The sequence below is a fragment of the Oreochromis niloticus genome, unplaced genomic scaffold, assembly GCF_001858045.2.
Source record: "Oreochromis niloticus isolate F11D_XX unplaced genomic scaffold, O_niloticus_UMD_NMBU tig00003224_pilon, whole genome shotgun sequence".
Classification (NCBI taxonomy): Eukaryota; Metazoa; Chordata; class Actinopteri; order Cichliformes; family Cichlidae; genus Oreochromis; species Oreochromis niloticus.
Window position 1 is genome coordinate 10,883 of NW_020327817.1, and position 60,948 is coordinate 71,830.

At 40.2% G+C, this 60,948-nt stretch overlaps 2 protein-coding genes across 7 annotated transcripts; both read left to right on the plus strand.

Moving 5' to 3' along the window:
- The first annotated feature begins 39,458 nt into the window (after positions 1–39,458).
- On the plus strand, positions 39,459–54,766 carry LOC102079097 (butyrophilin subfamily 3 member A3). Of its 5 annotated transcripts, none has more exons than XM_013275511.3 (6): positions 39,459–39,740; positions 39,870–40,442; positions 47,107–47,445; positions 50,455–50,733; positions 50,831–50,953; positions 52,570–54,766. In XM_013275511.3, the coding sequence occupies exons 2-6, from the start codon at positions 40,361–40,363 to the stop codon at positions 52,629–52,631; spliced, it is 885 nt and encodes a 294-aa protein (XP_013130965.1). In that variant the 5' UTR covers positions 39,459–39,740; positions 39,870–40,360; the 3' UTR covers positions 52,632–54,766. The 5 variants fall into 5 exon arrangements, with proteins under 5 accessions (XP_013130965.1, XP_005456499.1, XP_005456500.1 ...); XM_005456442.4 differs by having other exon boundaries at positions 40,386–40,442; XM_005456443.4 differs by having other exon boundaries at positions 40,431–40,442.
- Positions 54,767–58,016: 3,250 nt separating this feature from the next.
- On the plus strand, positions 58,017–60,722 carry LOC102079307 (butyrophilin subfamily 2 member A1). 2 transcript variants are annotated; one of them, XM_019355973.2, is made up of 3 exons: positions 58,017–58,849; positions 60,090–60,387; positions 60,478–60,722. In XM_019355973.2, exons 1-3 carry the CDS (start codon positions 58,841–58,843, stop codon positions 60,594–60,596), a joined length of 426 nt encoding a protein of 141 aa, XP_019211518.1. In that variant the 5' UTR covers positions 58,017–58,840; the 3' UTR covers positions 60,597–60,722. The 2 variants fall into 2 exon arrangements, with proteins under 2 accessions (XP_019211518.1, XP_005456502.1); XM_005456445.4 differs by having other exon boundaries at positions 58,019–58,849; positions 60,109–60,387.
- The last annotated feature ends 226 nt before the right edge of the window (positions 60,723–60,948 follow it).

Here is a 60,948-nt window from a genome sequence, read left to right on the forward strand (position 1 = left end):
GCTATTACAGCAGTGAAATGGTTCAGACAAACTAGTTTTTTTATAGGCTACTTGAAGTATAATTAGTTAAAATTAATTATTTAATTATTTAATTCTTTTAGGATTTTAAGTGCTGGATTTATAATTAAGGATTATTTTATCACTGTTTGTCTGTTATTGTTAAAGGGGGTCTATTGTGGTTTTCCATATTTTCTGTCATGTTTGTCTTATTTACACTTTCTGATGTTCATGTGAAATGTGGTAAAGGTTTCACATAACATTGGTGGATGTGCAAGAAATTCCTATGAACCAAACGTTCAAGTTTACGGCAACTCTAAGCACTTTATTTCAGATCTTTTTCTGTAAACTAAGACAGTTAAAGAATGAAAATATGGAGCTGGAAATGTACAAATGTGAATCAAATGTGAATAATGAAAACTCAAGATAAAACTATATATTTAGTTCAGTTCAGTTCATTTTTATTTCAAACATATACATTCACCAACATTTCATAAAATCGTTCCATGCAGTTGTTTGAAAAGGAGTAGGCAGAAGTATATACTTATTTAGCCCTACCCCCTCAGGTTTACATCCTCATCATCTAAATTTGAACAACAAAGTTGTATACAATGCCTTCAACTTAGAACATAACATCACAAAAAAAATATATATATATATTTTCTCATGTTCAACTAAAACTATATTTAGATTTGCTAATTTCTAGAAGAAAATAAACATCACTTTGACTGCTGTCTTGGGTTAATTGCATTTTCTTCATTCTTATACTTATTTAAAATTTCTTTTTTGAGTTTTATTTTAAACTGGTTTATATCACTACTGACCTTTATTTCTTCTTTTAACTCATTCCAGAATTTAACTCCCACTATTGAAATAGACATCCTTCTCAATGTTGTTCTTACTCTTTGTAATTTTAAATTCCACTTCCCTCTAAAATTATACCTCCCTTCTCTTTCTAAGAACCATTTACTTATTTCGATTGGGAGCATCCCTTTCCTTGCCTTATATATTATTTGCACTGTTTTAAACTTCACCAGATCCTGGAATTTTATAGCTTGCGTCTTAATAAAGAGTGCGTTTGTGTGAGCCCTATACCCCTCCTGATTTATTAGTCTAATAGCCCTTTTCTGCATTATAATTATAGTCTGAATATTACTTTTATATGTATTTCCCCAAACCTCTACACAATAACTCATGTATGGTAATAGTAAAGCACAATATAACATATACAATGTTTTCCTATCCAGAAATTGTTTTACTTTCCCCAAGACAGCAATGCCCCGTGCTAACTTTCCCCTCACATAAGTGATGTGTGATTTCCAACAGGCCTTATGATCAATGATCACACCAAGAAATTTTATGGTATTAACCCTTTCTAGATATACATTATCAACACAAATTTCAATGTTAATGTTTTTCTTATAGTTTACGAATAACATAAATTTTGTTTTATTTAAATTAAGGGCAATTTGTTTCTATCAAACCACTTCTTTAACTCCTGTGTGATCACCTCCAAAACCTGTTGAAATTCCACACCTGAACAAAGTATATTGGTATCATCTGCAAAAATTACAAACTTTAGTATCTTCGATATTTTACAAATATCATTTATATACATAATAAACATTTTCGGTCCCAATACTGATCCTTCAGGTACTTGATCCTTGATATATATAAATATATAATATGAAAATATAATCTGCAGAATACTGCAAAGTCAATATAGCAGACAAAATACAGTAGGAATAGAAACAAGAGAAGTTTCTTGTTATAACTAAAGTTATTATGTTATTGCCATAAGAAATATGTCTGTCTACAGGTAAACGCACTGAATAAAACACATTTTTATCTCTCAGAACCAGCTGTGGTCAGTGTGTCAGTACAAGAAGGCAGTGATGTAGTTTTACCCTGTTCTCTCAGCCCCAAAAAGAACATCATACAGATGCTGTTTGACTGGAAGACAGATGATCAAAAGGAGGTGTTCATGTATGATGCCGGTGTTCATTATAATAATGGCCACTTGGGTCCAGACAACCAGTTCAAAGATCGAGTGTCACATTTCCCACAGGAGCTGAAGCACGGAAATGCCTCCATAATCATCAGAGACACAAAGGTGGCTGACAGTGGAAACTACACCTGCATTTTTCCACGTCTGCAACCTCAGAGTCAAACGTTCCAGATTAGGCTTGCTGTTGGTGAGTACCATCATGAAACACCTGATAATTGTCTTGTGAAACTGGTCAAACAGTCAGAATGCAAATCCATTAGGACCTTGTCCCCACAATACTGCAGCCACATCAGGGTGATCCTCTCAGTGTCAAACTCTTCAGTTTGCTTTAAACCTGCTGCTTCAGAGTGTCACACAGTGTCTTAAACCATGTTGACCCACACCTCTCAGACACTTGAACCGTATAAGTCAGAAAATCAATAATCTATCAGTTACACCTGCTTCATGCAGAGGTTAAGCAGCAGTGTGGAGCTAAGATAATTCTTTCTCTCTCAGTGTGACGCCATGAAGTCATTCAAGTACTGAACAGGGATGATTCTAGGATCAAACATGCAATTAATATTAATGGTATTTTTTGGTGCAAACCTATTCAATTCTTTTCATCTTTACAAACCTAAATTCAACTGGTTACACATTACAGTGTTACTTCCAAGATCAATATTATTAGTTGGATGATTAGTTAGCATTCTATTTTTATCTTATTGTATATTTTATTCTACTGTATATAGTATTTTTTTTTATTCTGTACAGTTGTGTACTGTATTTATTCTTATTTTATTGTATTCTAATTTTTGCTTCATAACTTTTGCACTGTCCACTTCCTGCTGTGACAAAACAAATTTCCCACGTGTGGGACTAATAAAGGTTATCTTATCTTATCTTATCTTATAACCTTTTGTGGTGCCTTAGAAAATTCAGAATGGAATAGTAATCCCAGTTTTCAATAAAATACACCAGTTTTAGGTTGGACACTTTAGCTCTCAAAACTGAGCCAATAGCTCAATCATGTTGACCAGAATTTTCCAACATAAGTTAAAGAACAATTTATAGCAGATAAGTAAAGAAATATGCACATGAGGAGTCACGTGGTACGCCCGCCCAAGATGGCAGCATAGGTTGGAGCTGCGCACTCCACTCCCCCTAAACCTCGTTAAAAATAAGTTAGAGCCGGTCATTTGTCTTACTTTGGGTCTGCCCTGGCAAATTCTGTGGAAGGAGTCAGAAGAGTCATTACTTTACACGCAACCACCCGACTATGCCGCGAGGGAAAACACACAACACTCAGGCTACCTCGCTAACTACTATGGCGGAGGCACCTGATGGTGCGGATGCTAAGGGCTCTTCCCAAGATGGTGTGGCAGCCGAGCTGACTTCTATAAGATCGCTGCTTGAGCAGGTAGCGCAAGACATGACGGCGGTGAAAGGTGGAATTGAGTCTCTCAAGGAAGCTGTGAATAGCCTTGGTGCGAGGGTGGACGAAACAGAGACAAGAATCTCCCGTTTGGAGGACGAAGAGGCTAAAGCCAGCTCAATAAGTAAGAACTTGAAGATACAGAACCAGCGGCTGCAGGAAAAAGTAACGGCGCTCGAGGGTTTCTCACGGCGCCAGAATATTAGAATATAGGGTATTAGAGAAGGAACCGAAGGCCGTAATCTTGAGGACTGCGTGAAGAATCTGCTGTCTGAGGCTCTGGACATTGAGATGGGAGATTACTACGAAATAGACAGAATCCATCGGGTGGGGTCAGCACCTCCGATGCCAGCTGCGGATTCCAGACCGAGACACATCATCGTTCGCTTCCTACGGGATAAAGCCAAGATGTCCGTACTGGCGGCTGCCAGAAAAAAGAAGCAGATCATTTGGAAAGGCATGAGAGTCCGTTTTTTCCAGGACTATGCGCAGGAGGTACAAGAAAAACGCCGGAAATTTGACGAGGTGCGTCGTGTGCTGCAACAGCGCAATATTGGCTATTCCCTTCGCTTTCCTGCTGTTATGACTTTTTCAGTGGATAATCAGTATCATCAGTTTTCCAACCCAGCAGAGGCTAAGCACTTTCTGAGCGGCCTGGATTCGGCTAACATTTCGGGTGATGTAGATTAAGAGGTTTTCTAAGCTAAGGGCCAGTTTACTTCTGTGGTTTATTCCTGAATCGGGGTTCCGTCACACCTTTCGACCTGTCAGCTGAGATTTTTTTTTTTTTTTTTTTGGGGGGGCTGAGGAGGGACGCCATTATGGGATTTTTGAGTGCTACGGACCAACGATTTCATGGGGGTTTTTTTCTCTTTTTCTTTTCTTTTTTCTTAACTGTGTTTTGTTTTGCTGTTCGTTTTGATGTTATGGTGCCAACTGTCTTGTATAGACCTATTTTTTGGATCACTGGGTTGTTTCATGTAACTGGCTTTAAGATTTGTTATATGGGTAAACGGGATTTTCTTCTGGATAAATCTGTACAATAACTTGGCTCGCGTGGTGTTATGGCGTTATGTAAAATAGTGTCGTGGAATATAGCAGGTTGTCATAATGTTATTAAAAGGAAGAAAATCCTCACATACTTGAAGCAAAAAAAGACAGACATAGCCCTGATTCAGGAGACCCATCTCGATGAGGCGGAATCATTAAAGATTAAAAGAGACTGGGTGGCTCAAGTCTATTTTAGTGCATTTTCTGCTAGAAAAAGAGGGGTGGTTATATTGATCAGAAGAAACTTGGATTTTCAGGTTTTTAAGCATTATACAGATCAGGAGGGTAGATGGGTGGTTTTGGATGCATGTTTACAGGGGCGGAGAATGACATTGGTCAGCATATATGCTCCCAATTCCCCTCAGCCACAATTTTTTCATGAAGTCTGTAACATTGTGCGGACTATAGGTAATACAAATATTGTAATTGGGGGAGATTTTAACCGGGTCAGGGATGTATTGCTGGATAAATCCTCCCGTACTGGACTAAGTAAGGACCCAGTAAATGCTGCGGTGGACGTGATGTCAGAGGAACTGAGCCTGGTAGATATATGGAGACTTCTTCATCCTCAAGAAAGAGACTATACTTTTTTTTCCACATCCTCACTCAACCTACTCCAGGATAGACTATTTCTTGGTGTCTCGTTCTCTGGTGAGTCAAACTATTGGGTCCTCTATTGGTAATATTGCTGTAACGGATCATACTCCCATTGACCTTGTTCTTTCTGGTAATGATAATATTAAACTGTTACCTAGGTGGCGTCTGAATAACTCATTATTGAAGAATAAGGGTCACTGTGAATGTATAAGGGAAATAATAAAGGAGTTTTGGTTGCACAATGAGGGCTCTATTGACGACGTTGGAATGACTTGGGACGCCTTTAAGGCCTACTTGAGGGGGCGTCTTATCCAGTTTTGCTCCTTGATTAAAAAAGCTGAGAGGGACAAGCTGATGAAGCTGGAACAGGATATCAAGGAGCTTGAAAAACAACACATGCTGCACCCAGAGAGGGAATTATGGAACAAATTAATTAAATTTAAATTTGAGATGAATAGTATACTGGAGAAAAAAGCGGAATATGCAATGTTTTGTCTAAATCAAAAGTATTTTGAACAAGGGGAGAGAACAGGTAAAATGTTGGCACACAGGGTTAAGCAGATAAAATCTAGCAACCTTATACCATCTATTTTTGTTCCTAGTAATAATAAGTTGACCACCAGTAAAAAAGAAATTAATGATGTTTTTACTAAATTCTATAAGGAGCTTTACACCTCCAATGGAGTGGTGGAGGAACAGAGGCTGTCAGATTTCTTTTCTTCTATTAAAATTCCCAGCCTGTCCGAAGACCAAAGAACTGTATTAGAAGGTAAGATCACACTAATTGAAGTTAAGCAGGCAATTGGCAGTCTTAGATTGGGCAAATCTCCAGGCAACGATGGATTTCCATCAGACTTTTATAAGGTGTTCGTGGGCGAATTAGCTCCAAGACTATTGTCGGTAGTATATCAAGATGCGTTTCAAAGAGGGAGACTACCATTTAGTATGCGATCAGCAGTGATCACGTTATTACATAAAAAAGGGAAAGACCCACAGTATTGTGGGAATTACCGCCCAATTTCATTAATTAATGTGGACGAAAAGATTATTTCCAAGATATTAGCTTTTAGGCTTGAAAAGGTTCTTCCTTGTTTAGTGCATAGGGATCAGGTCGGTTTTGTGAAAAACAGAAGTTCTGCAGATAATTTACGTAGGTTATTGCAAATATTCTGGAAGAGCAGGAATAATTTAGATCCTGTCGTTGCGTTCTCTTTAGATGCAGAGAAGGCCTTCGATAAAGTTGAGTATCCCTTTCTGTTTTATACGTTGAAGAGATTCGGTTTTGGTCCCATTTTTAGGCAGTGGATTCAGGTGGTATATACAGATCCAATGGCTACAGTTACTACCAATGGGATAATGTCACCCTCCTTTTCGTTAAGTCGGGGTACTAGACAAGGTTCACCCTTATCACCTCTCATTTTCGCCCTGTTTTTGGAGCCTTTGGCTATTGCATTACGTGAATGTAAGCAAATTAGAGGGGTGGATATGGGTCAAGAAGAACATAAAACTTTTTTGTATGCAGATGACATTTTATTGATCTCAAGTAACCCAGAACAGGCCGTTCCTGCAATTTCCTCAATTATTGATTCCTTTTCTGTAATCTCTGGTTACACTATAAATTGGTCTAAGTCGGAAGTTATGCCCATTTCTAAATTGTGTCCTCCAGTTATGAGGAGCTCATGGCAGTTCAAGTGGATGCCCGAGGGTTTGACTTACTTGGGGATTAAACTGACCCATGGTTTAGATAACATAATGCAAGTAAATATCTCCCCAGTGATTCAAAATATTCGTCCGTTGTTGCAGAATTGGGCTAAAATAAATCTGTCCCTTTTGGGCAGAATTAACTTGGTGAAGATGATTATTGCCCCTAAACTTCAGTACTTTCTTCACGTTACCTATAGCAGTCCCACATAATTTGCTAAAGCTTTATAATACATGTGTGGAGGGTTTTGTGTGGGCAGGCAAAAAGCCATCTTTTAATCGCTCCAAACTATATGCGGCTAAAGATAGTGGCGGGTTGGCATTGTCCAAGATGGTCTGGTATCATTATGCTTTCTCCCTCTCTCAGTTAGTTAAGATACATAATTCCCTTACGGAGAAGCCATCATGGGTTGCGATTGAGGAAAGTCTCGTGGCTCCCTCGTCTTTAGAGGCCTTCCTCACTCAGAGGGGAAGACCAGTACCGTTTAAAGATCCAGTATTGGCTTTCATGCAAGAGACCTGGTTTAGAGCTCACCAATATATTAACATTAGCCCTTATCTTACCTCTAGAGCCTCTATCTGGTATAATAAGAAAATATTAATTGGTAAGAAACCGGTCAGGTGGGAGGCCTGGGCTAGGACAGGTATTAATCAGGTGGGGGATTTATTTGGGCAGACTGGCATGAAATCTTTTGCAGAAATCAGACGAGAATTTAATCTGGATCCAAGGGAAATTTGGAGGTTCTTTCAAATTAGACACTGTATTAAAACCATTTTGAATAATAACCCAGACCCTCCATCTAGTATTCAGGAGATGTTTGCTGCTCCTGATATTAATAGAATTAGGGCATCCAAATTTTACGGGATCTTCAGAGAGGCACACTCTCCCAATTTGGGGGGGCTGAGGCAGTGTTGGGAGAAGGATCTGGGTATCCAGATTTTAGAGGACAGTTGGAAGAAGCTGGTTTCATCATGGTATGTTTGCTCAACTGAAACACAGTCTCAACTTATTCAATACAAGTTGCTTTACAGAAATTACTGGACTCCCAGTAAATTAGTTAGGCTGAAGCTTGTGGATAATGACACCTGTTGGAAATGTCAGGAGGAAGCCGGGACTCTAGTTCATATGTTGTACACATGTCAGAAAAATGATTTTTTGTGGGATGGGATCATTAACTTGGTGAATGATATTTTTAAACTTAATCTTTCAAAGTCTCCAGCTATGTGTGTCCTGGGCCTGTTACCTGACAATAGCATCCTTTCAAAAAAACAGAGACTGTGGACGCGTCTGGCTTTTATAACAGGATGCAGGATAATACTGAGGCACTGGAAGTCATCCAACCCCTGTTCTCTAAGGGAATGGACTGAACAAATGTCTAAGATGGCATTATATGAACTGGTTAGGTACAGAATTAAGGGGCGAGAAGATATTTTTGAGCAGGTCTGGGGTCCCTTTTTGTTGTATATCAACAATGTCTCTTAGATATTAGGTTTAGTGTTCTTTTTTGGGGGGGGGGGTTGTTTTTCATGTGTCGTTGGTATTTCTGTTGTTCTTTTACTTTGAAAGTCAGTAGAGAGAAGAAATTGTCTAATGCTATCAGTGGTCAAGGTTAGGTTTTGTTTTTAGGCACCCGGGTGTTTTGCCCCCTTTGCTTTTGGTTTGCTGATGTTTCCCAGGAGGCGGTTTCTCATTTTTGTCTCTCCTGGTGGTTTTTTTTTGTTGTTGTTGTTGTTGTTGTTTTGTTTTTTTGTTTGTTTGTTTGTTTGTTTGTCTGGTTCTCTTTAGTTATTGTTAGTCCTTATTGGTTGGTTGTTGTTAAGAAACGGACAGAGAATTGACAGTATGATTATTCCTGTTGTATATTTGTTAGTGTTTCTGTCCATTCAAAATATGAATAAAAAAAAAAAAAAAAGAAATATGCACATGATCGTTTCAGTCTCTTAACCACATACAGGCAGCCTATTTTGAAATATTTTTAAAAATCACACTGCCACTCCTTACATCTGGGCAAAATGCAAACTTGTAATATGGTCACTTTAACATTAAAGTTTTCTGATTTATACAAATCCTCTCTTTATCGCGCAGAATCACCACATGATGTTGGGTCCAAATTCAAGAGTGGAGAATAGATTTGTATTTCATCACCACCATGTAATGGCTGCCATCCTGTTCAACCCATGTTTAGAGTGATATGACTCCTATAAATTGCTGCCATTCATGTAAGTATGTTCTATTTAAGAATGCAAAATCATCTTCAGTGAATGTGGGCAAAACAAAGACAAAACTAATAAAGTACATCAGCCCCATGGCTGGCAACTAGCAACAGACTTTTTGCTCAGAACAATATATCCTTCATTAGTTATAAATCATCACCATTTTAATGTTACCTTAGTGGTCAATTATTTTAAGCAGCTATAAAATCTTTTACCTTCAGACAAAATATTGTACAACCTAGTTTCTTTAAATCTTTCTGCACCACTAACACATGTAGGACTCGTGGAGCTGGGAAGACTTTTTTATGTTTTACTTCAATCAGTTTTAGAGAAATGTTCTGCTTTTAGCTAAAACCCATCTGCTCAGTTAACAATATTACAAAATCGCTCTAACACATGCTCTGTTCTGCCTTTGAAGTCACGTGTTAAAGGACAGAGCAGGACAGAAAATCCCAGGTGAGTCCTGTATTTGACGCCATCCTGTTGTAACTGTGAGTGGGTAAAAGGATAAACATGGATGCATAAACTCCTTTTGGTAAAGTGAAATTTATTGATATATTTGTATGTATTTTTTGTAATTTAATGATGGATTTGTATTTTATGAAAACCTATAGTGGATACTTGTACTACATTACCTGTAGAACCATAAAGTGTAAACAATAAAGCTGATTAAAACATTAACCTAAGTGTCCATAACTGTCCATACCTGTGAAAAACTAAATTAAAAGTACATTACAAGCTATACAAGCTCAGAAATGACTGCAGTGTATTTTTTTTTTCAAATATATTCTAACACTTACAGCTAAATATGAGAAAACAGTTTTTCCATGTCAAATATTTTCATTGTTCTTCCATGAGTGTCTATGATGTGACTTCTGCAATGTGAGGTTCCAGGTGCTTATCCTAAACCTAAAGTAGAGTGGTGGGAGAGTAATAACAAAACACCTCATTCTAAGACACATTACAGGACACAGAAGAACAAGATTGCTTCTACATCACCATCCAAACTACTGTAACCAAGCCCAGCTGCTACCGCCGTGTAGCTTTCTCTCCTGATAGGAACACTTTTCCTTCTTTTTTGAAGATGTTAAATCAAGGGACTCTTTTAATAATCCCTGTCAATGTTCTTTAGTCCTGGGCATTGCAGGTAACAAGAATATGAGACATCAAAGGGCTTCCATAGACCAAAATTTGTTTACTAATTCACAAATAAGTGAGTCTTTGACATTTCAAAGATATAATTAGTTCATTTGAGCCTCATGTGACTAAATATTTGTTTTCAGGGTTTGAATTTGAATTGGGAAGCATATCATCACCCTATATTTCTTTCAGGGAAATCAGAGACGGTCAGGCTGGGAATTTTTTTTAATTTGGTAGATTGATGTGGAATGACCCAATTTACATTAAGGGGAAATCCAGAAGGAAGCCCCAGGGCAGACTTGCCGGGGAAATTATATCTCTTGGTTGGCATGGTATTGCCTTGGTGTTTCCCAGATAAGTTGGAGGAGGGGGATTGGGGAGGAAGGGAAATCCTACTATCTCAAACCTAATATGGGTGCTAATCAATTAAATGTCAGCTATTCTCTATAAACATTACCTGTAAAAATAACCACTGCTGCATTTTGCCAGTGGCTTGAGGAAGAGGTCTTTGCTTGTCTTAATTTTTCTCTTTCTCTTACCTTTTAATTGACAGGTCAGCAGCAAAAATCCAACACACCAATCAGATTTTTTTTTTAATTTGATCATCCTGTTTTCAATATATCTAAATTCTTCTCTCAGCTGTTCTCTTTAGGGTTCACTGCAGCAGATCATTTGCCTCCACCTCACCCTATCCCAGCATCTTCCTCTGTCACACAACCCTCTACATGTCCTCCTTCATCACATCCATGAACCTCTTCTGAGGTCTTCCTCTTTTCCTCCAGGCTGGGAGCTCCAGCTTCACTGTCCTTTGTCCAGCATATCCACTCACCCTCCTCTGCACATGCCCAAACCATCTCAGCCTTTCTAACTTTGTCACCAAAATACTTGATTTGAGCTGTCCCTCTGATGGACTAATTTCTAATACTGTTCATTCTGCTCACTCCCAGTGAACATCGGAACATCTTCAGCTTGGCTTGCTGTAATTTTGTCAATGTGTCTCCAAACCATAGATCACAACAGCTCTCACTACCATTTTGCAAACCTTCCCTTTCACTCTTGCTTCAATCCTTCTGTCATATGTCACCCCTGACGATCATCTCCACTCACTCCAATTTGCCCGCACTCTCTTCTTCACCTTTTTTGTGCATTTTCTTGTTCATTACCTCTGCTCTTTACAGCTTCACTGTACCACCTGCCTCCCTCTCATTCACACACATATATTCTGTCTTGCTTCCACTGCTTTCTTTTTAGAAAAAATTAGCAACATAAGAAAAAACCTGTCTTTTTCAGCGTCTGCGCTGTCAGTTCCCACGCCAGCTCGGCCTGTTGTCTTAGAAGATTTTTCACCTATTTCACTTCCAGAGCTGGAAAAAATAGTTAGTGCAACAAAACTATCCTCTTGCTCACTTGATTTCTTACCTGCATCATTATTCAAAAATGTCTTTTACTCTACTGGTTCCTGTATTCTTACTATAATTAATACCTCTTTGGCTTCGGGCATAGTCCCTGCCTATTTTAAAAATGCTGTTATTCACCCCTTGTTAAAAAAGCCTATGCTGGACCCATCTCTTACTAGCAATTATAGACCGATCTCAAAAATTCCGTTAATTGCGAAGATTCTAGAGAAGATTGTGGCTAAGCAGTTTACAGCAGTTTTGGATAAATACAGTATTTTCGACAAATTTCAATCTGGCTTTCGTAAAGTTCATTCCACTGAAACAGCCCTTCTTAAAGTTTCTAATGACATTTTGTTACAAAGTGATGCAGGTAAATGTTCTGTTCTCTTAATGTTGGATCTTACGTCGGCCTTTGATACTGTTGACCACTATATTTTACTTAACAGGCTGAAATACTGGGTCGGTGTCTCTGGGACTGCATTGAAATGGTTCTCCTCGTATCTCTCTGAACGATTTTCTTATGTAGCAGTTTCTAAGTATAGATCATCTCCTGCGTCCCTGTCTTTCGGTGTGCCACAAGGCTCTGTGCTAGGGCCACTACTGTTCCTAGTTTACTTACTCCCTCTCCAGCACATTTTGAGCCCTTTTGAGGATATTTGTTACCATTGTTATGCGGACGATATCCAACTCTATATATCTTTTAAACCTGAAGAGGCCTCTAAGCTGCAGCTCTTAAATGTGTGCTTGGAAGCCATTAAAGGCTGGTTGGCTGAAAACTTCCTCCAACTAAACGAAAATAAAACCGAAGTTCTCTTATGTGCCCCAGATAGACATATACCCAGTATAATGAATGCTCTTGGTCCTCTTTCAACGTTTGTAAAACCATCTGTCAGGAACTTAGGGATTATCCTTGATCCTGCTCTTACGTTAGATAGTCATGTTAAATCTCTTGTTCGGTCTTGCTTTTATCATCTAAGAAATATTTCTAAATTGAGCTCTATAATATCCTATACCGAACTGGAGATTGTTATTCATGCTTTTATCTCTTCACGATTGGACTATTGCAATTCCCTGTTTACTTGGCTAAACAAAGGTTCTTTGGAGCGTCTGCAGATCGTTCAGAATGCTACAGCAAGACTTTTGACGAAAGCTTCTAAATATTCACATATAACACCGTTGCTTATGCAGTTACATTGGCTTCCCGTCGAATTTAGAGTCCATTTTCAGATTCTGGTTCTAACTTTTAAGGCTCTTCAACTACAGGCACCACCATATATTATTGAACTCTTACAGCCCTATGCCCCTAGTAGGTCTCTGAGGTCGAGTAGTCAGGGCCTACTTGTCATCCAGAATACGAGACTGAAAACTAGGGGTGATAGACCTTTTGCTACTGTGGCCGCCAGACTGTGGAATTCCCTTTCTCTGGACTTACGATCTGCTGATTCATTGATTACTTTTAAAAAACAGTTAAAAACACATCTTTTTAAAATTGCTTTTTGCTAACTTTGTTTGTATTATGTCTTTTTAATCTGTTATATCTTGTAAAGCACTTTGTGATTTCTATCTAGAAATGTGCTATATAAATAAAATTTTACTTACTTACTTACTTCTCTCCAGCACACACCTCCACCTCTCCAGGCTCTCCTCCACCTGCTCTCTACTCTCACTACAGATCACAGTGTCGTCTGCAAATATCAGAATCCACAGAGACTCCTGCCTGACCTCATCTGTCAGCCTGTCCATCATCACTGCAAACAAGAAGGAGCTCAGATCCTGATGTAATCCCACCCCGACCTTGAACCCACCTGTCATTCATATTGCACACTGCACCACTGTCTCTGTGTTTAAACATGCTTTGCACCATCCAAACACACTTCTCTGCCACCCCTGCCATCCTCATCCATACTACAGCCCCCCCTTACACTCTGCTTTCTCTGATCCACAAACACACAGTGAAGCTCCTTCTCGCCTTCTCTAAACTTTTCCATCAACACTCTCAAAGCAAAAATCACATCTGCAGAACTCTTTCTCAGCATGAAGCCAAACTGCTGCTGACTGATCATCATCTCTCTAGCCTACCTTCTACAACTGTCATATCTTCATGGTATGGCTCATTGTTACGACTGGGATCGTAATCATATGTAAATTTGAGTGTACAGGTGCTCCTCCATGGTTGGTGCATCCAGGGTGGATGGCTCGCACCGATTGGCTGAGGACCGGGAGGCAGCGGATAAGAAGAGACCGCCAGGGACTGCCATGTCATTCATCCTCCGCCCAACCCAGCCGGCAGACCGTTCACTATGTCGTTATGTTGATTTGATGTAAGAGCATGTAGGGGTGGACCGCCTTTTTGTTTGATCAGTTTTCTCCTGTTTTTGTTAGGCAGGGAGGAAAGTGATTGTCGTTTGGTTTAGTTCTTTTTGAGTAGGTAAGGTGTGTTTATTCCTGAGATAGGCTACCTTTTGTTTGTTGTTTTGGCCTTGGTTTCACCCTGAAGTTATAATTTGCTCCCTTCCTTTGTTTAAATGCACTTATTGTAAATAAATCACTGTCACAAAGTACTAAGTGTGTGACGTGCTACTTGGGGTTGGACGGGGATGGATCACCCTTTATGTTGTGGTCTGGCCGCGCCTAGACGGGCCATAACACTCATTAACTTTATCTCTCTATAGTAACTACTCTCTGCACATCAGTCTTGTTGTTGAAAATTAGTACCAGTAAACTTCCATTCATCAGCCTCCCCTTATTCTACAAGATTGTGTTAAATAATCTGGTTAAAAGTGTCTGTGAAGGTTCTCAGTCATCCAGGTCATCGTAGTCAAAGGAGCTTGCAAAGAAAAGCATCTAGACTTCTGTAAGTTGCTTGAAGATGTTTAACCTCTCATCCGAGAAGCTTCTTCAGTTCTAAGGTCAAATGGTGGGGAGTCCCAGATTTAAACCTAGTGGGAGTGTCCCCCCCAAAGAGGGATAAAAGGACCCCTGATGATCCTCTAATCGCCTGAGCCAAGGTGTGAAAATGGGTGTGGGTCCCAGTCAGCCAGGGTTTCGGGTGAGCTCATTGTGAAACCTGGCCCCACCTTATCATGCGAATTCCTCTCCAATCTTGGAAGAGGTTTATAAGTTTGTGGACAAGGCTCAGCAGGCCCAACACTCTAAAGGAAAAGAAAGACAATGCAGGAAATTTCACACCTTGCTTTCAAAAACACACACTCCTCATTCTGAACCTACACAACTCAGAGAAGAAAACACACCTGAAGACAGTCAGGAGAAATGGGTAAAGAACTTTTCAGACCGGAATTTCACTGAATCTGAAAAGAGAGTTTTAGCCAAAGGACTCAATTTTGCCATTTCTCCGCAACAGTTGCCCATAGTGGACCTCATCACAGCCACCGAAACCGCCATACGGATTAATAAATTATCACAGACAGAAGCAGAGCAAATCAGGATGAAAGTCTCAGCCACCCTCTCCAGTGCCAAAGTCCCTCCGTCCAACCTCACAATACAAGAAAAGAAGGCCGTCGCTTCCCTGAGCAAAGACCACAATGTAACTACAGGGGTCCAACAAAGAATGGCCACGCATCATACTGATGTCTTCGGAAATTTATTTCTCTCTCACACTCTTATTGTCTTCAGACGCCGTGAAAACTGAAGAAACACAAAGTTTACAACATAAATGTTTTGAGCTTGTCAGTCTCATACCAGTGTCCATAAACAGTCTTGTGCAAGCAGAACAGAAAAAATGCACAATAATGCATATCACAAAAATGTCCTCTTATTACCAGTGTAGAACACGTATGCAACATTATACAAACAATATAAATGAAACCATACCGTGTGCGCCTCTTGGACCACATGCAGAATGACATTAACGTTGAGGCTGTAGATGCATCTGTAGCCATATATCCATGCTAGCTCCACCATGCCATGGTTGTGCTCTCAACCAAACTCTGGTCATGTGACAATTACAAACTCCACCTCAAACAAACTTTACAGCACTTTACATATTTAACAAACCCATATTTTGTAATCACATATTTTAGACATGTTTTTTAATCAGTGTTACACTTTTATCATCTTATCTTATAAATAAATGAACTAAATTAAGCATGAATCTATCACAGAAACATATGAAATAAACAACTTTATTTTAACTGTCTCAGGGACAGTTACACTCCCACCAAATTACTATGATTTATGAAATGTGTGAGTAATTTGAATAAATCTAGGAATTTACAGAACCAAACAGTACTTAATTGTGACAATCTTGCAAGTCAAGTCTAATACTTCATCTCCTACACAGTTTTAAAGAAGTTCCACTGGAACATTCTAGTTATTTTCTATTAGGACCACTAATTTATGTATAGGGCGTTCAAGAATGGATGAGCCTTTCAACCTCTTTTGCTAGTTTTCTATTTCCTAGTTGTATTCTGGCTTTCCGAACCAGACCATCTTCATCTTTGCAAACATCCAGTACTCTCCCAAGCTTCCATTCACTGTGAGGGAGTCCTTCTTCTTTCACAATGACAATGTCGCCTATTCTCACATTTGTCTTGAAGAGTGCCAGCGTTGTCTTAGTGTGATCTTTGAGAGGTACTCATTCCTCCATCTACTCCAGAATTGCTCTGCCAAATATTGAACTCTGCGCCACCTTTTCCTGGCATACAGATCTTCTGGCACAAATTTTCCAGGTGGAGACAGTGGTACAGAGGTTTTCATGGTGAGTAAATGGTTTGGGGTGAGTGGCTCTAAGCCTTTGGGATCACTGACGCTGTCGGTGGTGAGAGGACGGCTATTAACAATCGACATAGCCTCATAGAAAAATGTTCTCAAAGAAGCATCATCTAATCTTCCAGCACTCTGTGAAAGGACCTTGGTTAAGACACCCCTGACTGTCCTTATCTGCCATTCCCAAACACCTCCCATGTGACTGGCGTCAGGCACATTCATAACAAAGTCACACTGTTTCCTGGCCAGGTAAGCAGACAGTCTGTCCTTATCTACTTACTTTAAGGCCTCTGTCAGTTCATTTTTTGCCCCAACAAAGTTTGTTCCTTGATCAGATCTGATTTGTCTGATGGCTCCACGAATAGCTATAAAACACTGTAAAGCATTTATGAAGGCATCTGTCGTGAGATCTTCCAACATTTCTATGTGGACTGATCTAGAGGACAAACAAGAGAATATAAGACTGTACCTCTTATAGTCCTTGCGGTTTTGCTTAGTATGGAAAGGTCCAAAGCAATCCATCCCGCAATAGGAAAATGGTGGTGAGGGGTCAACACGAGTGGCCGGTAAATCAGCCATCCTTTGTGTTTCTGTTGGCCTGCGAGCTCTCCGGCATGTAACACATTGCTTAATGTGATTAGCCACAACTTTGCTCCCACCAACAACCCAGAAGCCATTTGCTCTCAGCTCATTAAGTGTCTGTCCTCTGCCTTGATGCTGGGTTTTCTCATGGCACTGATCTAAAATCAGGTGTGTAACTATGCCATGTTTGGGTAGGATTATTGGATGCCTCAAGTCAAGCGGTAAGGAAGCCTTCCTTAACCGCCCTCCTACCCTGAGAACACCGTCTTGGAATATTGGGTCAAGTTGGAACAAAGGATGGCTCTGTGGTAATTTACCATGGCTCAGTGTTTGTATTTCCTCCTTGAAAGCATCTTCTTGTGCTAATTTAATAAGCACATGACTTGCTTTTCTCCTGTCTTCCACATTTATACCCTTTGTTGCATTGGCTCTTTTGGCTAGTTGCTGGATCCTAGCAACTACATTTACTGCTGTATGCCATTTTGAGAACCTTTTGAGTCTCTCCAAGAAGTTCCTGTCCTCTACTACCTTTGTTTGTAGTATTTGTGTCGTTTTGACCTCTGGATCACCTACCAGAAGGTCTGGAGTTGAGTCTGGTGTGACAAACTCTCAGGAAATGAGGTCCAACGAGCCAATTTGAACTGATCAGTTCCGCTACTGTGAGGCCTCTGGAAGCGTGATCCGCTGGATTTTGATTGGTGTCAACATAGTGCCACTGTGCTGGATCAGTTGCTTCTCTGATTCTTTTCACTCTATTAGCAACAAAGATGTGAAATCTGCGGGCTTTGTTGTTAATGTAGCCCAAAACCACCTGTGAATCAGTCCAGAAATACTCTTGGTCAATCTTGAGCTCCAGTTCCTCTTTTAGCATTCTGCTGACTGCTGCGGACACCACTGCTGCTGTTAATTCCAGCCTTGTTATGGTTACAACTCTCGTGGGTGCAACTCTTGCTTTGCCCATGACTAAGGAGCAATGCACTCTGTCTTCACTCATCACCCGGATATATGAGCACTGACCATACCCGCGATTGCTCGCATCTGAAAAGTGGTGGAGTTCTATTCTCTGGACTTTCCCAAGGCTTTCAGGTACAAAGCATCTTGGGATTTGGAGTCTCTGTAGGTTCTTCAGATCAGTGACCCAACTCTCCCATTGTGGCTTCAATTCACCAGGCAGTGGCTCATCCCATCCAATGCTCTTTAGACACATTTCCTGTAGAATTTTCTTTCCTATTAGAAGGAAAGGAGCCAAGAAGCCTAATGGGTCAAACACAGAGGCTATAATGGACAGAATTCCCCATCGTGTTACTGGTTTCTCCTCCAGGGCAACTTTAAAGGAGAAGGTGTCACTGCTTACACTTCACCTTACTCCCAACACAGTCTGAACTGGGAGTTCATGATGACTGATGTCCACATCCTGGGCTCCACTAGCTCGTTCACTATCTGGAATTGACTCCAGGACATCTCTTTTGTTGGATATGAACTTGTGGAGCCGTAGTCTTGCCTTTGCACACACCTTCCGCACATCTCTCACTAGTTCAATGGCTGCATTCACAGTTTTTACACTGATTAGCCCATCATCAACATAGAAACTACTTCTGATGAAGTTGGCTGCTGTGGGATGTTCCCTTTCATTTTGGCTCGCAAGATACTTCATTGCATAATTTGTGCAGCCTGGTGAGGATGCGGCCCCGAAAAGATGGACTTTCATGCGATATTCGTTTGGCTCTGTGTTTGTTTCACCATTTTCCCACCACAGAAATCGCAAGTAATTTCTTCTTTTTTTTTTAAACGTATTTTTATTTGTTTTTTTGGTTTTTTTTAAACAGTATCCAACACAAAAATATAATGAACATATGGCAGGTATTAAAATAATGATAATAATAATAATAATAATAATAATAATAATAATAATAATAATTGAAATGTTAATCCTAAAAGATTCAAAATAAGTGAATAATTAAATAATTTAAGATAGCAAACAATGCAAATAAATACAAATTAAAAAAAAAAAAAAGAAAAAAAAATCATAATGTAGGTTACACAGTATATTCCCAACAACAAGTCAGACATTATTCATCATTATCTAGTTATCTTATTCACCCACTGCCCCCCCCCCCCCAAATCCCCACTCCTCAGTAGATCCAGAAATATCTTCCAAATGTTGTAAAATTCAGAAGCCTTCTTTCTAACAATATAGGTCAGTTTCTCAAGAGCTAAACTCGATGTTAAGTTGTTTAACCAGTGGTTAAAGGAGGGGCAACCAACATTCTTCCAACATAATGCAATACAGCGTTTGGCCTGTAGCAAACAGAGATCGACCATTTTTCTTTCCTCACACGACAGAGTACAGTCATCTGGGTACAAGCCTAAAATACATAACTTAGGGCAAAGCGGTACAGGGGAAGTTGTGATCTGAGAGATATATTGTAACACTGAGCTCCAAAATTTTTGAATCTCTTCACATTTCCACAGGCAGTGGTATAGTGTACCCTGATGTCTATTACACTTATAGCATAGATCAATTATATTAGGATCAAATTTATTCAATTGTACAGGGGATATATATGTTCCCATTATCCAATTAAATTGTATCATTCTCAAACGAGTGTTAATGGTTTGAGTGTGTGCTTTTAAACATATTTTACTCCATTCAGTAAATGAAATATCTTCTTGTAAGTCACTAATCCACTCCCGTCTTTTACTATCAGAGTTGTCCTTATGGTTTTCAACTAACATGCTATAAAACTGGGACACCAGTCTTTTACCAAAATAGTTTTTTGTAACATGATTTTCTAGGATGGAGAGTGGGGGTTGATGCACTGAGTTGTTTAAGTGTGCCAGAATAAAACTTCTAAGTTGTAAATACTTAAAGAAGTGTTTCTGCGGAATATTAAATTTTGCCCTTAATTCACTGAATGACATTAGAGAGTATTCCTCATATAAGTCCTGTAATTTCGCGACGCCCTTGTTAAGCCATTCTTTAAAGCCTAAGTCATTCTTAGCCGGAGCAAAGAGTTCATTACCCCAAATTGGGGAGAAACAGGACAACCCTGGAGAGTCATTCAACATTTTTTGTACTTCATGCCAAACAACAACAGTGTTTTTTACAAAAGGATTAGTAGTAGTTTTCTTTAGAGTTTTAAAGGGTGCTGAGTATAGATAGCTATGTAATGACAAACCCTTTGAGGACATTTTTTCAATTTCTAACCAGGGAAGGAAAATATCGTTTGAAAACCAAAACATAGTGGTCCTCTGCTGAGCAGCCCAATAATACCATTCTAAATTTGGAAATTGTAGCCCTCCCCTATCATATGGTAAATACAAGAGGGAGAGTCTGAGTCTTGGCTTCCTATTGTTCCAAATGAAATTAGAGAGAAGCTTTCTGGTCTTAGAAAAAAAAAGAAGGAGGAGGGGCCAGCGGAATTGACTGAAAGATATATAGAAATTTAGGTAATATAGTCATTTTTACTATGTTTATTCTTCCCAGTAAAGAAAGAGGCAATGATATTAATCTAGTGATCTCTTCCGACACCTCTATTACCATGGGCTCATAATTAGCTGAGCTAAGATCGGTTATCTTTGGGGTTACTCTGATGCCCAAATATTTAAATCCCTCTGTGGCATTCACAAATGGATGGGACACAACTGGTTTCATCCTCTCATTTACATTTAAAAACATAATGGATGATTTTTCTTTATTCACTTTGAACCCAGAGAAACTGCCAAATTGATCGAATAGCTTCAGGAGAGATGGTATTGATTCTGCGAGGTGTGATAGAAACACAATACTATCATCAGCGTACATTGCTGTTTTGTGTAGCGTCTCCCCAATCTTAATACCATGGATTGAGGGATGTGATCTAATTGCTATTGCTCGTAGGACATCGCCCTAATCGCAAGTAATTTCTGTCTTCTCTGTTTACATGAAATCTGTGAAACATCTTCTCTACATCACAGATGACTGCAATTGGGTGTTGGCGAAATCGGCAGAGTACTCCAGTCAAACTGTTAATGAGATCGGGTCCAGTCAAGAGGTGATCATTCAGAGCTGTGCCACTGTACTTTGCAGAGCAGTCAAACACAACCCTGTTTTTTTCCGGTTTTCTCGGGTGATAGACGCCTTGATGTGGAATATACCACATATTTCCTTCTCTGGGATCATCTTCAGCTCTTTCAGCATCACCTTCCTTGAAGACATTGTACATGAACCTTACATAATCGTCCTTAAATTTGGGATTTTTCTCAAACTTCCCTTTCAGGTGCTTAAGTCGTACCAGAGCCAGATGCTTATTTTCTGGCAGCTGAGGGCGTGCCTTAAAGGGAAGTGGCATCTCTAGGTGCCCATCAGCATTCTGGTGTATTTTCTCATTTAGCAGTTGCATGAACTGTATATCATCTTGTGATATGCTCTTTTCTCCAGGAGCTGTGTCTTTGAAGTCTGACTCAAGTACTCTGATGATGGTGGCTGGTGTCAAGGGTGGAAGTTCCTTAACAGATAAGCGATGGCACAGGCCTGTCACTTCTGCTGATGTTGCCATTTTTTGCGAACTGCCAACAATGCTCCAGCCCAGGTCTGTCTTGATTGCATATGGCTCTTCGTCACCTCCCGCGATTACCTGCCATGGTGCCAGTGCTCTAGGACAGTCGTAGCCTATTAACAGCCCGACCTTGCAATCCATTAACTCAGGCATCTCCTGTGCTGTTCTGATTAGATGTTTCCATCTTTTGGCAGTTTCAGAGGTGGGAATGTGTGAACGTTCAAGTGGGATGAAGTCTCTGGTATAGGCAAGTGGCAAGTTGATAAAGCTTTTGGAGGAAAACCCTCTAACTCTGAGCCCACTAACTCTTTCGCTCTGAACAATGGAATCTCTTCCCATCATAGTGGTTAGCTTTAACTTCACTGGCTCTAAACTCATCCCCATCTCCTCACATACCACTTGATCTACAAAAGTGTTGCTACTCTGTGTATCTAATAGAGCATACACTAAGGTCTCTCTCTGGAGTGTTGGTTGAAGAAATCCACACAGGCACTATCATGGATGTGCTCCCACCATCTCCTCTGTCCATGCAACAAGAAAGTGCAGATATGTTTTCTTCTGCCTGCATTCTATGTGATGATGTGTTCACTGCAGTCGTTGGACGGTCTTCATGAAGAGCTGTCGGATGATGTTTTTTACAAACCCCACAAGTCGCCTTATGCTTACAGTCTTTTGAATTGTGTCCTCTTCTGAGACAGCCAAAGCACAGGTTATTGTCGAGTATGAATTTTCTCTTGTTCTCTAGGGACTTTTTAGCAACGGTCTGGCATTTGTGAATGGAATGGCTTTCTCCACAGCAAATACATGTGACTGAGTTTGATGGCAAAGCATAGCTGGACTGGCCATCGGGCATACCGGGCATTTGCCCGGTGGGCCGCTCGTGATTTTTCGTTTTTATGGGCCGATGGGGTTTTATTTCTTTTATTTTTTTCAACGGTATAAATGAATAGTGGTGTATTGGCCAGTTGGTCATGATCGACTCTGGGCTGGACCAATTACAGCCGAGGAGGTCGAACTTTAAAGTTGAGGTGAAAAGCAACGCGATTTGTCCCGATCAGCTGATCGATGATCAATGATCAGCTGATCGGCTTTTCTCTCTGCGTCAGAAAGAGCAAACCAGCGGAGGTCGCGTAAAACAACAGAAGCACCTTTAAACTTGATGAGCTGTTGTTAGAATTTATTTAATATTAATTTCTAGTATCAGCTGATGTATGCTGGAGGGATGAAGGGTTGAAGGGGAAGTTATGAACTGTTTCTGAGAGACAAATAACACCAGGATCTGTTTCTAAGTAGCTGACAGCTGGTAACTGTGCAGGGGCGGGTCTAGCAAAGTTTTGCCAGGGGGGCAGGTAGGGCATTAACAGGGAAAGGGGGGCACAAAAAATATGTTTCTTTCTTATTCTCATTTAAAATTTCTAGCTTTTAACAAATAATTATCTGAATCATACAACCAAAGTTTTCATCTGATGTCAAATGTACAGAAATCCATTATTGTACATAGTAATTTTTTTCAGGGTCCCAACATAATTTCTTCAGAAGTAAGTACTGTATATGATGCCAGTATTTTCCCACATTTTCTAGATACTGTACCAGTACTGTATGTAAAATACCATCAAAATTAAGTTTTGATGGTAAGTTTTGAGTGAGGAAGTTTTATTCTTTCTCACCTTTCTTTCTGTCTCCTTTCACTTTTTAAAGGTTGTCATGTTAGAAAAAATATTTTGCCCTGCCATGCTGTTTATTGATGTGGCAAATAAATAGTTTATGAAAATATCACTAAATCTGTCATTTATTATTTTTAATATTCAGTAATGGTCATGTCACACCTCTAGTCTTCTCTGTCTTAATTTCAGGTTTCCTCCATGTGTTGTAGAAAGTTCAGGAGGTAAACCAAGCAGTCTTTGGGTTTCGGCTAAGTACTGTTTAGAATACCAGAATAGGGAGGATGGTGTAGGTTTAAGTTAAGTTCTAGATTGATACATATATACCAACAAGATAGTGTACATCACTGTCACAACGACGTTTGTTTTCATTCAAAGGCTTTATGGTTTTTACCATAATACCTGGTGGGCCGGTCTCTAGTCAAAATGCCCGGGCCCATTTTTTGTCCCAGTCCAGCCCTGTGGCAAAGCATTTGCTTTTCTTTCTATATCAGGCTCATTTGAATTGTTCTCTACTCCGCTGTATCCTGTGGTTGTTCTGTCTGATGCTTTCACATTTGTGATGTATGCATTAGCCTTTGGACGCTTTATGTCTCTAGCTTACCTTTCTTCAGTGTGTTTCAAGGCATGAAATGATGTTACAGGATTGCATGCAACTTCCGCTTCTTGTGCAACAAAATCAGCGAATTGTTTGAAGCTTGGATAGTCTTCTGTTTGCCGTAACTGCATTGTGACATGACGATTCCAACGAGAAGTCACCCAGTTAGGAAGTTTTTGGAGCAATTTTTGATTCTCTTCACAGTCATTTAACACCTGCAGTTCTTTGATGTATGGCATAGCATTGCTGCAGACTGTCAGAAAATCACTGAATTGTCTCAGTTTAAGCGACTCTCTTGAACCAATCTTTGGCCAGTTGTTCAGTTTTTCCCTAAATGCACGCTGAAAGGGGTGGCCATACCGAGCATTCAAAGCTTCCCAAGCTTGTTCATATGCTTCGTCATCTTTTCTGTAAAAGCTTCCCTCCAATACAGACCGTGCTTCTCCACTGATGTATTTGCGTAAGTAGAACAACCTGTCAGCTGGATTTGTGCATCGCCGTTCTATCAAAGCTTTGAAACTAGTGCTCCACTCTAAGAACTTAAGTGGGTCCCCTGAGAAGACTGGGGGCTCAGGTGCAGGAAGTCTGGTGAGGACCATTGTGTCATGCAAGACTTGCATTAACAATGACTCATTGTTAGTATTGTTTGGTTGTTCATTGTTATTGTTCTTGTAGTTTTGCTCTGGTATGATTTCTTCAGGAGCTAATGGAGGACAACTGACTACCTCACTGTGTGCTCTTTTGTCTTCTCCACAGGCTTCACTTGAATCTGCTTGAGAATAAGCTTTTAGCTTTGCAGTTATTACCTGAAGATCTCGCTGATTGTCTAGTCTTTCAAGCTCTTGCCTTTGTGTAGCAATAGCCTCCTCCATCTCTATCTCGGCTTGCTTCGCAGCAAGCTGTGCAGCACATTCTGCCCTTTTTGCATTGATGCTTTGCTGCTCCGATAAACAGCTTGAGCAACAGCTACGTACAGCAGGTCGGGAGATGGTAGTCCCAAATATTGACTGAGCATATTCTCTGTCTAGCACCATGTGAAGTCTCACATTTTCTGCCTTAGCATCAAACTCTTCTTGCCCCACTTCACTCATACGTACCTTAAGTATTCTCATCAAGTCCGCTGTTACTGCTGTGCAGGAATCAATTTTTCTTCTAGTCTCAGTAGAAGGGGCTGACTGCGATCTCATATCTTCGTATGTATTTTTCACTTGTGTCTCCAGCCCTTCGACAGTATCCATCATATCAGCTAATTCTTGGTCAGAGCACTCATCTTTAAGTTTGGAACGTGTAGCTTTAACTTGTTCTTTCCAGGTTTCATATAGTTTGATAAATTTACTCTCCTTCTGAGAAAACTCTTGTTGCTTAAGTTCTAGCATTTTGGGCGTTAACTTTCGCTCCCTTGAGGATTTCCTGGGCTCTAGTCTTGAAGTATTAGAGGCAGGCTTCTTCAACATTATCTGCTTGATTTCTATTTGAGCATGAATATCACCTATGAGTAACTCCAATTTCTCCCTTTCAACATCATCAGTCTGTAATTTCAATTGTTCATTCAATCTACTTAGCTCTTCTTTAAGGGAATCAATCTGTTCTCTGCATTCTTCAATATGTGATTTTTCTGTGTTTACTGACATTGTACATGTTTCAGCAAACCTGCTGCATCAACAAATTGTTGCTATATGTACATGCGATCCTGGCAAATATATTTCTCAGTACAATCTGATTCTTGCAACAATTTGCTTAACTACACCCCTCGTTATTCTTCGTTTAAGTTGAACTCTTAAACATTATTAGAACACTTTAAACAACACCACTTGTAAAATAAAAGGGAACAGTTTGGCTATAATGACAGGTTGGTTACCTTTAACTCAGTACCTTTCTCCTACAAAATAAATAATTATTTTAATAGACCTCTCCAAACTTTACTAACATCCATGAAGTTGTGGATATATCACAGGCCAACCTGGCGCTGACTGCAGAGCCGTTATCTTTTCTTTGAAGGCGGCCAGGGATTATACAGTTCTTGCTGTGTGCAGCGGCAGAGATTTGCAGAGCTGTAGTTTATGATAGTCAATGTCGCCCTCTATTGGTGAAGTCGTGGTCGTTGCCGTCCAAAGCGCCAACAATGGTGTTTCCTCTTTTTTGATAAGCAAGCCTCTTTTCCGCTGTGTTCTCGAACCACACACGCTGCGCTGTCAAGAACCTTTCTTCTTTTCTTATTTGGGAACATACACTGCTTCTAACGTCGAACTTCCAGCCACGTTGGCGGTACGTTTTCACTGTAACGACAGGGGTCCAACAAAGAATGGCCACGCATCATACTGATGTCTTCGGAAATTTATTTCTCTCTCTCTCACATCAATCTGTAAATGCTGTTTTTGCACAATATTTTTATGTTTACTGTTCCTGCACTACCTACCTACCAAGTATGTTTACTGTTTCCTTTGCACTACCTACCTAGTTAGATAGTTTTAGTTAGATAGTTAGTTTTTGTTAATTTATGTTGTAATTTATGTTAGGTCAGTCTGTCCTGTCTCTAGTTAGCTAGTTTAGTGTTTTTCTGTTTATTTATGTTGTAAATTTATGTTGCATGTAGCACCTTGGCCCTGGAGGAACGCTGTTTCGCTTCACTGTGTACAAACTGTATATGGTTGAAGTGACAATAAAGCCAACTTGACTTGACTTGACTTGACTTGTATATATAGACACGTGTGTGTGTGTGTGTGTGTGTGATTTACATTGCTGTGCTTGAGAGTCACCATCTACCGGAACCAAATTCATTGTATGTGTCTGCACATATACATGGCCAATAAACACGATTCTGATTCTGACTCTGAAACAATGCGCGCCTCAGGGCTGCGGTCTGTTCCTTATTCGCGTCTTAATTTTATCCTATTTTTATGGAAAAAACCGTTCTCAGCTGTTATTTTCTCCCATCACTTAAGCTCCGCCCACAAAGCTCAGCGTTTACAAACAACGTAATTCGCCGTGGGCGTACATAGTAGACTGTCAGTGATAGTTGATAGTACCGTTGCGTTCTAAAAAAAATATCTAAAAAGTTGTAGTTTATTGACCTCTTCAATCCTGGGAGTGTATTTTGACGGTTCCAGAGTCATCCGCCGTTTGAGTCGTTAGTTTGAGGACGAGAGAAGCAAACGTTTAGCTGCGATAGCCCTTAGCATTTGTTGCTAACAGTCCCGTGTCAACCATGGAAAGTCTGAAGCTGACACTACTAGTGCTTTCGTGTTTGCATCTCATCCCTCTGATTGTACCTGCGCTATCAGCTGGAAATGGACTCGGTAAGGATTCTAGCCCTTAGTTTACATATGGAAGTTTGTAAAGGCCGTGCTTGCTACTTAGCTAACTTAGCTTAGCATGTGTGAAGACGTGGCGACAGTAGTCACTTATCTATGCTCCTTACACTTTAACCATTCGACCGACTTCACTCTCATTCACACGCGTATTCTCTCTGCTGTACAGGGCCGTGCAGAGACGTTTAAAGGGGCGGGTGCTCAAAGTTAAAAAGGGGGCAGATAGAACAGGCTGAATAACAACAACTTACATTCATGACAAATCTAATATGGAATCAGGTGGGGACAATGCAAAGCAAATGTAGCCTATGTTTTACCCGATGGCGTACAATGTTGCTGTTGAGGGATTACTGTTGCTCTTGCTGCTGATAGTACTGGAGGGCAGGGTTGTGTTGTTCTGAGACTGTAGACATTAAAAAGTCGATAGGTAGCTAATTAAACAAGTGCTATGAGAGAGATAAAAATAAAATGTAAGAAGATTGATGACAATGCTTGGAACCATAAGGCAACAGATTTAAAATACTGGGAAATAAACTGAAACCAGACTATTAGTAGTACATGGTAGGGTAGGGCTGTTGTGATTTGGCGCTATATAAATAAAATTGAATTGAATTGAAATAGGGTGAGAATGTATTAAAAAAATCTAAACAGACAGTGTGTGTGCGTGTTAGGGGTGGGCCTTGATTATCGATGTATCAATTAAAATAGATTCTAGCTTGGATAACGTGATATCGATTCATTAATATCCTGAATCAATTTTTTAATATAAATTTATTTTGCCTGAAAAGCCAGAATCTCAGGTTAAACCTCACAAAATATCAACAACCACCAAACAGCTGAAACGGTAAATGAGAGCAGGTACACGTATTCTGCACAAAGACGTAAACACAAAGTGCAGACCCGCTGACGCACCAGAATCGTTGAGATGTCGCCTTTCTCACCCGATGGCACGGACACGGTCGGGGCTGAAAGCCGACAGCTCGCTGATTCTGGTGTTTCGGCGGGTCCGCACTTTGTGTTTATGTCCTTTTTGTGCTGATTCTGAAGCTGCATGTTTTGTCTCTCTCCAAACAATATTGACTGAACCAGCAGCAAAAGAAGATCCAAACTACACTTCATATTTCACTTCACATAAACATTGTCATGAATTCCCTCTGACTTTTGCTGTTTTGCTTCCACCACGATAAAATCACACTTCATGCACAGTTCTCTCTGTCTCTCTCAGTATACTTCAAGAACAGTTTCCCTTCTAAAAAATCTCTGTTTTCTGCATTATTCGCTTGCTTGTTACACACCAGTCTACCGTTGTTTACAGCGCTGTCGGCCGCTGTTTAGTTTTTTTTTTCCTTTTACTTAGTTCCGACAAGAAAGCCTCATTTCTGCTGTTCAATACTTAACAAATTCAAACTTTTTAAAATTATGCAAAATTGCAAAATGCTCAGCTGTGTCTCTAATCAAACCTCTGAAATACCTTAATTTGTGTCTGTAATTTGTCTTCCTCCTAAATGTCATAGAACTGGCAGAGTTTCTTTACAGCTTGGTGTGCCTCTGTTGAGATTATTTTACAGATCTCTGGGATTGTCAGGGTATTTAAGGCCCAAGATTTCCCATGTGGAATTATCTCCTCCTTTAAAGTGTCTCAGAAGCTCCTGTGTCATTGTGTCAACAAAAACATAGAACTCTTTAACACGGTAGTATTCTTGGGGAGTTGTGAAAGCATGGTCATCAGCAGTAGCTGTTGTGGCAGCAAACTTAAACTTTGCTGGCACTTTCCTCCTCCGAGCTTGTCCAGGGACCCCATATGGGGGGGTCTAGGCCCACTGATGCAGTCTTCTCTCTAGCCCAGGGGTCGGCAACCCTAGGCACGCGTGCCACTGTTGGCACGCGAAGGGTTAACTGATGGCACGACCAATGCTGGACTGGCCATCGGGCATTTCCTCGGTGGCCCGGTGACTTTTTTTTCCCTTTGTAACAGTATAAACAATAAAAGGTGGTGGATTGGCCAGATGCTGGTCGGTGTGTAAAAATAACTCAGTTGTTTGGTGGTGGCTATCGCGGAGCTTCCTCAGATTCAGTAAAATTAGCAAGTGGTGGAGGCCAGCAGGTGGATGAGGGAGATCGGAGGCAGGAGGAGCAGAGACCCGAAGCGGCCGCCGGTCCGAGTGTCAGGTGAACTGAATTTCAGGTAAGAAGTTATGACCTGCGGTCTATCTGGGCCAGATATAAACCAAGTTTAGGTGGAGTTTATTTTCGTTGTGCTGACTTTTTACAGTCAGTTACAATAACTGTACTGCGTGCTAGCTAGCATGACGGACTTTCTATACAGCTGGGTGGGTAAGGTTAGTTAGTAGAGTTGCCTGTAAAAAGACGGAATCGTCCCTCATTCAGAGAAAATATTACGCGTTTCGTATTAAGGTGAAAAGGAACACAGTTTGTCCCGTACTTCAGCTAGGATGGAAAAAGACACAAAGCTGGATTTATTCTGTCGTTACGCTGCACAGCTGCCTCTTCTCCTCTCATTCTCTCCCCCCCCCCCCTCCTGTTGCTACTTCAATCATGAAACTGATCAATGATCAGCTGATCGGCATTTCTCTCTTGTTTGTTTATCGCCCACTTTGCGCCAGAAAGAGGAAACCAGCAGAAAACAACAGCAGCACGTTTAAACTTGATCAGCTGTTGTTAGAATTTATTTAATATTACTTTCTAGTATCAGCTGATGTTTGCTGGAGCCACAGCTGTAAAAGCTGCTGGTCATGATGGTTTGTATATCTGGTGAGAGGGAAACATGAAGATGAGACCAGGAGATGTCCTTACTGAATCATCAGAGCTGAACAGGTGATGGAGAAACAGGTTTACCTTTTAGGTGACATGAATGAGTTGAAGGGAAGTTATGAACTGTTTCTGGGAGACAACACCAAGCTCCTTTTTCTAAATAGCTTACAGCTGGTAACTGTGCAGGGGCGGGTCTAGCAAAGTTTTCTATCACATGAGTGTCCCCGGGTAGCCGTCTGAATGCTGGACACTCGGAGACCTGTGTCTCTGAGTGGGAGACCAGAGATCACATTAACATGTGTATCTCTGTATTAACAAACATGCCATATTGGCCCAGTTTATTTTTCTTATCATTGTTGTGAGGAGACCATAAATAGCATTTGTATTTTCTGTATTTGCTGTTATGGAGTTCTTGTTATGGATAAAAAGTGTCTTTTTTTTGTTTCAAAATAGCTGAGAACTATTCGCTGATAGCTGCCAACATCTGCGAACAAATATAATTCTATAAAGTTGTTCTGTATAGTAACTGTTCGTAACTGTTCATGTAGAGCGTTATTAAATTTATTGCTAATGCAATCATATGGCACACTGACTTCTGAGGAAATTTTAAATGGCACTCGCCATCAAAAAGGTTGCCTACCCCTGCTCTAGACTGTTCATAAATTTTCTCAAGCTCTTCCTCTGTTCTACTTTGGTCCAGGCTCTGCAAAACACCATCAGCAATATTGTATGCTGCAGCCAGGTCAATTTCTTTCTTCTGCAATGCATCAGATGCAGTAGCAGTCACTTGGAAGTAGGGCTGCCACGATTTGTCGACTAGTCACGATTAGTCGACGACTAATTTAATAGTTGACGCGTCGTTTGAAGCTTTGAAAGACGCAGGAATGAGCAGGATTTAAGAGTGTAGTAACAAACTGAAACAGAAGATGGCAGCACTGCATCTACAAGGATCCCAGCTGCCGTTAAACGCCGAAGAAGAAGAAGCAGTCTCCGGTATCGTAGCTGTTGTTGGGTAGTGTCCAGATTCAGGGGCTGCATTTCTAGGCCGATAACGTTACAGTGATGCGACAAATAGTGGTGGGCGGATCGATCCAAATATCGATAGTATCGATCCCAAGTCGGGATCGGTATAGGATCGATACTAGCCTGGTTAGATCGATTCTTTACTTTGAGTTCTGCTTGTTTGCTATGCTGTGCTTTCGGCAAAAACGAAACAACCAGGTCGCTGGACTCGCCGCTCCTGTGACAGCAGAGAGCAGGCACACTTTGCTCCCTCTACCCCCCTCTTATGTTAGAACACGCCCTGCCACATACCCCCTTGCCTGCTTCACCCCACCCCGCGAGCAGGCACCCATATGGCAAGCAGAGGCGGCGGAGCAGGAGTGGAAGTGAGCCGGGGCTCAGAGGCAGCTGGGCAGACGGCCGAAGCGGACAGCATGCCGCCCTCAGGCAGGACCCCCGCACACCTCGACCTCCGTCTCCAGCTTGGCATGTCCCGCTGGCGCGCCAGCCTCCGGCTCACCGCGAGCTGCGCGCTGTCCACCCTTACAGTGATCACACGGTTGCTGTAACAGTAGCCTACATTAAACGGCTGCAGCCCTCCTGCTGTCAGATGTACACATCAACACCAAAAACAACAACAGCACAAGCAGCACACAGGTTTTAAGCCGGTGAGGCATGATTGTAGATGCAGTGAAGGTGAGTCCATCTCACCTGCAGCAGCATCGCAGACCACGGCCGCCACAGTAATAAAGCATTTTTTATTTAATTATAAATTAATTATTTCTTCTAATTATGTCCCGGATTTTAAGTAATTAATAATACAAAAGGAAAAATCACAAAAAACACTTAAGGTCATGAAAATTAATTGCAATTTAGCAATTCAATGAGGCATCCACCTTATTTATTGAAAAGTATCGGTATTGGTATCGGCGATACTGGCCCGTATTTACTTGGTATCGGATCGATACCAAAATATGCAGTATCGCACACCACTAGCGACAAAGGCTTTCCAAACTCGAAGACTTCTCCAAATGCGTCCTTAATTTCCCCAGATTTGAAGGATGGGTCAGATGTATTCTTCGTGACCCAACCTATCCCAGAATTCATAGTGCAGCTCAGCCAATTCCAGTTTTCAACAATGGCGACAGCTACTTAGTTTTAATATTACTTTTATTACTATTTCTGGGTCACAAAATAAAGTTTTCAGATATTTTCAGGCGAGAATGTAGCTGTGTAAACTTCAAATATCTGCTCGGTTTATCAAGATATCGCACATTTGCAAAAGTGTTCCAGCGTTTTCGGAGACGTCTGTTACCCACCCTCGATAGCTAGCCGAGGCTCAAGGCTCACTAGACCCGGGGTAAAACACCAGACTCCCGGCGAATCGTTTTCAGATTCCCGCGGTCTTTCGCTACTCAGGTTAAACATGATATATAAGTCACTTGGATAACTTAAAAATGTTACTGTTTGGCTTTATTCAGTGTTTTATTTGTTCCTGAGTAAATCGGTTTGTCTGAGATTAAACTTATAGTTTTTACACAGCTGAATAAACATCAAACTAGGGCTGGGCGATATGGCCTAAAATCCATATCATGGCATAATTTGAAGCATGTGCGGTAACGATATATATCGCAACATATTCTTTTCTTCTGTATAACGTATTTTACACACTATAAGGCGCACTTAAAATCCTTTAATTTTCTCAAAAATCGACAGTGCATCTTATGTATGAATTCTGGTTGTGCTTACTGACCTCGACCGATTTTATGTGGTACACGGCGCTCAAAAATCTGTCCAAAATGTTTTAGTACGACTTTGGTAAGCTACGAAGCCGCACCGCTTGATGGATTGTCGGAGCATTACAGCTGCCGTAGTCAGGAGCCTTGCGGAGTAATCTGGGTCCTAAAGTCAAACAAACACTGCAGCATCACTGAGAGTTAAAAACTGTCTAAATTCTTTCATCTTTCATAAACTGATCAGTGTTGCTGCTTTACCAGGTGTAACAATTAAGTTTAACATCCAGGCATCCATGAAAACAGAATGTATTAAATTCAGTTAGAAGTTAGCAGGAAGTTAGCTCACTAGCTTCCACCTAGACATGATATAGCATGTTCTGACTGAGAGATTTCTGAAAAAATTAAACTGTACAGCTCTGCTATCACTTCCAACATAAATGAAGACAGAAAACTAAACAGCAGTGACGTTTGTAGGGTTACTGAAGTTGGGCTAGCTGGTATATAATGATGTGCTACGTGATCGTTAGCAACACAGCTATGTTAGCATAACATAAACACAGTGAAGCTGGAGGATGAACGCTAACACTTTTCCACTCGATAAAAGTTTACGTGAGGGTTTCTGGTGGTTAGAGACAAATGCAATCGCATGGCAGGATGCTGTAAACGGACCAAACCTCAGTCAAGAGAACAACTGAGATAATCCATCCACAATACGAGGTTAGTCATTAATATACTGCAACAACACGGGAATAGAGCAGCTGCGAGAGAATTCAGCATTAATGAATCAATGGCAGGGAAGTGGAGGAAGCGCAGTTTTTGGCTTTCCTCATATTCCAAAATTGCGTCGTCTCTTTGCTTTTACTGTCGCCAGGCATAATTTGCAGATGATGGGGGGCGATCGTGGCTCAAGAGTTGGGAGTTTGCCTTGTAATCTGAAGGTTGCCGGTTCGAGCCCCGGCTCCGACAGTCTCGGTCGTTGTGTCCTTGGGCAAGACACTTCACCTGTTGCCTACTGGTGGTGGTCAGAGGGCCCGGTGGCAGCCTCGCCTCTGTCAGTGCGCCTCAGGGCGGCTGTGGCTACAATGTAGCTTGCCATCACCAGTGTGTGAATGGGTGGATGACTGGATGTGTAAAGTGCTTTTGGGGTCCTTAGGGACTAGTAAAGTGCTATACAAATACAGGCCATTTACCATTTACCATGATATTGTTTGCAGCCGATGCTTTCGACCAAAACAGGCACAGCTTGATGACACCATCAACATGCGGTAGAGCGGTATAGTCAAAATTTCTACCATTGGCCAGATTTATATCGTTTCTACCGTATACCATTTATACCGCCCACCCCTACATCAAACAGAAAACTGGTTAAACAGAAGTGTGAGATGGAAGAATTTACTCCAGTGTCCTGTTATATTTTAGATAGCAAGGAGCAGACGGCCGAGTTTATTAAACTCCACCGACACAATCTGCAAATTTAATTAAAATTTAATAAACTATCATCTTGTCTTTATTTTTAGTTAGCACAGACCTTAAACACTATAAGCTGTAAGCTAATGATAGTTATATAAGAGCATGCTGGTACAATAAACTGTATGTTTTACGTCCAATGGATGCATGATCTGATTTGTCGACTAATCGCAAAAATAATCGGTGACTAGTCGACTATCAAAATAATCGTTTGTGGCAGCCCTAATGTAAACTGCAACCTTACTGGTTGGTGGAGGTATGAAACTGTGAAGGGTTATTCTAGTTTGTATCAAAACCAGAAGAAAAGGGTGCTGAAATGCAATGTTAAATAGATCTTAAACTGTTTTGAACCCTATAACTTGGCTTTAAATAGATCTGTTATTATCTGGATGAAGAATGTTTGCCTAATGTCTGCTCAAGTGTAACTTCCTAAAATAATTTTTAAGTAATGAAATATAAAATGAGTAAACACGGCTATTAACTAATGTGTTTTTAACCTAATGTTTCAGATTAATGGAGGTGATGTGCTTTGTTTTCTTTCTTGCTCATTTTGTTAAAATAATGGATGAAATGTGCTTTGTTTTTTAGGGCCAGTAGTTGTACCAGAAGGAGGTGACGTAATCTTGCCCTGCACCCTCAACAGCACCCTCAGCATTGACCAAGTGTGTTTGCTTTTGGAACTGTGTCTTCATTCCACCTACTTCACATACAAGGGTCAGTTCTACAGGCAGAAACATGGGTGTGCCATGGGCTCCCCAGTTTCACCCATCGTGGCCAATTTGTACATGGAAGAAGTGGAAAAGAGGGCTTTGCTATCCTACCCTGGAACACCACCAAGCCATTGGTTCAGATATGTGGATGACACCTGGGTGAAAATCAAATCTCAGGACGTACTACATTTCACGGATCACATTAACTCGGTGGACCAACACATCAAATTCACCAGGGAAGATATGAAAAGTGGCAGGTTAGCCTTCTTAGACTGTGAGATTTCCATCAGTAATGGGGGACATCTAAAGGCCGACGTGTACCGTAAACCTACACACACGGATCAGTATCTAAGGTTTGACTCTCATCATCCACTGGAGCACAAACTGGGTGTCATCAGGACGCTACAACACAGAGCGAACACCATCCCCACTGACACAGCGGCCAGGGAGGCAGAAGAACAGCACATCAAGAAGGCCCTGAGTAAATGTGGTTATCCCAGCTGGACTTTTGTCAAAGCTGGAAAGGCTCCTAAAGAAAGCTCCAGCCGATCCAGGAGAGAAGGACAAGCGCTGCCCAAGCGAAAACCTGTAGTGATCCCATATGTGTCAGGAGTATCGGAACAGTTGAGACACATTTTTTCTAAACACCGGGTCTCTGTGGCTTTTAAACCCCAAAACACGCTGCGCCAAAAACTGGTCCACCCCAAGGATCGGGTCCCCCGACATAAACAGAGTAACATAGTGTACGCTGTTAAGTGCCAGGAGGATTGCCAGGATTTATACATCGGGGAAACCAAACAACCTCTAGCGAAGCAGATGGCACAACACAGAAGAGCAACCTCGTCGGGCCAGGACTCTGCAGTCTATTTACACCTACAGGCCAGTGGACACTCTTTCAAGGATGAGGATGTACACATCCTGGACAGGGAGGAACGCTGGTTTGAGCGCGGAGTCAAGGAGGCCATTTACGTGAAAAGGGAAAGACCATCTCTGAATCGAGGAGGGGGCCTAAGGGTACATCTTTCGCCATCTTACAATGCTGTGATTGCAGCCATTCCCCAACACTCTGTGAATGGGACTCATGGCCGTTGATCAGTGTTCTTTGATCAGTGGGTTTTGGTCGGTGATTGTTGATCAATGGTCATGGGAATTTGCATAATTATGATTAAGGAACTGACCTCACAGCCCATTGTTCCTTCAGTGGGCTGGTTTCAGTCATTATGCAAATGTACTGTTTATAAGGTTTGGGGAAACCTGCAGTCAGCTGAGACTGAAGAAGTCACTTGGATGAGTGACGAAACGTTTCTCCCACAAAACGCTACGTCCAGATGAACAGATTCAACTTTTGGAGACAGATAGGTGTACGTTTGCATGGGATTAATGAGGACGCTGTCATTTTTAGAAACTCCCACCATGCTTTTAGAGAAAAGCTGATGTTGATGCTTTTAAAGCATTCATGTCTTTTGATGTTTGAGCTGATAAATAGTAGGTCTGAAATTTCTAGATTATTACATAGTGCCTGTTCTACATCTAGCCAGGGCTCATCTAAGAAGCTGTGTTTAAACCATCTAGAGATGAACTGAAGCCTGTTGGCTAAAAAATAGTGATTAAAGTTAGGCAGATCTAATCCTCCTTTATCCTTGGTCCTTTGTAATGTTTTTAAGCTGATACGTGGGGGTTTGTCTTTCCAAAGGAATTTAGAAATACATGAGTCTAGAGATCTGAACCAATCTTGTGATGGCTTATTTGGGATCATTGAAAACAAATAGTTTATTTTTGGCAAGACCATCATTTTTATAGCAGCAACCCTTCCCATGAGTGATATGGGTAAAGATTTCCATCTAGCCAGATCGCTTTCTACTGTCTTTAAAAGCGGGATGTGGTTTAATTTAGTTAATTCTGAAAGCTTAGGAGAGACATTAATACCTAAATATTTTATATTTCCAGATTGCAGTGGTGTAGGAGAAGAATTATGGAAGGAGCAATTAATCGGAAGAACTGTAGATTTTGACCAGTTGATTGAATAATCTGAGACTCTTGAAAAAGAATTTATCAATTCAATCACCCCAGAGATATTGGTTTGTGAGTTTTGGAGAAAAAGTAACACATCATCCGCATAAAGGCTGATTTTATGTTCTACATTCTTGCATTTTATGCCCTTAATTACTGAATTCTTTCTAATTGCTGCTGCTAGTGGCTCAATAAAAATTGCAAACAGTGAAGGGGAGAGTGGGCATCCCTGCCTGGTGCCCCTCAGGAGACAGAAGCTGGAGGATTTTTGGTCATTTGTTCTGACACAAGCTGTTGGGGAATTATATAATATTTTTAACCAGTTTATGAAAGAGGTTCCAAAACCAAATTTGTGTAAAGTTGCAAATAGAAATTTCCAGTTAACTCTGTCAAATGCTTTTTCTGCATCAAGAGATAATATTATGGTTTCAAGGTTTTTACTGCATGAGTAGTCTGTTAAATTAAGTAATCTACGTGTATTTGTTGATGAGTGCCTACCTTTTATGAAACCAGTTTGGTCAGGATGAATTAAAAGGGGGGTCATTTTCTCTAATCTTTTTGAGAGAGCTTTGCAGATTATTTTAAGGTCTACATTAATAAGGGATATTGGACGATAGCTTGAGGGATATACAGGGTCTTTGCCTGGTTTTAGTAAGAGACTGATATTTGCAGAGTTCATATTTGGTGGTAGTCTGCCATTTTCTTTGATTTCCAACAACGTTCTGTAAAAAACTGGTGCTAGAATCGTCCAGAATTCTTTGTAGAATTCTGCAGGAAAGCCGTCTGGACCTGGAGCCTTATTATTGGGCATACTTATCAGGGCTTCCTGGAGTTCACCTGGCGTCAGTGGCGAATCCAGTGCCATTGCTTGAGAGTCTAATAATTTTGGAAGAGTTACGTTGTTGAAATTGATCAATTTCGTTTTTAGATGGGTTTATTTGTGGTGTATATAAAGTTTCATAGAAATCCCTAAAAATTTTGTTTATTTTTTTAAGATCATATATTGTATTCCCAGATAAATCTTTAACAGTACATATAGTTGTTTTTTCTTTATTGATTTTTAACTGGTTAGCAAGAAATTGTCCGGATTTGTTACCGTGTTCATAATTTTGCAGGCGAAGTCTTTGTACTAAGAATTTAGTCTTTTTATTAATAATTTCATTTAATTCTAGTTTTGTTTTGCGTAAATTGTTTAATATTTCTTGATCTTGGTGTGATACATAGGCTTTTTCTAAGGATTTGATGTTTTTTTCCAGTTCTTGAATATTTTTGTTTTCTTCTTTCTTCTTATGTGATGAGAAAGAGATTATTTTACCTCTCATCACGGCTTTCCCTGCTTCCCAGAGGACAGATGCTGATGTTCCAGGAATGTCATTAAAGTCTAAATATGAAGTCCATTCTTTTTTAAAGTATTTGATAAACTCTTCATCTTTAAGCAGTGATGTATTAAATCTCCAGTTTTTACTTGGTGTGGTATTATTCTTGTGCATTAGTGTTAAAGATACAGGAGCATGATCGCTGACAGCTATAGGATGAATCTCAGTGTCTGAAATGTCACTCAGCAGTGAGCTGCTGACCAAAAAATAATCCAGACGAGAGTAGGAGTGATGAACATGTGAGAAGAAAGAATATTCCTTACTGTTGGGGTGGAGGGAGCGCCATGCATCGCAAAGACCAAAGTCGCTCATATACTGTTTGATTATATTTGTGGACTGCCAATTACGCTGAGTTCCTGCTGTATTGAGCCTATCCATTTCTTCATTTAGTCCCAGGTTGAGGTCGCCCCCAAGAACAATTGTGCAATCTAGGTGTTCGGAGAGTGCACTGAAAAAACCGTGGAAGAATGAGGGGTCATCAACATTCGGACCATATATACTTACAATACCTAGCTTTTGGTTAAGTATAGATAGTTTGACTATTAGGAATCTGCCCTCTGGATCTATAACTGTATCGAGTACTGTGAAATTAATATTTTTATGTATTAGAATTGCTACTCCTCTTTGTCTAGAATTATAACAGGCTGAGAACACATTAGGAAACTCAGGTGTTTTAAGTTTATTCAAACCTGTGACAGGCATGTGGGTTTCTTGTAATAAAACAACGTCTGCCTGTAGTTTTTTAAGTTGGTTAAGTATTTTTAACCTTTTTTCCCTAGAGCCAGCTCCATGCACATTCCATGAGACAAACCTTAGCGTGCCCATAGTTGTGTGTTTGTGGCTAATGACATATGCTGTGTGTCTTGCTTAGACGGGTGAGGAAAATGGAAACACATCATATTTTTTTTTTTTTTTGTAAATAAAGAGAAGAAAATGCGCAGCGTGAAGCTCCATAGGTCTGACTATGTGTGTGCATAATAACTAAAATGAACAAATGTGTGCGTGTGTGTCCTATATCTGTGTGCACTGTGTGGCTGTTGTAAATGTGTTGCCTTTAAACGCATGTGTGTGCGTGATCGTGCAGAGTGAGCATGTAGAAATAGACAGTGTCTATGTTAATGGATTGCCTATATTGGCTGGACATATTCATTTCCAGAGAAAGGACACAGACAGAAGATGCTTACAGGATGTGATGTGACAACACCAATGAACTATTGATGTGTCATATTTGTCCAAGGCGTATTTCATTGTTATGGAAAAAGAGAACATTAAAATCATGATGACCAATTGGAGTGGTGATTTCTATGACTTTGTGTATATAATTTGGCATTTTGTACAAATGTAGGCCAATAATAAATATATGATATAATTTCATTCATTTCAAAGGTTTATTTGCATGACGCACAAACAGACACAATTGAAAAGTACACATGTATTGTGCATGAAACGAATTCAAACGTGCTGCAGATGTGTGTCACAAGTTGATCTGGCTGTAGGCTGTGGCACTTGGCCAGAGGTGGCGCTGGTTGATTCGAGTCCATGTTAGTGCACACAAAGTAAACTGCACGCTTTAGTTTTGAGCATAAAACGCTGAAACCGGAGAAATAAAACGTGCGAGGGGAACGATAACGACGACAAGGGTATCCCGATCGTTTATTCTCGCTGTCCTGTGAACAACACCGGCGTGGTGTTAATTGTTTGCTGTTTTCGCGATCGTGTCGAGCATGAGGCTATCACCAGGTAAACTCGCGACATTTTTAAACATTTTGTTGTTCAACGGCATCAAAACTGACGGAGTGTGTTTGAGATAACCTCACAAGTGTCACGGATGACATATTTGGCGTTTTTTTGCTGTTTTGTCGGTAGCAGCTCCTGAAACGCAAGACTGCCACACATCTGTTTGACCAACGCCAGTTGATCTAAACGCCAGTAGATCTGGAACAGCGGTCCTGTCCGTCAACATTTGTAGTGCCACTTTGTTTGTTTTTATGTTTAGTTTATATGTAATACCGTCGACTCAAAATTGGACCTGTGTGAGCTCCTTTTGTTGTGCTTTTTAGTCAGCTGTAGTTTACTGTAGCTAACGTGAAATCTAACCCGGTAGATATTAGCGATAGTAATGTCGAGGAGGAGGAGGCTTCGCTAGCTTACAAATAACGTGTATAACTGTGTATAATACAAAACACTTGACCGAGGTTTTATTAGCGTTTAATGCCATCGACTGCTGAAAACCTTTACAAGATTGTCTTGTAGTACCGTGTGGGGGCTACTTTACAGGGCTTTCATTTTGCTATTCATTTAGTTGTAGGTTAGCTGTCTCCGTCGCTAGCTTGTAGCATACTCAGTGCACGTATTTCACCATGTTTTGTTTCTGTGGATTGAAAGCTGCGCACTTCCTGTGTTTTCTTGCCCTGTTTTTTGTAACATCAGGACATGAAAAAGGTAAGAAAGCTCATTACTTATTTTGTAGATTGCGTTTATAACACTAAAGCATGCTAATGAGCAGAGGTGCCGAAAGTATAGAGTAGAGTAGAATAGAATAATCCTTTAATTGTCCCACAAGGGGAAATTTGGAAGTACACATACACTTGATGTAAGCTAACTGTGACCATGAACCACAGCTACTGTTAAAAACTACTCCAGTACAAGTTGAAGTACTGATTCAACTTCTTTACTCAAGTAAAAGTAAACAAAGAAAAAAGCACTGAAATATACTCAAAGTAAGATAATAAAAGTAGCTTTTTTAAAATTTAGAACAATAATGTTCTATATTAATGTAATATTAAAATCAGATTAGAAGATTCGAATACAAACTTAGGCAGGTTTTTAATTCTAATTGTACACAGTTTGAATCAGAAGGAAAAAGAAGGAAAGTAAAAAAACAACAACTCTATTTTCTGTTGCCTACATTGTAGAGGGTAACTTTGTCTCTAAACCAGAAAATGTGTACAGTCCTAACATAATTTTTAATGGCTCCATGTGGGGAAAAGAATTAAATTCACAGTAGTTTCTACTGAGAGCTGCAGTAGATTTTCTTAGTGTACAGGCTGTGATCAGCTGACCTGCTCTCTCTGTGGATTTGTAAACCTGAATTGAGCCAGATGTGAGCAGATGTTTCATGAGTTTTCCTGGCTGATTTCCATCCTCTACAGTACACTGTTTATGCTGTCTTTATGCTGTCTATAAGGATGTATGACGGTGTCTGTGAAGGTTCTCAGTCATCCAGGTCATTGTAGTCAAAGGAGCTTGCAAAGAAAAGCGTCTGGACTCTTTAAGTTGCTTGAAGACGTTTCACCTCTCATCCGAGAAGCTTCTTCAGTTCTGAAGAAGCTTCTCGGATCTAAGCTCTAAATCTAAGCCCTCTTCTTCCTCTCCTGTCCTGTCATTATCTTTCTCCATCTCTGAGTGAAGTTCGCTCTCTGTCTTTTGTCTACCTTAGAAATAAGCAGCTGGACTTTTAGCTGCAATACATGTGAGACAAACTGCACACAAACAGTTTTTGTGCTTGCTGATGGTTGTTGAGCTGTTTAAACACTGCTTTTCAAATTATCTGCCACGTCAAGTCATTCCCTTGTTCGCTCCTCTTCTGTAGCACTGGCAAGATTCGGAAGAACTGCAACTTACAGACCCTGCAGTCGTTCTGGTGATGTGGAGGAAAAGGGAAAGCTTTTAACCCTTGACATTGGCACATGTATTACTGTGCAGGCTCACCGTTTGATGTTTGAAAGCTCAAAATGATGCGAAATAATAATTCCCTGCAAGGGAAGCAAGCCTGTTTTGAAAATGAAAGTAGTAGAAAGTACCGGTATTTGTTTAAAGGTGTAGGGAGTATAATTAAAACGTAGTAAGGAGAAAAAAAACTAGTACACTACTAGTACTGCTACTGCCTGTCACCCCTCCCAGGGTATGGGCCACCATAAGTAGATTTGTACTTCGTTACTTCCCACCTCTGCTAATGAGACAGTATGTCTAACATGAAAAATGTAAATATTATTGCAAGAAACATTCCAGAGACTTTTGTCCATACGACATTATTGCATCACACACAGTTTCTGCAGATTTATCAGCTGCATCTGTGATGTGAATTTTCAATCCACCACATCCCATGTATTTGGGTCAGTGTTGATAATATACTTGCACATAAACCACTACATTGGACACTGATGTCACTCCATACCCAATTCAAAACGTATGTTGTCCACGTAAGTGGACATGTAAAAATAAAAAAAAGAAAAACAAACCTTTGAAAAGTACATGTTTAAAAAAAATGAAGTTCAAAAATCTTTTTTGTTCATGCCTGAAGACGAATAAAAATACTTCTTAATGCTTAAAAAAATTCTGATTGAGGTTGTCATAATTCATGCATGAAAGAGTTAAGATGATACCAATACCACTGCTTACTTGTGAATGCACATATAGCTAGAATAATAAACATGGTTTTGATTTATCAACGTGATAACGACTTTCCTATGACCTCTAAGCCTGATGGCCCATTTGTACATTAAGTCAGATAAGGAAAAGATCAAAATATAATTTATATCTTAATAAGAATGAGAACAGATGCCTAAAGCTGAATGAATGAAGCGCACCTGTAACCGGAAGGTCGCCGGTTCGATCCCCAGGCTCCCTGGTCCTTGTGTCCTCGGGCAAGACACTTTACCCTACTGCCTACTGGTGATGGCCAGATGGTGCAATATGGCAGCCTCGCTTCTGTCAGTCTGTCAGGCCAGTCTGTCAGTTGTGGCTACAACTGTAGCTGCCTCCACCAGTGTGTGAATGTGAGAGTGAATGAATAGTGGAATTGTAAAGCGCTTTGGGTGCCTTGAAAAGCGCTATATAAATCCAATCCATTATTATTGAGTTAAAAACAATCTAAATTCTTTCATCTGTAATAAAATGATCAGCGTTGCTGCTTTAGCAGGTGTAACAATTAAGTTTAACATCCATGCATCCATGAAAACAGAATTTATTAAATTTAACAGAGTTAGAAGTTAACAGGAAGTTAGCTCGCTAGTTTCCACCTAAACATTTCATACCATGTTCTGCAGATTTTTGAAACTAATTAAAACGTTCAGCTCTGCTACCACTTCCAACGTAAATGAAGACAGAAAACTAAACAGCAGTGGTGTTTGCAGGGTTACTGAAGTTGGACTACCTGGTGTATAATCACTTGCTCAATTTAATCAATTACTCAAAAATCCATCCACAAGTAGGGCTGGGCCATATTGTACCGTTCACGGTAATACCGGTATAATGTTGGGCAACGATAAGAAAATGAAATATCGCGATAGAAGATGGGTAAAACGCGCATGCGCAGTGCCTTTGTTTTCATCCGCACATGGCCAAAAAAAGCATGGCGGCAACGGAGAATGAGAAGGGAGAAAGCGGATCGTTGAGTGAAGCGGATGAACCAGAATTAGTTTGTAAAAATGGTGCCACTTCAGTGATGTGGAACTGGTTTGGTGTTTGTCCGTCAGATACACAACAAAGCACAGTTTTTTCTAGAACATGCAAGCGGGCGTCGTTATTGCCGTATTTGTGGGACTAAGGCGCTTGTAAATCTGGGAGTAATCTGGGTCCTAAACTCCGTCTGCTTCAGGTCCCAAAGTCAAACAAACACTGCAGCATCACTGAGAGTTAAAAAAAATGTCTAAATTCTTTCATCCTTAATAAAATGATCAGCATTGCTACTTTACCAGGTGTAACTATGAAGTTTAACATCCAGGCATCCATGAAAACAGAATTTATTACACTTAACGGAGTTAGAAGCTAGCAGGAAGTTAGCGGAAGTTAGCTCGCTAGTTTCGCTAGTTACCTGAGCATGATATAGCATGTTCTGACTGAGAGATTTCTGAAATAATTCAAACGTACAGCTCTGCTATCACTTCCAATATAAATGAAGACAGGAAACTAAACAGCAGTGACGTTTGTAGGGTTACTGAAGTTGGGCTAGCTGGTATATAATGATGTGTTACGTGATCTCTAGCTACACAGCTATGTTAGCATAACATAAACAGTGAAGCTGGAGGAATCAACGCTAACACTTTTCCACTCGATAAAAGTTAACGTGAGGGTTCCTGATGGTTAGGGACAAATGCAATCGCATGGCAGGATGCTGTAAACGGACCAAACTTCAGTCAGGAGAACAACTGAGATAATCCATCCACAATACGAGGTTAGTCAATAATATACTGCAACAACAGGGGAATAGAGCAGCTGTGATAGAATACAGCATTAATGAATCAATGGTACATTAGTGGAGGAAGCAAGAAGAATGAGTTGAATCAAGTTTGATTTATCTGACTGCTTTATTTCTCTTAATGTGCCTTATAATCCCGTGCACCTTATGGTCTGAAAAATACGCATTTGACTTTTTTTATTTGGCACACTGTGGTTTCATGTTGCAAAGCACCTCTTTTTAACTTCAGTGGATATTATACATGGTTATGCTCAGGATATGTCAGCCCATTTCTACTGGAAATGCCTTTTGGTTAAACTTTCAGCAAGGAATTTGCATTTGCACTCTTAAATTTTTATATAGCTTTAATGCACATAAAACAGCTGCTTGTTTAAGTGAAAATACATGAATGGGGTTTTTTTTAGCACTAGTAAAGTTGTGGAGTTGTATTTTGTCTCGCGTCAATTATATTGTCAGTTATATCGTTATCGCAAATTTTCAAATATATATCGTGATAAATATTTTTGGCCATATCGCCCTGCTCTATCCACAAGCTTCAACGCGTCCAGAACTCTGCTGCCCGTATCATCACCAGGACCCCTTCTGTCCACCACATCACTCCTGTCCTGCAGCAGCTTCATTGGCTCCCGGTCAAATATCGTATCAATTTCAAAATACTCTTGTACACATTTAAAGCTATTCATCATCTCTCTCCTCCATATCTCTCTGATCTGGTTAACATCACCGCCCCATCTCGTTGTCTCAGATCTTCTTCTTCCCTGTCACTCTCTGTCCCCTCCCCCGTCTTGTCACCATGGGGAGCAGGGCTTTCAGCTGCTCTGCTCCACGACTCTGGAATTCCCTACCTCCTGATTTAAGAAATATCTCTACCTTCTCTCTCTTTAAGTCCCAACTCAAAACCCACTTGTTCAAATTAGCTTATCCCACATAACCTCTCCATTCGACTATTTTAAATTTGTTTATATCCTATGCTTTTATGATTGTGTAAACTCCTTGCTTTTATGTTGCTTTTTACTCTACTGTGTACAGTGACCTTGAGTGTTTTGAAAGGCGCTTTCAAATAAAATGTATTATTATTATTATTATTATTATTATTATTATTATAATGTTGTGCTACGTGATTGCTAGCGACACAGCTATGTTAGCATAACATTAGCACAGTGAAGCTGGAGGATGAACGCTAACTTTTTTTCCACTCGATAAAAGTTAACGTGAGGGATTCTGGTGGTCAGGGACAAATGCAATCGCATAGCAGGATGCTGTAAACAGACCAAACTTTAGTCAGGAGAACAAGTGAGATTATTCATCCACAATACAAGGTTAGTTATTAACATACTGCAACAACATGTGAATAGAGCAGCTGCGAGAGAATTCAACATTAATGAATCAATGTTACAGAAGTGGAGGAAGCGCAGTTTTTGGCTTTCCCCATATTTCAAAAGTACTTCATCTCTTTGCCATGACTGTCGCCCGGCATAATTTGCAGATGATAATGGTTGTATCCGCTGCGATGCTTTCGACCAAAACAGGCGCAGCTTGATGACATCATCAACATGCGCTATCGCAATAGAGCGGTATAGTCAAAATCTCTATCGTTGGCCAAATTTATATCGTTTCTATCGTATATCGTTTATATCACCCACCCCTAATATCCACCTTATCAGTCTGTGAGCTGGGCTGTGACAGTTAGACTTTGCATGCCATGCATCTAGGGCTGTGCGATATGACCAAAATCTCATATCCCAGTATAAGACATCTGTCGTCCGATAACGATATAAATCACAAAAATGTAACATTTTCTGTAAATTCTGTGAACCTCATGCAGCTCTACTTGCGTGAAGTGTTACCGTCATGTAGCTGGAGTTGAGTGTTTTAACAGATGCGTGAAACGATACATTTTTAGACATAAGTTGTAACGGCCGCCGTTTTGAGTATTTATTTCACGTCGTGCTGCGGGGAAAAGCCTGTTCTAACGTTTGAGTCTAAAGTTTAGTTTTTTAGCACCTGGCGGCTCTTTTTTACTTCTCATCCATAAATAATCTGCTCTTTCACGTGATTCAGTTTATTTTGAAAAGTCTCAACAGGATCTTGAGCTTTATTGTGAAAGGTTTATGTGAAACATAAACAAGCGGACACGCGGTGGTGTTACCGTCGTTGTTACTAACGACAACGCATAAAAACAGGCGCTTGTCCGTCCGTAGTGTGGTTATATTAAATATAAGAGAAAGAGAGAACTTTAAGAAATTAATATAGCCACTACAGTGACCATCAAAATGATGAAAAAATATTGCTGTAAACAGTTTATTTTGCGACACCACGAAACAAACGATAGCGTAAAATGAAACAATAGACGTTTTTATATCGTCATCCGATATGTATCGTTATATCGAACAGCCCTACATGCATCTTTTTACCGTGGAGGCAGTGGTTCTGAGAGATCATCTTACTAATTCCTGCCTCTTTTAATCTCACCACTCACACTCATAGCAGGCCAAAATGAAATGAATGAGGCCACCATGAAATGTCCTGGTGCTGCCAGCAGGCAGGTCACCACGGATTTTCCTCTTCCTTTCCTCGTTTACAAACTTCTTTCTGTCTTGTTTCACAACTGTGTGTTAGTGTCATGGGGGAGAAATGATCGGTACACTATTTAGTGACCCAGGGCCAACTCTGTACAGTTACATACACTAAGCATTTAGTCTAAAAGATCTAAATCTTCTAACGATAGCTGATTTATGTACCTCATAAAGTGCTTTTTAGTATAAATACGCTTATTCAGGAATTTAAAATCAAAATACATTTGAACAGTAATGTGGGGGGTAAATTGGGGATTCTGGGTAATTCAGGAGGCATGTATGTAATCTGTTGTGTTCCCTGTTTAAACACTGAAATCCGCTTCTTCCTCAGGGCCAGAAGTTGTCACTGTAGTTGTATCAGAGGGAAGTGACGCATTCTTGCCCTGCAACGTCAGCACCAGCCTTATACAGGAGCTGTTTGACTGGAGAAGGAGAAACGATCAGGGTACACAGGAGGTGTTCATGTATGATGGAGGCCTTCATTACAATAACGGCCTCCCAGGTCAAGACAAGCAGTTCAAAGGACGGGTCTCACATTTTCCACAACAGCTGCAGTTTGGTAACGCCTCGATTGTAATCAGAAACACCACGATCAGCGACAGTGGAAACTACACCTGTGACTTTCCAAACCTGAAGCCAGAACAAATATTCAGCATTAAACTTGTTGTTCGTAAGTATTGTTTTTCCTTTTTTAAGAACCCAAAAACAAATGAAACGGAAGAACATTCCTCAAATCTATCTATTTGCTACATAGACCAAGTGGCTTTTAAAAGCAGATTATGATTAGATTTGCATATCGTTTAGCATTGGATAAATTCTTTCACCTGCACTTTAAAGCTAAGAGGTTATATTTTTAATACTACATTTTTATTCTTGCTTTCAGAATACAGTTTAAAAGACAGAAGAGGAGAAAATGAGCGAGAAAATTATTTATTAATTTCACATTGGGAAAAATAACATTTAAAAGTGATTCAGCAGCAACATTTAATATAAAGCGCCCACAGTTTGCACATTTACACCCTTATCTTTAAGGATTAACAAAATTTTGAAAAACAGCATTTGCAACACGTCTTCTTGCCTGTTCCTTGAAATACGTAAAGGCTGTTAACTTTATTTTTGTTTAATATTCTATTATTTTGTAAATATGTGACACAGATAAGTTGCAGAAGAAAACATGGGCTACAAACACGCCATTTAAACAGTTCAGCAAAAGTGTTTTTCATTTGAACTCAACTTTGGAGTTTGTGACATTGCAAACCTTCTACATACATTAAAGTCTGGGTAGGGTTAATGAGATATCAGTAAGATCTGTGTTGCTCTGTCATCTTAAGAGCTAACACTGATGTCACTGATCTCTACGTCTGCACTCTTTACGAGCCAAATCAGATTCTTTTCCAGGAACATGATCCAAGTTTGATACAAATTCTGTTACGAAGTTTTATACATGCTGTTGAGCTGTATTTTAATAATACTAAACAAATGAAGCCATGCTTTAAAGTTAAAGCAGCACAAACAATTTACATTGGATAGTCACAGAAATTACATGTATTCACCTGGTGATGCAGAAAATGCAGAAGTATATATTGAGCTTGATTTCAGACTGCTATCAGATTTGACTAACATAGCTGAAACTGCAGCAAATCAAACACAGATCTGTCAAGAGTACATGAAATCATTAAATTTAAATTTTCTCTAGCCTCAAACTAAAGTGATTTCTACTTACTCTTCATCAGACTGTAGAACATTGTCAGACCTGAATGACTGAGGTAACCTCTAAAGTTTAGAGTTTCAGAGCTCTAACAGGCACCTGTCAGGTTAGAAATGAACAACAGTCATATCTGCTAAAATGAATGAATTCATAAAATTTAGGACATTCTCTCATCAATGGAGGAAAGCCTAAATTAACAAATGCAATTCTTGACCACCATCATACCTGTTATGTCTGACTGGTTTTCTTGAGGCTGACACTAAGAATACCTGTCTTTGTCAAAGTTATTTCTTAGTACAAACCTCGAATCACCACATCACACTTATAAATAATCAGTCCGGACGTCCTTGAGGGTTTATAAACAGAGTTGTAGCACTCAGTGCAGAGGTAGAAATCAGTGGCATCATCAATCATTTCTCTCCACTGATCCACTGAATGTATGATGATGTACAGGATACAGTTAAGATGATCTACATTAGGGGTGTCCGAATCCAAGCCTCGAGGGCCAGTGTTCTGCAGATTTTAGATCTCACCCTGGGTCAGCACACCTTAATCAAATGATTATTTCATTCCAGGCCTCTGGAGAACTTTGAGGAGGTCATTTAGCCATTTAGATCACCTGCGTTGAATCAAGGACATCTAAAACCTGCAGGACACCGGCCCTTGAAGCCTGGAGTTCCCCATCCCCTGCTCTACATCATCATTTAAATCATTGTGTTAAGAGACATAAAGAAATAAATTGGTTATTGATTTTAATTAATACTGCTTGATTGTCACAGCATAAGACACTGTCAGTTAAACTTCAGGATGCTCATGAAGTGTGTTGGGTTTTTTTTTTGTTTTGTTTTTTTTGGTTTTTTGAGAGTTGTGGAAAAATGCATTAGAAGGTCATTTTGTAGGGCTCTTTCAGTGCTCCTCCTGCTCTTCTTTACACTTAGGAGTACTGGCCCCAAAGCTGGGTTGACAACCTTTCCCAGTCTCTAGTCATATAACTGCTTAGCACCTGGTGTCTCCTCCACACTCTATTGCAGGGATGTCCAAATCTAGTCCTTGAGAGCTACTGTCCTGTAGCTTTCAGACGCATCCTTGTTCCAATACACCTAAATCACATGAATGACTAGTTATCATGCCTTTGCCAAACTTGATGGCACGCTGAAGAGGAAATCCAATCATTTGATTCAGCTTTGTTGGAGTAGGGATGCATTTAAGAGTTGCAGGACATTAGCTCTTGAGGACAGGAGTTGAACACTCCTGCTCTAGGGACTGTACTGGAACATCCTGAATGAGCTGCAGGTACTTTCTCATGCTACAAGCAGTGACAAGGACAATAACAAAAAGTAAAACTAGAGACAAATCAGTCAGGGTGTGTAAAGCCAGAGCAGTGTTCTGCGGCCACCACCCACTAACCATTCCCTTTATTGGGGGTTGTCTTGTTCCCACTCCACTTCATCTGCCCTCACTTTCGTTTGCACAGTGGAGGTAAAAGGAAGTTATGTCTCCTAACTGGACATATTGAGATCCCTGATGTTTTACTGATTTTGTGTTATACTGTGATGATTGTTTCTTTACTTTTTTAAACAGTATATTCTTAGTACTCTTCTACCGTTGTACTGTAGTGCAACAACTAAGGATTTTAATGTCAGGTACATAAAACTATAAGGCAGCGTAAGCACAGAACTTCTGTAGTTGACAAACATCAATTACACCAGTTAATTAGGTCATGCCAGCTAAGGATTCAATCTTATTAGATTTGTCACATAATGGTTTTCTGAGTAATTTGTCAAATATTTGTAAAAAAAAAAAAAAAAAAAAATGAAAGTTGTATTAAACCCTCAAGACATTCACTTATTATTGCAGCATAATTTTTTTTAATGGGATATAAACTCCTCTAAGCCAAATCTACATACATTCATACTTTCATACATGAATGGATAATAAAATAAAGTCTGATCAGCTTTATGTGTTTTATAGGTGCAGCTCCAAAGCCCATTGTCGGGATAGTTAAAGAGACAGAGAACGGAGTACAGCTGCACTGTGTGGTTCCAGGTGCCTTTCCCAAACTTAAGGTAGAGTGGAAGGACAGTGATGAAAACATCCTTCCTGCTGAGGAGCCACAGGTCTCATATGGGGGAGACCGCTGCTACATCACCCTCCTCACCACTGTGACCAAGACAAACACCAACCTCTTCCATTGTGTGGCCACACAGGAGGAGATCAGCCATGTGATTGATGCTGAAATCCGTGTTCCAGGTGAGATTCCCTCTAGTCATGTTTTCATCTGTGAATAATTTTATATGTGCAATGTTGTGAGTTTATAATCAGCATGTTGTACTGTCATGTGTTTCAGATAAACTGTTTGGGTCCTGCTATGGAGATGGTGTGCTGGCAGGTTTATTTTTTGGTGGATTTGTTGCAGCTCTAGTTCTAGTTCTGTGTCCTGTGTACATCAGAAAGAACTACATCAAGAAAGGTCAGTTTAATTAATGGATTGTAACAACATTTTTGTGATGTGTAGTAGGGCTGCCACAAACGATTATTTTGATAGTCGACTAATCAGATCATGCATCCATTAGATGTGAAACGTAAAGCTTATTGCACCAGCATGCATCTGCTCTTATATAACTATTATTAGCTTACAGCTTGAAGTGTTTCAGCTATGTGCTAACTAACAATAAAGACAAAATGATAGTTTATCAAACTTTTAATGAAATTTGCAGATTGTCTTGGTGGAGTTTAATAAACTCAGCCGTCTGCTCCTTGCAAGCAGCTTCCGAAGGATGCGGCCCCTGAATTTGGACACAGCTACATACCAGACACAGCTTCTTCTTCTTCTTCGGGGTTTAATGGCAGCTGGCATCCTTGTACATGCACTGCTGCCATCTTCTGTTTTAGTGCACTATTACACTCTTCCTTCTCCTACTACTCCTCCTACTTATTCCTGCGTCCTTTGGAATCTTACAAAGCTTCAAACGACACGTCGACTATTAAATTAGTCGTCGACGATTTTGATACTCGACGTAATCGTGACTAGTTCGTAATCGTGGCAGCCCTAATGTGTAGACATAATTATACCACATACTTCGTAGGTGTTTTTGTTTTTTCCTAATTCATATTTAGTTTATATACCTCGGTATTTTTTTTTTAGCCATGTTCATTTCAAGCACCATGGTCAATATGTTCAGACAAGGTCCGGTGGGAGGTCCAACAATGAGGCTGCATTTCAGCCAGTGGTGTAGGAGGTCTTTGTCAAATGTGAACACATAAAAAGTACCATCAGATTTTAGTCCACCATGCAGTACATCTGGAACGAGTCTCACTGGGAAAGGCTTCATTTTTCAGTATACCGTGATCCCAAATGCACTACCAATACTGAAAAAGCATACCTGGATAGAAAAACACTATCAGCCAAGAACTGGGCTGCGTAGAAAAAAGCCTAGACCTTCACATTATTGAAGTAGTGTGTGATCGTCTTGAGACACTGACAGTTTGGGTTCTTTTTTTTGTTCTTTATATATGAAATTTACCTTTAAAGCACAACCTTTGAGCTTTAAATGAGATGGTGAATAAAATATTGCATTGGCAGATTGTGTTCATGTGGCCAGATAACCAAACCAGGATTTCCAGTTCACCGTGTGATGGAATCTACCATGATTCAGATTCCACTGAATGTTCTCGGATACCGCAGGATGTTACAGTAGAACCTGCACTAGCAACCTGATCCTGGAGGATACATTTGTGGTGCAATAAGGAGGAATAAGCCTGTTCATATTCTTTCTCCTCATCGGCTGCCTTCTGAAGCTAGCTTTAGAAACTAAAATCGTAAACGTCATGAGGTGATTTCATAGATGTATGTTTGGTCGACTCCAGAGTCAGACTCAGGCTATAATCAGCTGTTAAACACAAATGAAATCCAGTGGTTGCTTTAACCCAGAGAAACTCTTCAGTATCCACTCACTCGTGTTTGAGAACAGACAGTTGAAAGAAGCTTGCAAGTGTTATTGACAGAACCAGTAATGATTTCTGTATTACATAAAGGTGCTGACGTTATGTCATTTCTGTTTTATTCTTTTGTTTTTCCCCTGGCAGTTTCTACTCCGAAGACTAATGGTTTGTGTAATGGGGAATCAAGCCAGCCACTTCATCTTTAAAAGTGCCAGAAGATCTCCATCCTGTGTGGAGAAAAGATTTGATATCCTGTGTGAGGATATCAAATCTGTGCCAGCTTTTTAGTTTACTTGCCACAGTTGGAGCTTTCAATAATGTTTACAGCCAGTGAGCATCTGTGGTGAGAAAAAGCGCCTTCCTCTCTCCTTGGCTTTTACAATCAAGTTCAATTTTGCATAGGACTGCACTGCTGTAGACACTGAACTTCTGAAAAGGTGCTCAGTTACATTTTTTGTTTGTTTGTTTGTTGTTTTTTAAATTTGCAAAGCAAGGCACTCTAATTTTTTTTCGTCTTACTCAGGGTCACATGTGAGATCCTGCAAGAGGAAAAAGAATGTATATTTTGTTTAACCTTACTGTGCTACTGGAAAATCTTTGCTGTTATTGTGGGTGTGCCTTGGGATATCCATTTTAACCTCAAGAGTTTTTATATACAGGGAAAATATAAAGGGAAAATAAACATACATTCATAAGAACTCTTTGTGAAACAACGGCATTCTTTTTGTCATACTGGTTTTGGTAAATACATTTCCAGTATTGACAAATGGGCATATTACAATGATGCAGTTTAACATAGCAATTTACTAAATCCAAAACCACTTACAGTATGTAAAAGAAGTTTCACAAAGTTTCATATTTTTAGTCTTTTATACCGGTGAATGAGCTCAGATCAAAAGGATCCAGAATGATCAGGTGACTTGTTGGACCAGAAGATTGATCACAAAAAGCTTTACATGGGGACTTCCATTTTCCATTAACTTCCAGTTAAACTTCCAGTTAATGTAGCTAAAAGAGAATCTCAACGAAGGAAATGGATTGTATCTCATATCCACTGAATTTACCTCTGACCTCAGAGGTCCGAGCAGGAACATCTGAATCTTTTCTATGCAAAAGTAGGAAGAAGGACTTTTTACCGAGCTTTACACATACCCAGCAGTTAGGACCAGCTTTGTGATTTTTTTTTTTTTTTTTTTTTTTTCTTTTTTCTCCACAAAACCCAAATGACATTCTCTAATGTGTGTTTGGAGGACTGTCATGCTAATGTGTCAAATGCTAAAGCATTTGAAAACACACCTTTCCAGGCAAACTCTGAGACTGATCAAGGACAGGAAATCTGGAGCTTCAGTTGAAGAACAAAGTGAAGAATTTTGAATTTTTCTCTGGTGATTTGATGTCTGAGACACAGGCCAAGTTACTCATCTTTGTACGCGGACAATGATAGTTCTTACTGAAAAATATCAGACCTTTAAGGCAGATGAAAGGTAAAGTGATTAAAATGAACTCACAACTGAAATTTGTATTTTTAAACCAGAACTACAATAAGTCAGTACTAAAAATGAGCCATGTCACTGATGTGAAAAAGAAAAGGAAAATTAATCAGGGTGAAAATTAAAAATCTATTTATTCCACTTTTTATTCAACAGTGAGAAATTTAACTCAGTATCACTGCTGGACTTATTCTTCTAGTCTGATTTTTCTTGTTCAATAAGAGAAATCGAAGAACTGGAAACTACAGATAAAGTAACTAAACTACAAACGGTATAGCACTTTTTATACAGTTAAATGGGTTTTTTTTTTTAGAAACATACTTTTCTTCATGATTATTTGGAGACTGTAGGTTTAAATCGCAAATGAAAGTCTTTTTACTACGTCTGTTAGACATTTTGAAACTGCTTTTTCTCACAAGGAGCACTTTATAAAGGGATGAAATTAATATTGAGCAGTATCAAGTTCAGGTTTAGATCTCCGAAAGAGTTTCTCATGTAGCCCCTTAGTAAAAGTTGTTGCTCTGCTCTGCTTTATATTATTTATGCTTATGTATGGTACACAGTGGTGTATTATATTATTTTGGAGAAGCACTGGTTGTGATGTGATGGTATCATGACTGATTGTTACGCCAAATCTGTCCATTCATTTGAGTTTTGATGCACTGCTTTGTAAAAATGATTTGTCTATTTACAAAAACATATTTTTGTTGCTGAATGTTGAGCTAGTAAAAATGAATAAGCTGTGATAGATAAGAAGATGAGGTGTCCTCCAAGTCACTAATGTTGGGAACTTTGCACTGAAAACACTTAATATCCTGTTGTTCAAAATAAAATGTATGAATATATCACCACCTGTGCTGAGACTGGATTTGTTTGAAAATAATGTAAAGGCAATATTTCCCTCTTTCCAATTTTAGGTTCAATTTTGGAAGTTAAAGAAAAAAGTTGGAAAAAACGTTTTTGACTCAAAGACAAGTCAGAATGCATTTAAAGGTTGCCAAGACTTTGTTTTAACACTGATCCTGATTCTGATATTTATTTATACACAAAGATTTAACTTTAACCTCCTAGGACCTGGCGTCCACATATGTGGACATCACATTTTGGGTTGTCTAGACCAAAATACACAACTTTGCTCTACAAGGGCCTGATATCCACTTATGAGGACATTATACTGGCGCTGATCTATTGAAATTTAAAAGAAATGTCCTCATATGTGGATCTCATTTTTCTCAGAAACAAAAATAAGATACAAAAAAAAAATCAGGTAATTCTTTGTTTTTACATTTATCGGGTCCCAATCAGCTCAAATAGCAAAGAGAAATTAAAAATACATGCCATGAAGAAGCTCGGGTCTTAAGAGGTTAATTTGATTTAACTACATTCAACTTCAAATGTGTTGATCTTTTTATCCATTTAGGCTTTGATTTCACTTTAAAAATGTGGGGGGTTTGCGGGAGCTCCTTTTTGCTTAAAAATAGTTCAGTTATACCAGTGATGGATAAATGAAACAGCACAGGTAGGTGTAGTAGTAGTTTGTAAAGGAGAACATTTTAACTTATGTTAATATGCCTTTATCACAGAAAGCGAAGAGTCCAATAGATGAGATTACTGTAAAGATTGGAGCAGCGTTCACAGCTGGAGAGAAGAAGTTTCTTTTAGACTGTTGAGCTCAAAGCTGAAACAGAAGAACTGCTTCAGACTGACTGCTGACTTCATAAAACAGAGATCGACTGAACCGAGCAGGGAAAGAAAAAAAGCATTCTTTCTTTATTGGATACTTTTAGAGGTTCAAAGTTCTTTATTTGCCATTTGTGCAAAAAACCATCAGTCAAGGCACGCTGGAATTCTGGTGCAGAGCTCTGAGTTGTAGTAATAGTAAAAATAAACAAGACAACACTAATATAAATTGTAAGTTATAAATTCTAACCCCTTTACAAGAGAGGTGGCAGTATATACACAAGAGTCTAATTATATTCCCAGTATTTCACAGTTAGGATATTGACAGTTTTTCACTTGGTAAGGTGAAGTAAGGTAGTGTGGAGATTAGTGCCATCATTCTGACTGTGGCAGGGAAGAAGCCATTGAAAAGCCTTGTTCTGTGAGTGATGATGCTGTCTGCTCTGCTGTGTCTTACGTTTTATGTGCAGTTCTTGTGTCAGAGCACACAGTGAGCTGGATGGTGTGAGTCCATGATAATTCTCTCTGCTCTTTTCCAGCAGCGCTGTGTGTACATTGAGTCCATGGATGGAAGTTTTGTCCCTACGATGCTCTCCACAGTCGTTATGACCCTTTGAGAGCCTTCCTCTCTGCCTGTGTGGTGTTCCCATACCAGACAGTGATGCTTGTGGTGAGGATGCTCTCTATCAGTCCTCTGTGGGCCTGGGTGAGAGAGCAATGGCTCAGGCCAGCTTTCCTGAGCAGCCCAATGAAATAAATCCTTCCCTGGGCTTTTTCTGCTGTGGCTGTGGTGTTAAGAGTCCAGGTCAGGTCTCATGTCACCTGCAGTCCCAGGAAACCTGTGGCTGTTGGGCCTCTCCACCTCAGACGCTCTGATGATAAGAGGCTGCAGAATTCCAGCATAGTTTCTTTGGTATTGTCTGTTTGAGGATGAGGATTTGAGCTTCCAGACTTTAATTTTCGAAGCTTATAAGCTTCAAACAAACATTTTATAGTTTACAACATAATCCAATTTTCTATTTTCTTTTCTCCTAAATCTCTTATATGTGAAACTATGACCAGAAACAATAATAATTTTTAAAAATGAGTCAAAGTTTACCACTAGGTGTCAGTGTTTGACCATTAAATACTGTATAACAACATCTGCACTAAGAAAAAAGGAAACTGCAGGATTTATCCTGAGGTCAGGATGACCCAGTGTAAGATCTGTTCTCACTGCATGATGTTGCTCGGCTCAAACTTCCTGCTCAAAGAACTAATAAATATGTTTTATTAGGAATAGAGACTAAAAGAAAATGTGTTTGTGTATCAGCCAAGCTGACAGATATCAGTGATTTAGCTGTGTTATGGCTGGTGTGACCTCTCTATATATTCTGGTAGTAGAACTTCCCATATTTGTATAGAGGAGAAGACCAGCTAGCTTCACCTATTTATGAAGGGCGGAGGGGCTGGGAGGAAGATTTGGCCGTCCGATTGGGGTCTAAGGTGTAGGGCCTCCCTGCTGCTCTTACCCTTTCCCCCCACCTCGGGTGAAAGGGTAACATCTCCTGCGTCTAGGTGTGGTTTGCCCCTCTGGGGGCGAGGGCACCTGTACATGGGATATAGAGTATGCTTAGGGGGTGTGATTGTGTGTACAGTTCAATTTGTGTCTCCATGTTGGGTGAGTGCTGAGTATTGGTATATGTGTTCATGAGAGTGGGAATGAACGTTTGTGTAATTAATTGCCTAAATATGGGATAAGATAAAAGGATTTCTTGTTATGTGTATTACAAGTTAAAAGCAGTGGAGCGTGAGCTTTGAGAGCTTTGGCCAGTGAAATTGTAAAAGAGCTGCTGTGTCACTGATAAAGTTTAGCCTGAAGACAGGAAGAGCAATGAAACTCTTGTATTATTATTATTATTTTAAATTTCCAGCTAACAGGAGAAAAGCAGGTGTGAAAATATTCTCCAAAAGTTGATTCTGTTCATCTGGACGTAGCGTTTTGTGGGAGAAACGTTTCGTCACTCATCCAAGTGACTTCTTCAGTCTCAGCTGACTGCAGGATTCAATCTTATAAACAGGACATTTGCATAATGACTGAAACCAGCCCACTGAAGGAACAATGGGCTGTGAGGTCAGTTCCTTGATCATAATTATGCAAATTCTCATGACCATTGATCAAAGAACACTGATCAATGGCCATGAGTCCCATTCACAGAGAGATGGGGAATGGCTGCAATCACAGCATTGTAAGAAGGTAAAAGATGTACCTTTAGGCCCCCTCGTCCATTCAGAGATGGTCTTTCCCTTTTCACATAAATGGCCTCCTTGACCCCTGCCATCAAACCAGCGTTCCTCCCTGTCCAGGATGTGTACATCCTCATCCTTGAAAGAGTGTCCACTGGCCTGTAGGTGTAGCGAGGTAGCTCTTCTGTGTTGTGCTTATTCTTTTTCTTTAACTGATGCTCTTCAGGAAAGTCTTTGGACCCTCCTCTGAGGTCTGAGGGAACTTTAGGATTTCACAGTAAGCTGCTGTTTAGCATGATCTCTCTAATCTCTGGATCTCGTCCAGCCTGCCCCAGGTTAGGTCTTCAGTGTATGTTGCCATGGTGATGTGCACCAGTCAAAAGGGAACCTCCTTCATAACACTGAAAGCCACAGATCCTTCTTCCTGGTAGAGGTTTATGGTCTCGTTCACACTGTAGCTTCCATGTCAGTGACACTGAAACAGCTCAGAGTGAAAAGGAGAGAAACGAGTTCAGACCTCGAAGGCTTTGATCTGTAATCTGTGGTTTTTACAGCGAGAGCTGGAGACGTGTGTTCACATGTTTCATGAAACTCTGAGGAAGGACCGGCGCTGAAACATGTCTGTTTTCTTCTTACTGACGTTTAATATTAAACACTTTATACATGTAAGTGTGAGAACTGAAGTTCTCACTCATGAGTTTGCATTCATGTCGTTCAGCACTTAATTTACCTGGATTGTTGAACATGCTGATGTTTTTTATGCAAAGCTTAACAGAACTCACACACACACACACACACACACACACACACACACACACTCCTCCCACTCATGACTGAGGCTTGTTTCCTAAACTTACTCGACCACAGTATCTGCTGCTGAGCGTCAGTAGTGTGATCGACGCAGCACAGAGGAACGTTTTTACTCCGCGTCATGTTTTCTTCTGTTTTTAAGACAAAAACTCTGCAGCTTTTATTTTTGTGCCTCTTTCTTCTGACTGTGACTGCAGTAACAACAGGACATGAAAACGGTAAGAACACTAATGCTGAGACATTTATGACAGTAAAGCCACATATTCAATATCATAATTTTTACAGGCTGTACATTTTTAAAAGTTTCTTTAAAGGAGCGAAAACATATTTACTGTCAGTGTAGATGGTGAACTATCCCTTTAATATTGGTGTTCCTTCGTTTCCCCCACTCATTATGGGATGGTTCAAAACTGACAGTGATGAGGTAAACAGCAATTAGAAAAACAATATAAATGTTGAGTGTTTCCTCGCTGCGGTCCGAGCTGTCCTGTCACAGAGATGGAGGCGAGACAAACGCTGGAATATCTGCTAAACAACAATGAAGGAGACGTAATTACTGCTTCAACCAAATTCAATTATCAAATCACCACGATGTTGGTGTGAAAACTTAACAAAGACATTTCTTTATATTAGATATCACTAACAGTTGGTCTTCTGGTATTAAACACAGAAGAAATCATTGCACAAATCGCAGGTTAATGATGATGCCACAGGTCATGTTCAGCACACTTCAGTTTAACAGCCTTCTACTCTGCAGAGTGAGGAGAGTGACAGATTATCTTCCAGTGCTGCTGTTTGTTATCGTGATAAGAGCAGAAGGAGTTCAGGCACGTCAGCTCATCACAGGAAGCTCAAACACAGCAGCTGGTCTCTGAGTGGACTCTTCATCCTTTTCTGTCTGTGAACCATGATCTCAGACTCAGATATGCTAATTTTCATTACCATCACTCAACATGGCTCCAAACCACCTCAGTGTGAGCTGAAGGTTAATGCCTGATGATGTAATAAAGAACCACAGAGAGGTCACTAAACCAGAAACGACTTTAAAATTCTGTCCATAAAACTTATGTTTAATATGAGAAACAAAGGGCAGTACTGGTGGAGTCTACCTCTCACTAGGAACACGTCTGACTTACTGATGATTCTGACCTGACTCTCAGTGTGACTGTACAGGGATGGAATAGGCTGGAATAACAGGAAGATATCCTGTAACTCAAATAGCCCATTTTAAACGGAACCTCCAGTCTGCCGGTCCCTCCCCGACTTTCATGCACTGTTGTGGAGCCGTATCAACCAAGACACCCCCACAGCGTGCAGAGCCTGCATCTGAGAATGAATCTCATCCACCCAGAGTCCTGCAACCTGACGGTTGTTTAACAACCTGACTGACCTCACCCCCCCCCAGTGATGGATGAGTGTGAATGCTGAAACATCACCCTCCTTGTGCTGTAGCTGTAGCTTCATGCTGTGTTCACAGGTGCAGCTCCAAAGCCGTTTGTTGGGATCCTGAACATCACGCAGTACAGGGTGCAGCTGAAGTGTGAGGTGAGAGGTGCAGCTCCGAAGCCTAGAGTAGAGTGGAGGGACAGCGATGGGAACATCCTTCATGCTGAGGAGCCACAGGTGTCACACAGAGATGGCCGCTATGACATCACCCTCCTCACCACGGTGACCAGGACAAACACCAACCTCTTCCACTGTGTAGCCACACAGGAGGAGATCGGCCATGTGACTGAAGAAGAGATCCATGTTCCAGGTGAGACTCTGATTTGATTGCTAAAGGTTATAATTAGTGTGTTTAGAAACTTATATCTTTGTAACAGCAGGCTTCTGTAATGTGTTTCAGATCAGCTGTTCGAGTCCTGCGATGGAGTCGGTGTGATCGTTTCTGTACTGGCTTCTGGATTTTCTGTCACTGTATTTGCGTCTCTGTTGCTGTTCTCAGCTTGTATTAAATGTTGTTGATAACAGACAGCAGATACTTTCATCTGTCTTTTTATTCTCTGCTGTTCTGTTTCCTCTGGTTTTAAGGCTGACATTTTATTTATACAGACATTGTATTAATTAAAAATAAAGTTGGGTAAATGATGACTGAGTGGATAATGTTCATTAAAACTGTTTGTAAAACATGCAAACTGCTTTAAATTGTTTAAACATCATGGTTCACATTGAAACACATTCATGTTTTTATCCCCACTGGATACAAAATGAGGCTCTGTCCTTTATCTGCTCATTGTTATGTTGAATCCTGATATCAGAGCTCTATTTATAATGGCCAGATGCAGGGCGGTGGACTGATCCCCGGTGGCTAAAACTG

What these genes read in the sequence shown, in the direction of transcription:
- LOC102079307 (XM_005456445.4), top strand. Translation starts at nt 58,753, where the DNA reads ATGTTTTCTTCTGTTTTTAAGACAAAAACTCTGCAGCTTTTATTTTTG. An exon ending in AACAACAGGACATGAAAACG is followed by an intron (nt 58,850 to 60,108) that starts GTAAGAACACTA and finishes CTGTGTTCACAG; the next exon opens with GTGCAGCTCCAAAGCCGTTT. An exon ending in AGAAGAGATCCATGTTCCAG is followed by an intron (nt 60,388 to 60,477) that starts GTGAGACTCTGA and finishes AATGTGTTTCAG; the next exon opens with ATCAGCTGTTCGAGTCCTGC.
- LOC102079097 (XM_013275511.3), top strand. Translation starts at nt 40,361, where the DNA reads ATGTTTTGTTTCTGTGGATTGAAAGCTGCGCACTTCCTGTGTTTTCTT. An exon ending in CAGCATTAAACTTGTTGTTC is followed by an intron (nt 47,446 to 50,454) that starts GTAAGTATTGTT and finishes TGTGTTTTATAG; the next exon opens with GTGCAGCTCCAAAGCCCATT. An exon ending in AAAGAACTACATCAAGAAAG is followed by an intron (nt 50,954 to 52,569) that starts GTCAGTTTAATT and finishes TTCCCCTGGCAG; the next exon opens with TTTCTACTCCGAAGACTAAT.